The sequence below is a fragment of the Neolamprologus multifasciatus genome, unplaced genomic scaffold (genome assembly GCF_963576455.1).
Source record: "Neolamprologus multifasciatus unplaced genomic scaffold, fNeoMul1.2 chr03_unloc_4, whole genome shotgun sequence".
In the NCBI taxonomy this organism is placed as follows: Eukaryota; Metazoa; Chordata; class Actinopteri; order Cichliformes; family Cichlidae; genus Neolamprologus; species Neolamprologus multifasciatus.
Window position 1 is genome coordinate 351 of NW_028181973.1, and position 72,089 is coordinate 72,439.

General features: G+C 41.2%; 1 protein-coding gene, 3 long non-coding RNA genes and 1 pseudogene across 4 annotated transcripts; 3 read left to right on the forward strand and 2 right to left on the reverse strand.

Moving 5' to 3' along the window:
* Nucleotides 1-6,070: 6,070 nt before the first annotated feature.
* LOC146490459 (uncharacterized) lies at nt 6,071-8,570 on the forward strand. Its single transcript, XR_014872731.1, has 2 exons — nt 6,071-6,202; nt 8,446-8,570. It is a non-coding gene; the product is annotated as an uncharacterized LOC146490459 (long non-coding RNA).
* Nucleotides 8,571-10,832: 2,262 nt separating this feature from the next.
* On the forward strand, nt 10,833-12,641 carry LOC146490460 (uncharacterized). The gene is made up of 3 exons (XR_014872736.1): nt 10,833-10,890; nt 11,897-11,991; nt 12,102-12,641. It is a non-coding gene; the product is annotated as an uncharacterized LOC146490460 (long non-coding RNA).
* Nucleotides 12,642-26,762: 14,121 nt separating this feature from the next.
* LOC146490461 (scavenger receptor cysteine-rich domain-containing protein DMBT1-like) lies at nt 26,763-33,656 on the reverse strand (the record flags this gene model as incomplete). The annotated part of the gene is made up of 13 exons (XM_085153211.1): nt 26,763-27,703; nt 28,388-28,474; nt 28,923-29,082; nt 29,165-29,410; nt 29,512-29,663; nt 30,044-30,231; nt 30,325-30,456; nt 30,576-30,775; nt 31,012-31,074; nt 31,184-31,271; nt 31,399-31,552; nt 31,774-32,027; nt 33,290-33,656. Coding segments are annotated over 12 exons (2,091 nt in total), but the record flags the coding sequence as incomplete, so codon positions are not given.
* Nucleotides 33,657-34,774: 1,118 nt separating this feature from the next.
* Nucleotides 34,775-35,660, forward strand: LOC146490462 (rho-related GTP-binding protein RhoA-D pseudogene; annotated as a pseudogene).
* Nucleotides 35,661-42,373: 6,713 nt separating this feature from the next.
* LOC146490463 (uncharacterized) lies at nt 42,374-44,245 on the reverse strand. The gene is made up of 3 exons (XR_014872733.1): nt 43,669-44,245; nt 43,248-43,343; nt 42,374-42,773 (listed from the first exon to the last, which is right to left on the reverse strand). It is a non-coding gene; the product is annotated as an uncharacterized LOC146490463 (long non-coding RNA).
* Nucleotides 44,246-72,089: the final 27,844 nt, after the last annotated feature.

Genomic DNA, 72,089 nt, shown 5'->3' on the forward strand with positions numbered 1-72,089 from the left:
AAGAACTTGGTAATAAACTGGTCATTTCCCAGGATGCTCTTGGTGCGTTCATGATCCTGAACAATGCTGACAAGGAACAGTTTGCTCACTGGCTCACGGAGTGTGTAAAGGACATGGCACAAGATCTTAGAAAAGCGTTTCAGGCACTGAACTTTCAAACGAAACTACAATGTCTTCATGTGCAACCTGAAAATGAGCTTTTCAACAAACTGATTGGTTGTGGCAAACAGTGTCCATTCTGCAAAGCTCCCTGTGATGCAGGAGGATGTGGTCATACTGAGCACTTTGCTTTACTGCATCAGCCAGAGGGTCTGGGTAGATACAAGTGGGGCGATACAAGAAAACTTGTCACTGACATATGCTCATCTTCTGTGATCAGTGACAACAGCTTTAGATGCAGTGCTACAAACCATGAATGTCACCCTTATGTGCACTAAAAGGAAATTTTTCCAGACTGGAAAATCCCTCCAGATGTGAGCCTTGAAGCATCAGACCACTGGAAATTTATAATGGTTAAGTACAATGATAATTTTGCCAAAGAATATAATGCAGAACCTGCTGAGATTCCTGGAAGTTGGACAAGAATTACAAAAGAACAGGCCGAAAAAAGTCTCAAAGAGTCATTTAACATCAAGTAACAATTCACATCTCAAAAAGTATCTGTCCTTTTTTGTGTACATCTTTCATTTTGTTTTTATTATTTGTTTTCTTTTTTTTAAACAAATTTAAGGCTTTATTATAAATCATGAGAAAATATATACATTAAGTCACTAATGACCTTTGGAATTTTTAAATATGTGTGTTATATGAGCATTTATTGTTTCCTTTTGCTTATAATCAGATACTCATATGTATATGAAAACTTAGTACAGAGAGTACCACTAACATATACACAGTTACATGCACGACATTAGTTTGTGTTAGCTAATATGGTGTGAGGGGATCTTCAGCCGACCACGGTCCTGTGTCACATCATCGATAAACTCCAGTGTCCCAGTGCAGGCAGCACACCCAGGCCATCACACTGTGTTCACCATGTTTTACAGATGATGTGGTATGCTTTGGATGATGAGCTGTTCTCCATACTTTTTTCTTGCCATCATTCTGGTGGAGGTTGATGTTGGTTTCATCTATTCAAAGACTTTTTTTCCAGAACCGTGCTATCTTTTTAGATATTTTGTGTGTTTGTGTGTGTGTGTGTGTGTGTGTGTGTGTGTGTGGGGGGGTGTATTTATTTATCTCAGACAAAAAATTCAGTATGTGGTTCACAGAATACCTTCTTTGCATGTACTTAATATTTTTGTTTAAAATTGAAACAAAATATTTGAGAAATAGGTATCTATACTCATCAGTATCTTGTACTAAAATCATCAATTATTCAAATCAGTGCTATTTATTGTCAGCAACTACAACTGAAAAGTGTAAGTAAAACACGATAACGTAGAGTAATTGACTATCATGAGCCTTTTTCGTTGTTTTGTTCATTTTGTTTTTTAAATACTCTGAGCTTTTGTGTTTGCTCTCCTAGGTTGCCATTTATCCTTCAAGTATGTAAGGCTTTGAGCTAAAAGGGAAAAGGCTCTTGTTTTTTTAGTGCTTGTTTATTTTAGTTATTGCCATATTTATGAAAATTTAATTTTTGTTTGGAAAAATGTTTAACATGTGGTCATTTTTCATACATGCATTATGAAACACACAACTACATATTAGTTTGTTTGTTTTTTTAAGGCTTAGACTACCAGTGAAATACAATAACATTGATATTTGAATGTTAGGGGGTGATCGTGGCTCAAGTGTTGGCAGTTCATCTTGTAATTGGAATAACTTTTAAGCTTTAGTTATTCAATTGATCAAGTATATTGAACAGATTTGACTGGTTTCCAATCTACTCAATATTTTTAAGTGTAAAAGTGTTGCCTCAAAATTTTTAAGTAAATGTCAGTTTTAGTTTTTGGAGTGCAGAAAGCAAGCATACATACGTATATCCTCCTGACTACCAGGAAAAAAATGTTGTCCAATCAATTTTTTTTTTAATTCCCCCAATGTTTGTAAGGTAATCAGAAGAGTGAAATAATTTTTTTAGGAAAAAAAGTTTTTATGTTTTAGATATCACATGTCCACTGCAGAGGACATAGGAAGGCCAAACATGTAAAGCTGAACTTTTATGGCAACCATTTGCTTCAACTTTTCACCAAGGAGCAGTTTGAAGTCAGAGAACTAGTGGTTTGGTGATTGCCAGATCAAAAAAGTAGAGAACTGCACGTACTGTCCATTTCCGAGTGCGAGAGACCATCCTGTAGAAACTCAGCATTCAGTCACCAAGGTCCACGCCACTGGTGCCGGGCGGGAGAGATCCTCCGCTCGAGCGTTGTGCTAGTTGGTTGCAATATCTGCAGTTATCCAGCTGGCTTGTTCCAGGTTTATCAGGATTGTGGACTGTATTACATTTTGTGGGGCATATGAGCTAGCTTTACAGGGATCAGAAGAATCCCCGACTTCCCTTCAGCAAGGTGTGTTTCTGGATGTCCGCTTTGCTGTGGGATGCACACTTTCTTTTCTTAGCTTTTTTCATGCTTGTTGATATTTTATACAACATTCTTCAAAAATGGACCGCAGATCTCAGATTCAGACAGGAGAAATTTTCCTACTCCATCGATGAATTGAAGAACAAGTTAACCATCTAAACCAGAGGCAGACACAGCTCAAGCTACAGCAAGGCTGACAAGATGCAGCGGGCTATAACAGTGTTGTGACATAAGGATGGAGCAGTAAAAGGCTTGCTTTGAGAAAGCTCAGCACATGGTGTCGTTTGACTTCAATGAAAGGGTAATTAACATGTTTGCATCCCAGAAAACTCAACGATGTGATCTTCTCTTTAAATAAGGTAAGCCCGACCCCTCTCTCCCTCTCTCTTGCTCTCTCTTTCTCCCCTTTAAATACGTAACATGCTTCTTTCCTGTTACCTGTTACTCTTCTTTAAAGATCAATATTTTTGACTATGGATACCAACTCCTTTCATTGGTGACATGTCGTTTGAGTCTTCTTCTGCTATTACAAGGTCTTCTGGCTGTAATGTGGTATCAAGGATGTGATGCTGCTGCTAATAGTGTGAACTATATAATGCATTTGTTAGCCCACCCTCCCTATATCACTACTATCCGCCACTGGATTCTGGTATGACCAACCAGTGATCAGATAATAAATTTGGTTGTTAATATAGTAAATTGTGAGATGCTTTCTGTTGAGAAACACAAGTGATTTACTGTATGAAGGAAAGACAATTTGATCTCACAAGTGGATAGATGAAAGTGAGGGTTGAATGAGCGGAGACTTTTAGTTTCCTGTTTCTGATGTATGGGTGAAGCTTGCACCTAGACAAACACACCTCTGATTACATGGGAACAAACTTTGTAAAATACATGACAGCATGCCATGTGTTTTATTTTTTGGGGAAAAAGAAGAAAATCTCAATAAAATTATTGGGTCTGTGACTAAAATGAGTGCAACAGTGCAGACCTGGGGAAGAAATTCACATTCCAGTGATGAGATATTGCAGTGAAGTGTTTAGGAAACATTAGTGTTGGGTGAACTGTGAAGAGATAAGGTGTGCTTTGGATTGAGTGATTTTATCCATTCCAAAATCATAAAGAATAGTTTTTTTCTTTAAAAAAACAGATGACATATTGTTGTTAGTGGATACTCAAATATGTGCGTGTGAGGCTCCGCTATCAGCACTAACTGGTATGAATGCATGTCACTGGATTGTGACGGACTGATGGTGTGCATTGAAGCTTTCACTGACTTAAAACTAATACTAAAGACTGTACCTATTTTAGGATTATTCACTTCTAATACCTAAATCCTACCCTAGCAGTAAAAAAGGATGTATGTATGTTTGTTTTTGCAGGAGTAGAAGGATGACAGAAACCAGAGGAGGGGAGAAGACTGTAGGTTCACATGATTGGGTGTGGGGCCTAGAGACTTAACCTGTTTAGCTCCCACTTTTCTGTGTTACTAATCTAACTTTTTGTTATTCTCCTAGTTCTGGTGAGTTAACGCATGGGAGGGACCATGTGTGAAAAGGTGATTCCCTCACATACCCACATAGCAAAAATGGTATGGCCCAGATCTGGCCTACACAATGTTCTTACACCTAGCCCACATACCGGACAAGTCTGTCTGTGCTACCCACATAGCAGACAAGTCTGGCCCAGATCTGATGTCAAGCCAGCACTGCTGACTGACTTCTGGAATGGTAAGTGGTATGTCATCCAGATGTGGGCAAGGCCTGGCGTAGATGGCACTGTTTATGTGATGGCATGCCACATCTGGCCCAATTGTGGTTTGGTTTATGTGGCCCAGGCTCATAGAAAACAGGTCTGGCCCAGATCAGGTATCAAGCTGGCACTTCTGACTAACTGGTGTCATGGCAGACTGTATGTCAACCAGATGTGGGCCAGGTCAGACAATGATGGTACTATTTATCTTCCTATTTTTGTATTTTAGTTAGAAGACCCAAATGCCATGTTGCAAAACTGTAAGGAGAAAAACCTCAGGAAGCAAAGAATCACGGGCCCAGAGTTAATTCATGTACATGGGCGATTCCAGAGCACGATCTGTCAACTACAGAGTCCTGCAGGAATGCGCGCCGGGCATCTGCTCAAACTTTATTATATACTGTCTTACTCATGGGTGGAGTACAAGTTAAGGAAAAAACAACTTCTTATCTGGTGATTGCATACGAGGCTGCACAGGATGCAGCCTTGCAAGACAAAGAGGAACAAGTTGCTTAACGATCTTGTAGTGGGTTAAAACAGTACATGTGGGTGTTGTCTAAACTTGAGCAACTTCCTCATGTGGTCACTTTGCTCCAGTTAAAGAAATGCTGACACGCTATGTACAAGCATTACTGCGAAATTCAAATAAAGCTAAACATAAGCAATTATCACAGTTCAAAATCTTTTAACATTCCCTCCTGTTTTAGCTGGATTTGAAATGTACAGCAAAACACATATCATTTATCAGAACATAACTTCTTACAACATGTATTTTCAGTTAGTTCGTCACAGAATGCATTTGCTGGTTTTTATGGGCAACTTAGACACTTGTATCAGAGTCTACATCATAGTCATCACTATCATCATTGTCATAGTTAACATCGTCTTCTGGCCTTGTTACGTCATGACACAAGCTCCTCATCTCAGGAGGGTAAATCATACCATTAGCATGCTAGATTCACTCCAAACCAACCATCAGCTGCACAACACACAACATAAGCCTAATATGTTATTAGCTATGAGTTTAATCCCCAGGTCTGTGCTTCTCACTTATTTAGGCCACACACACCCATTTTATTCAGTTTTCCTTTTTTCCCATCATCATAAAACATGTGACATGTTGTCAATGCACTTCACAAAAGAAGTTTGTTCTGATGTATTCAGAGTTGTGTATCTAGGTACAGGATTCACTCGCACATCAAAACAGGAAACTCAGTGTTTTAGAGTCTCCACTCTAACAAACTCCAACACATCTCATTCACTCGTGCTAAATTCAGTCACCTTTCCTCAATCTAAGAAACGATCAACTAAATTTGCATATCAGCTATTAACCCACTAAGATGACAGGACAACAGAAATGCATATTCAAAATGTTATCACAAAAATAGAATTTCCCTCATACAGTAAATTACTTGTGCTGCATCAATCAAGCAGAAAACATCTCCCAATTTACTGTATTAAACAACTAAAATTTATTGTCTGATCACTGGTTGGTCAAACCAGCATCTTTTTTCCCCACAAAAGTTAAACTGTTGTCCTGCAACCTAGAGAGTCAATTTTTTCAATTGGATAATTTCAGCATTTGATAACAAGTGTCTGTTAAATTCACACTATTTTAACACTGATGAGAGATAACAAGCTAATTTTCATTGCATGGGTGTTTGTGTTATTAGGCAGGTTTAATGCATGTCTGTGGAGCTGCATATCCAGCAGAGCATGTTCTTAAAGCTGCCTTTCCTACACATTTCTCTGCTATTATTTGATCATCTCTTAACTAATGTGCTATGAGTCCATTGATCTTTGCATCACACTAAGTGACCTGGACAAGATGGTAAACAGACTCGCATGCTTAAGATGTTGTCTAATCTTCATGAGTTCTCTTGTGTTTGGAAGTGTTAGTAGGGTTAATGCATGTTCTGCTTGTGGTGTTTGTAACAGTTGCTATTGTAATGCAGTGTATCACCACATGGCGGCGCTCCTGTCTCATGACTGGTGGGTCACCCCCTTTTTGGTTTCTTCTTCGCACTCCTCCTGTAATGGATGCTCCCGTGTGTACGCGGACTAGTGTGCTCTTTAGTAATGTGTGGTAGAGGTAGCACTTTTATTTTTGATATTGTAAATAAATGAGTACTTTTGGAAAGTCAGAAGCTGTTGCTCATTCGCTATCCACCTGCACACCTCCGCGGCTGGCTTCATCTCCACCGCACGTTACAACTGGCGCCCGAACCTTTTCCCCTTGGACTTCAGACGATTTTTGTATCCCGCCGAGGATTCTTCTCTTCTTGCACGTGAACTGTCTCGGAAATCCCCCCACTTTTGCGGACGCTCGACGTTTTCCCCAGCCATGGCCGCAGCCTCAGCTCAGGTGGGACCAGACTAATTCTGGATACCGCGGCGTGCCGCTGCTACCGCTTGGGAGAAGAAAAAGAAGGAGCTGACATCCCGCGATTTCAACGATATTTGCAGGCGGTGGAAGACCACCGACCCATCGCTTGACGCGCTCGCCTTACCGAGGGAGAGTACTCCGTGAGTGACTGTACGGTCCGTCGGACCGCCAACTCAGTGCTGTTGGACCGTTACGACATCGGCGGCGCTAAAGCTAAGGCTAATGCTGCAGTGACTTTGACTCAGGGTTTATTCAGAGGGTCGTGTTGTTTTGTGTAAAGCATTGAAGCATCAGAGTGTGCATGGACGCTCTCGGTCTGACTGATATATGCGCTTAGGTACTGTGGTGTGAACGCTCTTTTCACTTCGCCATAACTTTTGTGGGAGCGAGTTGTTTCCACACTTTTAAAATGGCGTCCCACGCAGACACGAGGAGTGAGGAGGATGGCTGCGACCCGGATGCTGAGGCGCCTGGCCTGACAAAGTACATCATCCCTCACTCTACACCTCTTTACCTCAATTTTGAAGTGGTAAACTTGGAAGCTGAGGTCGAGAAGCCACGAGTTTGCTTACAGGCTTCGCTGAAGTGTCTGGATCATGGAGCTACGGGAGAGCCGGGAGAGCGGCCATCTCCCCAACGAACCCCGCCGGTTCCCCGTAATGACCGCTGGTTGGACGGGTACCAGGTGGACTAACTGTTATCATATGGACGAACTTGAGGTTGACTGAGGGTTGGTTTCATGCAAGATGTATGTGATGTAATTATTCTGTTCGTAAGGGATGATTACCTGTTCTGTTCCACTGAACCCTCGTCACCACAGCCCGTGAGAGGCTTTTGGTTTGGTTTTCTGTTGTACTGATTTAAACAACGGGATGTGTTGTATTTTTGACTGTTTTTTCCCTTGTCTAGGACAATCTCAAGAGGATGAGTACCCAGTAACACTGACTGTTCTGTATTGTTTGCTTGAGTCACTAATTTTGTTTATTGATTGTATTGACTGTACCGATGCTGTATAACAATTCCTCCACAGCCTGCTTACTACCTAAAGTAGCTATGTATAGTGAAAGGGGGGTAGCGGGAGGAGGGTTACCTGTGTACGGCTGAGGACAGCCTTTTTTCTCACCAGGCTTGATCTGAAGTGAAATGTTTTGGTTAAACCTCTTTGATGCTGTCTTGTTGCATTGCTATTTTGAGTCATGATATGTAGATGTTTCTGTTTGCTCTACTTAATCCAGTTTTTATGGCTCTTTATTGCGTTAAGGTTCATTCTTGGCATTTACTTTAAAAAAGAAAAAAAGTGAAAAACTAAGAAAACTGATTTTCCACTGTACATATTCGTCTTATTTTCACCAATTTCATTTTTAAATGGTCTTTTGCACTGTGTGTGTGCACCGATCTTAGCTGTAACGTCTATGTATAGGGTACTGTTTAGGTGTGGTGTGTGCTTTTTTCAGCTGTGTACGGCTGAGGACAGCCTTTTCTCACCAGGGGGGACTATGTAACAGTTGCTATTGTAATGCAGTGTATCACCACATGGCGGCGCCTCCTGTCTCATGACTGGTGGGTCACCCCCTTTTTGTTTCTTCTTCGCACTCCTCCTGTAATGGATGCTCCCGTGTGTACGCGGACTAGTGTGCTCTTTAGTAATGTGTGGTAGAGGTAGCACTTTTATTTTTGATATTGTAAATAAATGAGTACTTTTTGGAAAGTCAGAAGCTGTTGCTCATTCGCTATCCACCTGCACACCTCCGCGGCTGGCTTCATCTCCACCGCACGTTACAGTGTGTGATTTTGTATGTTTCTTTTTGCAGTGTTTCAGACTCCTTCACAATTTTCCCACTTAAGCAGTCAGTTTTGTTTTTCCCAGGTTTGCTAACCCAAATTTTGATTTCCCACTTTAAACACCAGCATTCTCACTTACTCTCACTGTTGTCCTCTCCTACTTCAACAGTCCAATAGCAGGCAGTTCTCTTTCAGCTTTGTCCTGTGTTTCACTGTCTCTTCTTGCCATTTTCTCCATAGGTGGCAAATGTCAAACTCCAACAGTCTCCTCAGTTCTCCTCAAACGTTCTTTTCACATGCACAGTGAATTTGCAGCTTGTTGGGAACACAGTGCCATTCATCCAATCAGGCAGGATGATGGGTTTGCTCTTCTTCTCTGATGCTGTTTGTCCACACTGCTGCTGCTTGCTGGGACTCTTTTCTCAGGACTTTGCTGCTGTCTCTTTATCTGCCATGTTATTGCTCTTTGGAGCTGCATTCCTTGTCTTCAGGGAGGAGTGAGAGCTCGCTTGTGAGTTTGAGAGACACATGGAGCTGTAAATAGCTCCATGGAATCGATTATTATGTTCTTCCTGATATGGGTGAGTGTATAACGGGTGGTGCTGCAGATGCGGCTGCAGGAATGGGTGGTGGATTAATAAAAGGATTGCGAGGACTGCACAGTGTCTCGTCTGGTTTTACTAAACTGGCAGTTTAGTTCTGTTTTTCTGACTGTTTATCTTCTTTCTCTTGTTTTTTCTTTTCGTCTCGCCTAACTGCTTCTTTTAAAGAGCTTCCTTCAGATGTGTTAATGCTGAGGGGCTGCATTTCCCTTCCCAAGTGGGACATTTCGTTTTCTTAGAATTTCTCCATCTACAAACACTAATTTGTCCGGCGCCTGGACATTTTTTCTCTAGCCACTGCTCGTCAGCAGTGAGTTTGGTGGGCTGATTACCCATTATCACACAACTGCAGAGCCGTCTCTGGCACGAGACGTGGGGGTGGTTGCTGACACGCCCTTCTACTTCGTGCTACTCACGAAGCGGTGTCAGTTTTATGGGATGAAACCCAACCTTTCCCCTTTGTCACCAGTACTTGAGCTCCTTACAGTAAATAAAAAGACAGTAACAATGGAGGTAGTTCAGCAACTTATTGTGCTGTAAAAATCACTTACTTCCGACACACAGAAAACACAGACATTTACACACAGTCACGCAGATCCTTACAGCGGATCACTCCTAAACCCTTGCGGCGGGTGAGACCTTTTTGGACCCTTGCGGCGGGTTAGACCTTTTTGGACCCTTGCGGCGGGTTAGACCTGTTTAGACACTTGTGGCGGGTTAGACCTTCTTAGACCCTTGCAGTGGGTCAACCTTATTATACATTACAGTCCTTTCGGCGGATTAGTCCTATGTTCGTTTTACGCGAGTGTGATTGAGTAGATTCTTTACCTTTCCAAGATCTCTCCGTCTATGTTTGAGGTCTTTCACTGGATCCTAGCGTCGCGGACTACTGATAAGAACACCGGCCACTCCTTCCATGGAGGAGGCTGTCGGCAGACCTCGGTGTGGGGTCCCCACGATGACAGGATACAGCGTAGATCTCTGGTTTGGAGTCACAACAATCGAGTTGCTTTTTCCAAATCCGGCTCGGAGGACCAAGAAATGTTAGGAGAAAAACCTCAGGAAAGCAAAGAATCACGGGCCCAGAGTTAATTCATGTACATGGGCGATTCCTGAGTACGATCTGTCAACTATCAGAGTCGTGCAGAAATGCGCGCCGAGCATCTGCTCAAACTTTATTATATACTGTCTTATCTTGCATAACACTCATGGGTGGAGTACAAGTTAAGGAAAAAACACTTCTTATCTGGTGATTGCATACGAGGCTGCACAGGATGCAGCCTTGCAAGACAAAGAGGAACAAGTTGATTAACGATCTTGTAGTGGGTTAAAACAATACATGTGGGTGTTGTCTAAACTTGAGCAACTTCTTCATGTGGTCACTTTGTTCCAGTTAAAGAATTTGCTGACACGCTATGTACAGGCATTTCTGTGAAATTCAAATAAAGCTAAACATAAACAATTATAAAGGTAATAAGGTAAAATCTCTTAACAGTTTCCAATTTTCTTCACGTGATACATTTAATGAGCCGCTGAGTGAGTGAAATGTCCTGGTTGGTCGTCTATGGAAGAAATATAGTATCATCAGAATTCAACTATTTTTAGACATTGAATTTATAACACTGCATTTTTATCCTCCAAATTTCCCTGCAAAAATATTCTCCTGCAAAAATTCACCTGCAAAAATTCACCTGCAAAAAATTCACCATCAAATATTCACCTGCAAAAAATTCACCTGCAAAAATTCACCTGCAAAAAAATTACCTTCAAAAATTCACCTTTTTCAGGCAGTTTTGAATTTAGGAGCGGCAAGATGGCAGCGGCAAACCCTGGCGGTTATCCGGTAAGTGTATTGTTTTTTATCTTCAAGTTTGTCTTTTGAAACGTTAATTTTATTTAAATCCGTTGCTCACGTATAAAGTACACAGACGGGGTCTTTGCTCAACTCGTCTGAGGCGTGTCTCACTAAGCGTTACATGCTAGCATCTTGCTAACCGAGCTACCCTTTACATGCTGTGCTTTAGAAAATAGGATACTCGGTACAAAACCATACTCCGCAGATATTGATAGATAGACGAACACTGCAAATATAATGTTGGAAACGAGAACAGCCTTTGGTGAAGGGGTAAAATACACCATGAATAAAGCCATAGAGTGAATGGCTGTCATGGTTGCAGAACGGCCTGATTTAATGACAAGAATGGGGAAGAGTGAGGTGAAGTGAACTGAACCAAAGCCACAAAACACGGTCAGACAAGGCGGGAAAAGGGCAGTGATCTGTCTGTCAGTATGAAGTTGGTGTGTGCTTTGGTGAACAAAAACTCGAGACCAGTAGCAGGAAGATGGGAGACTCATGTTTCACTGGAATAGTGGTGAATTAAAACATCCTTTGTTGGGTGTAAATGCATCCATACAGGCGAGACAGAGGCAGACCAGACAGTGAAGAAAACAAGGCAAACATTAGAATAATTAAAACGGAAATATAGGATTAATATAACATACAATTAGGGAAAATGTAAGGAACACAATGTAAATGATATTGTAAAGTCATTAAAACAGCATACTCTGATTAAAAGAAACATGTAATTGGGTAGGATGATAATAATAATAATAATAATAATAATAATAATAATAATAATAATAATAATAATAATATTAAAATCATGTACAAGATGGGTATGTATACTTGTACCCAGAATTTAACAACGATAAAGTTGTAGCATGCCAGACCATCTTGACTGAATGTAACTTCGCTCCACACAAGTTTTATGGTAGACATATTCACATTGGTATCTAATAAATGATCAATTCTTATTTATAAATTGTTTCTGTCTTTGTGTTTGTTTCAGATCATGCAAGATGAAATGATTCAGTCAGCAAGACACTTGCTGCAGTTGCTGACATCATCCAACCGAACTGCTGCTGTGATGAATCAGAATACAAGGTTTACTTTAGCAAGACTTATGAGTTAATGCTACATTTAACTAAATTGTTATATATTTTTTGTGTCCAATATTGTCTCCATATGATTTTGTTTTTTGTAACATCTTGCAGAGAACAGAGTCAAGGTGGCCAGGGTACCAGCTTGGTCAACCCTGAAAGACCATCCGTTCATCAAGAAATGACCAGGTGAAAAAGTCATAAACTAAACACTCTGCATGAGCATGGAATTTAGGATGCAACTTTATATCTTACCTGCTCTACACTCAGGGCTTGAATTACAACAACAGTCAATCACATAAAAAAATATACTTTTGGTAGTTCTGTGTCTCTGTCTCTCTCCTCCAAATCCAAATGGCTGCTGGTACTGAACCGGGTTCTGGTTCTGCTGGAGGTTTCTTCTTGTTAAAGGGGAGTTTTTCCTCTGCACTGTCACTTCATGCTGCTCAGTGTGAGGGATTGTTGAGGTTGAGTCCATATGTCCTGGGAACAACTGCTGGGCAATGACACCATGCAATCCTCTGGGATTCCTTAGATAGAAAACCTGTGAACTGCACTTGTCCTTGGTCTTCACAGCTCACCTTTTTACTGTTTATTGAATCAAAATGCCCCAGTGACATGGATTCTACATTGTAACTAATGTGATGTTCTATAAAGTGGTTTTAATAAAAAAAGGCAAAAATTTGTTTGTTTCTTTATTCAATTTTTGAACAGTGATACTCAGTCAGTACATATTCAGTAAATGCTAATTATTTACACGGCAGTGCACTACAGGCATAAATCTAGACCCCTAGATAAAACATTATGGCATTATAGCAGTGACAACTCCTCCACAGTAGCAGGTGGGATTTTTCTTTTTAGAGGACGGCTCCTTTTATCTGTCACTACAGATGGTCTGTTTATGTTTTGATCAAGAGCCTTTTTTGGGGCAGCTGAAGAGGAGAAGTCTATCTTATGGCCAACCACTGACTGTATCTTGGTCATATTACCCAGCAAACCCCAGTATGCAGGTTCATCTGTAACAGTCCTTGTGCCACAGATCAACACTGTTTTTTTTTTTTTTTTTTTTTTTTTTTTTTTTTTTTCTTTTTCGCCTGTCCCATTTGGTTCTTTAGCCGTCAGAATTGTTGTCTGAAGACCAACAAGGATACCCAATGGATTTATTTTGCCAAATGGATCATCATGGCATTGCCGTATTGGTCCATTTGATCGACCTTTGTTTTTATTATTTATTTTATTTTCAGTTGTTACAGACGGGACAGACATGAGTGAGGGATAGGAAAGGGAGAAAGAAAGAGGAAGGAAAAGAAAAACAGAAGGGGAGAGGGACAGTGAGAAAGGGGGGAAGAAAAAATATCTCCGGGATCACCTGTTGAGAGAAAAAGAATAGAAAACAAGCAAAAAACAAAACAAAACAATGCAACATACTATACACAACACCATCGCATTAATCTAGCTAAGTGAAAACAGCAGTAAATACTAAATATTGAATGTTGTTGTGCAGCACGCAGGACAGACAGCGCACAATGTGCTTTGAAGTAGCAGCCAAGAAGGTGTGATTTAAGTCTACGAATAGTGAACACCCATGTGCACACCTGTGTGGATCGGCGCGCTTAGTATTCAAATGGTTTCCCCATGTAATGGTCTGCTAGAGGATGCAGAGAGCCATAGCCCCGTCCCCCAGGGCATGAGCAGGCATGGAGGAGAATCCAGGCCCCAGACTCTCAGAGGCCCCAGAGTGCAAGAGCCCAAGGAGGACCACCGTAGGGGCATCCGTGCCACCTTCATGGGAAGGGCTGAGGATCCCCAGATGAGGGGTCACCCAGTAGCCACCGGGCAGAAGCTAGAGGGGGCTGCACCGGCGTGCCCGCCGGCTCTGCCGGCGGCCAGCTGTGCCAGAGTGAACCGAGCCGCAGGCACAGAGGCCGGTAGGCCCGAGGGCCCCCCCGCGCCACGGAAGAGGGCCTGACCGAGCAGCAGGCGCCAGGCCCCGCCAAGTAGTCACCGGGAGTGAGCTGGTACATACCTGATCGCCCAGCCCCGGACACCAAGAACCCACAACGCACCGACCCCTGAGGGCATCAGTCACCGGCAGGGAGTGTGGTGAGGGGAGATAGGCCTCCACACTTTGGAGGGCCTTGGAGTTCCCAGAGAGGTGAAGTCTAAGACCCGACCTGACATATAGACACAGACGAACAGGCACACACAGACACAGACATGCATTCCCACCCTCATGCACACATAGACAAACACTCAGCACTCACCCAACGCAGAATAAACGTAAATGGACATGTACACACAATCACACTCCCCAAACATACTCTATACCCCCGGGTCCAGGTATCCTCACCCCCAGAGATGGAAACGGCACCCAGACCCAAGAGATGTTACCCTTCCTCCGGGGTGGAGGCAAGCCAGACCGCCCCAGGCTCCGCAGCAGCAGGGAGGCCAATCGGACAGCCAGCATCTCTTCCCAGCCCCCCCGCCCCGATGGCTAGCAGAGAACAGGGGTGTGTTAAGACCCCATACCTCCCTCCTCCCGCTCAAGTGTAGTGTTGCTGCGTGTTGCTCTAAAGTGTATTTAAAACAAGGGAGAGCATGGTGCTGCTGCCAGAGAGCAGCAGGTGTTAGCACGGCCCCTCCCGAGAACCCTCAATGTCTACAGATCAACACTGTTTGATTCTAACATTAAACAGAAGAGCAGTGACGTGGGTGCAGGTCTCCACGACTCCAGCCATACAGGTGCAGTGGGCGGCTTCAACCTTCCCTGTGATGCTCCACAGTGACCATGCCTGCAATGCTGGTTCATTCAGTCTTTGAGAGTGCAGTGCCTGAAACACACACAAAGTTAATTTAAAGACAAGAACTATGAGCCAAGGCCGACATAAATGTGTTTAATCTACTTTATCATAAATGTAACAAAGTGTTTAGAAAGTTAGCACATACATGTAATTTTTCATTTCTTTATGTGTCCATCTATAGAACGCTGCATGTTATAGTGTAAATCTGCCTGTTCTCTGTCAGAAACCTGCAGAAAATGAACCTAAAGTATGTAATGCAAGGATGTCATCACTTTAGAGATGGAGAAAGCATAAAGTGACAATTATGAATCACTTAATATGATAAAGAGGATTCTGCAGGTCATTAATCAATGTATAGAAATTAAAATAAATGTATTTTTAGTGACACAAGATACAAATATGGAAGCAAGATTGTTATCGCTCAGTTTGGAAATTGTGGGTAGCCTGCAAGGGCCTCAACTCTCCATTCCCACAATGTGGCAACAAATGGGCACAGCTGATCTTCAACAGTGGAACATCGGCCAGTTACTTCCAACTTTAACGCAGCTTGTAGTCTTGGAGAGCAGCACACCAAAACTGCATGCACAACTTCTGCTAACAGTGGAAACGGATTAAGAAATTCCATGCAAACAGATTCATAACCGAAGAATATTATTTTACAGATCAATTATTATATCAGCCACTGGCTGATCACAAACCCTGAGGGGTGTATACGAGAAGCAAAAGAAGCAGAGGGGAATATCCCATTTAAGTTTAGATAGTATTTGTAAAGATATTGACCATATACTTTTTCTGAAAGTGTGGATATAATGGATGGGGTAAGGTACTGACATGCTACAACTTTATAGTTGTTAGATTCTGGTACAAGTATACATACCCATCTTGTACATGATTTTAATATTATTATTATTATTATTGTTATTATTATTATTATTATCATCCTACCCAATTACATGTTTTCTTTTAATCAGAGTATGCTGTTTTAATGACTTTACAATATCATTTACATTGTGTTCCTTACATTTTCCCTAATTGTATGTTATATTAATCCTATATTTCCGTTTTAATATTTTAATGTTTGCCTTGTTTTCTTCACTGTCTGGTCTGCCTCTGTCTCGCCTGTATGGAACCATTTACACCTAAATGTCCCCAACAAAGGATGTTTTAATTCACCACTATTCCAGTGAAACATGAGTCTCCCATCTTCCTGCTACCGGTCTCGGGTTTTTGTTCACCAAAGCACACACCAACTTCATACTGACAGACAGATCACTGCCCTTTTCCCACCTTGTCTGACCGTGTTTTGTGGCTTTGGTTCAGTTCACTTCACCTCACTCTTCCCCATTCTTGTCATTAAATCAGGCCGTTCTGCAACCATGACAGCCATTCACTCTATGGCTTTATTCGTGGTGTATTTTACCCCTTCACCAAAGGCCGTTCTCGTTTCCAACATTATATTTGCAGTGTTCGTCTATCTATAAATATCTGCGGAGTATTTTTTTTAAACAAGTATCCTATTTTCTAAAGCACAGCATGTAAAGGGTAGCTCGGTTAGCAGGATGCTAGCATGTAACGCTTAGTGAGACACGCCTCAGACGAGTTGAGCAAAGACCCCGTCTGTGTACTTTATACGTGAGCAACGGATTTAAATAAAATTAACGTTTCAAAAGACAAACTTGAAGATAAAAAACAATACACTTACCGGAGAACCGCCAGGGTTTGCCGCTGCCATCTTGCCGCTCATAAATTCAAAACTGCCTCTGCAGACAGGCAGGGGAGGCGTGGAAATTGTCTTTGAGTTAGTCAAACGTTTTCCTTAGTTTGAGTAGATGATAAAATAAAATAAAAATAAATGGGATTTTAAGTAGGACTAGGTGTTCTGTAATGATCTCTATTTAGGAGAAAAACTTAATCACTCACCTGACACCAACAGTGTCATGTGATTAAGCATCGTAATTTAATTGGCTGAGAGCCGCTCGACTCGATCTAGTGCTGATTGCTCTGGCTTGGGTCATTCAAGTTCATCACTTTTGCAGTTGAATTTTTGCAGGTGAATTTTTTGCACGTGAATTTTTGCAGGTGAATTTTTTGCAGGGAAATTTGGAGGATAAAAATTCAGTTTTATAAATTCAATGTCTAAAAATACTTGAATTCTGATGATACTATATTTCTTCCATAGTCGTCTGTAGCCTGACAGTCCAGGATCAGGGTGATGGTCTATCTCAAATACAGACGATAAGCAGATAGGAGGAAGAAGTTGGAGTTGATTGGCTGAAAAGAAAACAAGTGATGTGGCAGAGATGATGGAGTGTTGTTCAGCAGTCACACTGAGGTCTGGTTTATCTTCTCAGGTGGTTTCCACAGTGACTTGGACTGCACAACAGGTTGATGAATTCAATGATGATCCCTGACATCTGATTGGTCCTGATCCAGATCCTGGATGTGTGAAAGGTTGAGCTCAGGGCTGCTGTGAATGCCCACAGCTGGAATATGCAGTTGTTTTAGTGAAAGCTTCATGGGACAAACACTAAACTGTTGTCTATGAAAAACGATGACTCTACACCTCATCTTTACTCAGTTTTATTGGACTCTCGGTGATGGGAAGAGTGTCTGTAATTGGTATGGAATGATATTATGGGATGTTGGTGAATGTATATCTTTGAAATACAAATTAAATGAACTGAACTGAACTCAGAGAAGTATATATGTAGTACATCAACAGTCCTGAAACATATAAGGACCTCCCAGGAGGCCTTGAGATTTGTAGGCTGTCAAATGTTGGATTAGAGTCAACACTAATGACTCTTTTGTCTTGTACATCCAAAATATAAACACATCTGTGTTCATAGGTCTCATAAATCCACAAGTGTTAAAGCCTTCAACCACAGAAGTATTTTTACTTTGTAAAAATTTGTCGGGTATAAAGATGTGAAAGTATCTAGCATTTGACAGGAAAATGAAAGGATTGGAGTTTGAGAAAACTATAGTTTGTGGGCAAAAATTGCTTCATAGAAAATTGAAGATATATATATATATATATATATATATATATATATATATATATATATATATATATATATATATATATATTTATATACATATATATATATATATATATATTTATATACATATATTAGGGGTGCAACTATACACAAAATTCACGATTCGGTTCGGTTCGGTTCCATACTTTGGTGTCACGGTTCGATATTTTTTCGATACAAAAAAATGTTCATGCTTTTTTAATTTGTCATTTATTAAAATTATAAATATATATTTTAAATTTAATGTTGATGAAACAAAGTAATAAAATAATGAATCTATCTGATCGAGAAATCACTCATCTTTGGAAAAGAGAGTTTATTACAGAGAAATGGCTCTTTCCAAAATAAAAGCTATACTATACGCTTCTTCTGGGCTATATTCTCAGCAGCATATTAAACATATCAGGTCCCCATAAGGAGAATCATGTGCTAACCGCTGTCTAAATGACCCGGGTAAAGATTGTAGCATGCGTGCTTGTTGTTTTTGTCTGCTTCCACTTGTCTTTGCACTAGGATGATGTCGGCGTAAATGTGCAGTCATATTCGTTGTGTTCCCACTAGTGCTGTCAGCGTTAATCTGAAATGAGGTTAACGCCACAACACGGCAAATCTCCGTTAACGAGCTACCTCGGATCGCCCGGTGCGTGCGGCTGGACGGCGACAACACGTTAACGAGCAAACTGAGCTAACGCAGTAGTTCCCACCCATGTAATTGAGCATTGCATGGCACATCCGACATACTGTTTTACTTTTGTCCATGACGCGCTTACCTTCAGGGTCATACTTCACACCAAAATAGTTCCAAAGGCCAGATCTGAATGAGGGTGGGGGAGGTTCAATTTGCCATGTTGCAACGAGCTTAGCTTCTGTCTTGCTAGCTTGCGCTGCGCTCAGTGGATCTGCACTCGACAGTGCAACCTAGGCGGAATAGTCGAACGCAGATCCACTGAGCTCTCAACACAGAAAGCATCGTCAGAAGAAAAGTTGATAAAATAAATTTAAAATTTTGTATTGTTCGATACATATGCATACCGAACCGAAAGCACTGTATCAAATGTACTGAATGCACCCCTAATATATATATATATATATATATATATATATATATATATATATATGTATATATATATATATATATTCAAAGGTTAAAATATCAATACTACAATCTAAATATCAGGAGAGCAAATCAGTATGCTTTCAGATGTGTGGCTACATGTTGGTGACCTTTTCCTGGATTCTAGCTCCACTGACAGGTCAGTCATGACTGGTAATCGGCGTGGGTGGCATGTTGAACCTCGCCTCATCAATTAACATCACATTTAGGAGGTCAATTGAAAATAAATGAGAATATATATATACACACACACACACACACCCAGCACGCCCCTGCGGGCGGTTTTATCCTTCAAGCTTGGGTCCTCTACCAGAGGCCTGGGAGCTTGAGAGTCCTGCGCAGTATCTTAGCTGTTCCCAGGACTGCGCTCTTCTGGACAGAGATCTCCGATGTGGTTCCCGGGATCTGCTGGAGCCACTCGCCTTGCTTGGGAGTCACCGCACCTAGTGCTCCGATTACCACGGGGACCACCGTTACCTTCACCCTCCACATCCTCTCGAACTCTTCTCTGAGCCCTTGGTATTTCTCCAGCTTCTCATGTTCCTTCTTTCTGATGTTGCTGTCATTCGGGACCGCTACATCGATCACTACGGCCGTCTTCTTCTGTTTGTCTACCACCACTATGTCCGGTTGGTTAGCCACCACCATTTTGTCCGTCTGTATCTGGAAGTCCCACAGGATCTTAGCTCGGTCATTCTCCACCAACCTTGGGGGCATCTCTCATTTTGACCTCGGAACTTCCAGGCCATATTCGGCACAGATGTTTCTGTATACTATGCCGGCCACTTGGTTATGGCGTTCCATGTATGCCTTGCCTGCTAGCATCTTGCACCCTGCTGTTATGCGCTGGATTGTCTCAGGGACATCTTTACACAGCCTGCACCTGGGGTCTTGCCTGGTGTGATAGACCCCAGCCTCTATGGATCTTGTACTCAGAGCTTGTTCTTGTGCTGCCATGATTAGTGCCTCTGTGCTGTCTTTCAGTCCAGCTTTGTCCAGCCACTGGTAGGATTTCTGGATATCAGCCACCTCCTCTATCTGCCGGTGGTACATACCTTGCAGGGGCCTGTCCTTCCATGGTGGTTCCTCGTCTCCCTCCTCTTTCTTGGGTTTCTGCTGCCTGAGGTATTCACTGAGCACGCTGTCAGTTGGGGCCATCTTCGTGATGTATTCTTGGATGTTCGTTGTCTCATCCTGGACTGTGGTGCTGACACTCACCAGTCCCCGGCCCCCTTCCTTCCACTTAGTGTACAGCCTCAGGGTGCTGGACTTGGGGTGAAACCCTCCATGCATGGTAAGGAGCTTTCATGTCTTTATGTCAGTGGCTTCTATCTCCTCCTTTGGCCAACTTAATATAACAGCTGGGTACCTGATCACGGGCAGGGCGTAGGTGTTGATAGCCCGGATCTTGTTCTTACCGTTCAGCTGACTCAGTCCCTCAGTTCGGACTACCTTCCCTCTCTTTGTTATCATCCAACTACACTTCTCCAGCCCGAATGACATTCCGATATCATTGCTGTATATCCTGGTAATGTGGATCAGTGAATCAATGTCTCGTTCACTCTTGGCATACAGCTTGATGTCATCCATGTACAGGAGGTGGCTGACAACTGCTCCGTTCCGTAGTCGGTATCCGTAGCCAGTCTTGTTAATGATCTCACTGAGGGGGTTCAGGCCTATGCAGAACAGCAGTGGGGACAGAGCATCTCCTTGGTAGATCCCGCACTTGATGGTACCTTGTGCTATGGGCTTGGAGTTGGCCTCTAGTGTTGTACACCACATCCCAATTGAGTTCCTGATGAAGGCTCTCAGGGTCCTGTTGATCTTATATAGTTCTAGGCATTCCAGGATCCAGGTGTGGGGCATTGAGTCATAGGCCTTCTTGTAATCAATCCAGGCAGTGCACAGGTTGGTCAGTCTGGTCCTGCAGTCTTGGCTGACTGCTTGGTCTGCCAGTAGCTGGTGTTTTGCCCATCCCTTTCTGTGCCCCGCTCATGTATTGACCCATGTGCCTGTTCATCTTAGCCGCTATGATACCTGACAGGAGCTTCCACGTGGTGCTAAGGCAGGTTATTGGTCGGTAGTTGGAGGGGACCGGCCCCTTCTGGGGGTCCTTGAGGATCAGGACTGTCCGGCCTTCGGTTAGCCATTCCGGGTCTCTCTCGTCAACTAGCAGCTGGTTCATTTGTGCTGCCAAGCGCTCGTGAAGTGCAGTCAGCTTCTTCAGCCAGTAGGCGTGAACCATGTCAGGGCCTGGTGCTGTCCAACTCTTCATACTGGAGACCCTTTCTTGGATATCTGCCACTGTGATGGTTACTGGACCCTGTTCGGGGAGGTCGCTGTGGTCTGCCCTCAGATCCACTAGCCACTATCTCTCTGGTGTACCTCCTCAAGCGGCTGGCCAAGGCTGTGAGTCGTTGCTTGGCAGTTTCCAAGGCCTCATGTATGGACAGCTTCCTGTACTTCTTAGGCACCTTCCTCATCGCGCCTTTCTGCAACTCCGATAGTTGGCTAACCTCCCTCCGTGCTACCTTGAACTTAGCCTCTAGCCTCCTTCTCCATGGAGGGTACTTCCCCTTGTGGCTGTTCAACTTGTAGCCAAGCATCTCACTGATCACTGCTGCCGTATTGTAGATCAGCTTGTCAGTGTCTGTAATCGTGGCTGTAGGTATCGTCCGTAGTGCTGCATTAACATCATCTAGCAGACCTTCTGAGGGAACTTCACGTAATCTTGGTAACCGGCTACGGGGGGTCCAGGTTTCAAGCTTGGTCATGATCCTATCTTTCAGGTCAGTTCCTCTCGCACTCAACGATCCTTCTGCTATCGCACTTGGGGCTTGGTACCCAATCTCGGGTGGGGGTGATGATATCTCCCCCCTGATCTGGCGTCCTGGCTCCCCCTTGCCGTAACATTTATGTTGTACCTTGTCAATCTCTAGCTGTGAGAGCAGCCCCTTCTTTCGAATGTTGGAACACTGAGCTACTAGTTGTTTGGCCGTCATTGTGGATGTTGGGTATCGAAGAATCCATAGGTCCCTAATCCTATTCATGTATCCCCTTCCGCCAGGGTTACTTGCGTCAAACAGCTAACAGATCATCTGCAGAGGAATGGTTTATTTGAAGAGTTTCAGTCAGGTTTCAGAGCTCATCACAGCACAGAAACAGCTTTAGTGAAGGTTACAAATGATCTTCTTATGGCCTCTGACAGTGGACTCATCTCTGTGCTTGTCCTTCTTGACCTTAGTGCAGCATTCGATACTGTTGACCATAATATCCTATTAGAGCGATTAGAACATGCTGTAGGTATTACAAGTATTGCGCTGCAGTGGTTTGTATCATATCTATCTAATAGACTCCAATTTGTGCATGTAAATGGAGAGTCCTCTTCACACACTGAGGTTAATTATGGAGTTCCACAGGGTTCAGTGCTAGGACCAATTCTGTTTACATTATACATGCTTCCCCTAGGCAGCATCATTAGAAGACATAGCATACATTTTCACTGCTATGCAGATGACACCCAGCTTTATCTGTCCATGAAGCCAGATAACACACACCAATTAGTTAAACTGCAGGAATGTCTTAAAGACATAAAGACTTGGATGGCCACTAACTTTCTGCTTCTTAACTCAGATAAAACTGAGGTCATTGTACTCGGCGCTGAAAAGCTTAGAAATATGGTATCTAACCAGATTCTTACTCTGGATGGCATTACCTTGGCCTCCAGTAACACTGTGAGGAACCTTGGAGTCATTTTTGACCAGGATATGTCCTTCAACGCACATATTAAACAAATATGTAAGACTGCGTTCTTCCATTTGCGCAACATCTCTAAAATTAGAAATATCCTGTCTCAGAATGACGCTGAAAAACTAGTTCATGCATTTATTACTTCCAGGCTGGACTACTGCAATTCATTATTATCAGGATGTCCAAAAAACTCACTGAAAAGCCTTCAGTTAATCCAAAATGCTGCAGCAAGAGTACTGAAAGGGACTAGAAAGAGAGAGCATATTTCTCCTGTTTTGGCTTCCCTTCATTGGCTTCCTGTTAAATCCAGAATTGAATTCAAAATCCTGCTCCTCACATACAAGGTCTTAAATAATCAGGCCCCATCTTATCTTAATGACCTTGTAGTACCATATCACCCTATTAGAGCACTTCGCTCCCGCTCTGCAGGCCTACTTGTTGTTCCTAGAGTATTTAAAAGTAGAATGGGAGGGAGAGCCTTCAGTTTTCAGGCCCCTCTTCTGTGGAACCAGCTTCCAGTTTGGATTCGGGAGACAGACACTATCTCTACTTTTAAGATTAGGCTTAAAACTTTCCTTTTTGCTAAAGCATATAGTTAGGGCTGGACCAGGTGACCCTGAATCCTCCCTTAGTTATGCTGCAATAGATGTAGGCTGCCGGGGGATTCCCATGATGCATTGAGTTTTTCCTTTCCAGTCACCTTTCTCACTCACTATGTGTTAACAGACCTCTCTGTATTGAATCGTATCTGTTATTAATCTCTGTCTCTCTTCCACAGCATGTCTTTTATCCTGTCTTCCTTCTCTCACCCCAACCGGTCGCAGCAGATGGCCGCCCCTCCCTGAGCCTGGTTCTGCCGGAGGTTTCTTCCTGTTAAAAGGGAGTTTTTCCTTCCCACTGTCGCCAAAGTGCTTGCTCATAGGGGGTCATATGATTGTTGGGCTTTTCTCTGTATCTATGAAGCGCCTTGAGGCGACATTTGTTGTGATTTGGCGCTATATAAATAAAATTGAATTGAATTGAATTGAATTGAATCGTAGTAGCATTCCAACAACGCCCTGTTTTCGTCTGTTGCCCACCGATGCCTTCTTGTTCCAGTAGCCCACTTCTCGTCAGGGTGCCCTATATATATATATATATATATATATATATATATATATATATATATATATATATATATACCAGGGTGAATCATTGAATTGGGAGTAGTATAATTAGTTAATTTAGAGGTGCATTCAAGAAAAAGTAGAAAAAAAGAATTTTATTTATTTCAAATTCTTAATCTTTAAGGACAATGTTGCTGGTATTAACTGAATTATACCAGTTAAATACATTTCATTTGACTAGAGTCCAGTAAATAGAACAGTTTGCACTTTATCTTTGTTGCCTATGTTAAGACTGCATTTGGGGTAGAAAGTTTGTGTGTGCTACCAGGTTACTTGCAACAACATGAAAATGGCAAAGCAGTGTATGTACATTACGAACATCTCATCATGGCTCCCGATTCATTTTTCCCACCAGAGTCATTCTGTCTTGTGTACCTGCTTGCTCACACTCACCACAGCTGTAGAAGCACAGCTGGATCAAGGGTATTTTTGGGTTAACGGCATATGAAGAATCTTTGCAACACTGGTCAAGAGTATCTGCAATGTGCATGTTTTAAAAATCTTATATTGTGATAAAATGGCTACACATGATTTCTCAATGTTGTCAGTGTGTTGGTGGTGAGTTAAATAACACACGGATGAACACAGCAGCACATTTTTCACACCCTAAAATGTCTTAAAGTCCCAAAATTTTACTTAAGTCAAACTCTTACCCACTTTATTCCCAGTGTGAGCGGAAATCAGCATTATGACTAATAAAATGAATTCCAGTTTATTCAATAAATATCCATCTTTAAACACTGACTTGTGTGTGGAGCTGCTCAGCTTCAGGACAAACTGAGCAGTGACAGGAAGCTGCCAGGAGGTGGCAGCACACAAAAACAACTGTACCAGAGGAGCTTCAGTCGAGTCAAAAACAGGTGTCACACAGCTGGCAATGTGATGGCTGTTAATTTCATGTCTATTTCATGGTGAAACTGGTAAAACAAAAACCTTCCTGTTGTGTTAAAAAAAAACCTGCCCAGCTTTTAGTTTTTAGATGCATAAAAGTATCTTTTAAATTTGTTTATTGGACCAAGGTTTTATTTGACTTTGTCAGGAATCTCTAATTAAACAGTAAGAGACAAAAAATAGAATTTCACTAAATTATGAAATGCTCTGGTGAAAGTCATGATGTTTGTAATGAGTATGAAATGTGGATCATATCTTTGCTGAAGATGAGGAAGAACCAGAACAGCAAAGCAATATGGATGAGCCTCTTCCTGAGGACGATACAGATCCACTAGTGAACAAAAATACATCTGATGAGTCTGAGGAGGTCAATCCCTGGACATAAGCCTTTCCTTCGGACTGAGAATGATCACATCCGGTGTTAAACAGATGTACCAGTTTGTACAGCAGTGGCTCTGACCTTTCTAAATGGGCCACACCTGACCTCACTCCCAGCTGACTGAGAGTCATCAACTGTAAATGATGTAATCTCTAGTAGTCACAGCTTAAACACTTCATAATCATGGCATTGTTGCTGAAATAACATTACATGTCATTAAGTAAAAAGGATTCTTTCACCTGTAATCTTATGAGGCTGTTTGTGTTCTGGTTGTGTTGTCAAATAACTTATAAAGTCTTCTAAAGGAAACTGTCATGGTCCTGGGTCACTGATCCACTCCTTTGTGTTTGTGGACCTCTTGAATCTTGATTAATCATTGATTAATCATCATATGTTTCTAGAGTGACTCATATTTCCTAGTTTAGTTTTCTTACATTTATTCATTTTTCTGATTGTGTTAATCCCTCGTGCTTCCGGTTTAGTTCTCTTAGTGTTTTCCTTTCCCTGTGTGTTGTCCGCAGTGTTTGTCAGTCTTGTTGTCATGTCCCGTTTATTATAGTTGTCGTCTCTTTAGCACACTCCTTACACACTCCCTCGCCCTCAGCGTCCCTCTCTCTCACTCCGTTAGTGGTGTCTCTGTGTTTCGTCTTCCATATCTGTTCCAGTGTGGCTCTCCATGTGTGTCATCTCGTCTCCCCAGTCTGTCATGTGTTTCATGTCTGCTTGTTACCTGTCCTCTTGTCAAGTTCGCATGTCTTTGTCTTTGTCTGGGTCTCAGTGTGAGTGTCACTTATTGTTTTATTATGAAGCTACCTCATCTCATGTGTTTTATTTTCAGTTTTGCTTCCCTTGTTCTGTTTGTCAGATTTATTCCATCTGTGTTTGCCCCTGTTGCCCATCCTCTCATGATCCTGTGTATTTCTGAGTCCCCAGTTTTAGTTTTGGTTCTCAGGAATAAAGCTGTTTAAGTTCATGTGTCGTCTCTGGGGTCCTGCATTTGGATCCACACTGTGTGTGGTCTTGCAGACTGGGTCTGGGGCACAGGCTGTATCCAGAGGAGACCTGTTGTATTTTACATCATAAACCTGAAATTTGAGTTTATCAGTCCAGTCAGATTCCTTTTGGACCACATTTCTCTTTTCCTAAGTCCTTATCAATTCTCCTTCACACATTTCCTTGACTTCATGACCAGGAAAAGTGGCTATTCCAATGTACCAAATCACTAAGGACATAAAAACTCATCTCCACAGCAAAACAACAAGTAGTGAAGAGAGGAATAACAAACACAGGGACATGACAATGAAAAGAAATGACAGAGAAAAGCGAACAAAGGCAGCATGGGAAGACAAAGCAGTCAAAAAATATTTGACTGCTTGATCTACATGTAAAATAAAGTAGCGATATAGATCAGACTCTCCACCATTTAGTCTTAGAACTGAAGAAGAAGCTTTTCGTTCTTCAAGAAACTTAAGCAAGTCCAGTGGCTTCTTTGTAAGCTGCTTTTACTCTTTTACCCAACAGTATTTTAATGGGTTCTTATCTTACATCAAATCAGCTTCTGAACCAAAAAAACTGAAAGAAACTGAGATTGGTTTTTAATCATCCCTTTATTTGATTTTTCCCCCTATTCTAATGGAACAAATAATGAATAATATGGGAGATGGAGAGAAGCAGCTCAAATCAACAAAACAGACCAACTCCACTGTTTTAAAAAAAACAAAACAAAAAACCTCAAACATCTGCCATGGTCTCAGATTCAGCTGAATGCTGCTGTTGTTGGATAGGACAGTATTCTGTCACGCAGTGATTCAGTCTTTACTGACATGTGCCAATAAATCTGATCACCTTATCAGTTTGTCCACCTTAATAACCTTTAATTTCTATAACCATCGACAAAATCAGGTGCTGTCCTTCCTCCCTCAACTTTAACAGGTCTTGTTTCCAACATTATCTATGTGCAGCATATTTAATCAGACTCTGAAACCTAAAACATTTCTTGAGTTTACTTAATTGGTCTCCTAAGAAACTATAATTAGAAATCCACCCACATACCATCAACAAGAAAACCAAGAGTAGGAAAATAAATGATAAAACTCTCCTTCTAATGATTCACCATGGCAAAGAGCTGATGTTAACATACTTCAGTACCTTTAAAGCAGCATTTTGTTTTAACAGTCCCCTAATCTTTGCATTTTTTGTCAAATGCTCGATAGTTTCATGCCTTCATGAATAGAAAAGTCTTCAGCTTATATAAACCTGAGAGGTGAACACGCCAACAAGTCATTACTCTCAACTCCAATCCAACATTTGACAACTTAGAGGATTCCTGAAAGGTCCTCAAGTGCCTCCATGCATACTTGGATATGTTTTAGGAGTGTTTATGTACCACATAGATATTCATTTGGATATATATCAAAAACAGACACTATTCCCTTCACCAAGATATCAATAAAACAGTGTAAACATCAGGTATAGAGTCATTATCTGTTAGAGACGACAGTTTGTTCTTGTCTTCATTTCCACTTCAACATCATTTCCACTGCTGTGGTCAGTCCGTGTCACCATGGAAACCACCTGAGAAGATAAACCAGACCACAGCGTGACTGCTGAACAACCCTCCATCCTCTCTGTCACATCCCTTAGGTTTCTTTTCAGCCAATCACCTGCCACTTCTTCGTCCTATTATAATTAGTCATTGAGATGGACCTTCACACTGATCCTGGACTGTCAGGCTACAAACAACCAACAAGAACATTTCACTCACTCAGATCAAACTCATAGGATGGAAAGTTTATAAACATTTATTTTTATTGGCCCTTTTCAGCCTAATTGACGCTCTTGAGAGAGAGAGAGCGGAAGATACGTGGCAAAGGACCGCGAGCCAGACTCAAACCCGGGCTGGCCACTCTCAGTCATAGGTCATGTGGTTCCCTGCTCAACACACTGAGTTTATAGATTTATTATGGCAATACTGAAAACATTTGCTTCAAGTAATTGAAAAGACATGAAATCAAAGTCCATCAGTAAAATTATTGTAGCATTTCTTTCAGCCTTTATCAGTGAGGTTTGAAATGTGCCTGTTAAATTTACTGGAGAGTTTTCTCTGTCTGAATCATTTTGCTGCTTTAACTTCACTGATCTCTTCCCCCACAAGTTTTTTTCCCCTTTTGTTCAGTCAGACCTCCTTTAGTAATAAACATAACTGATTATCAGCACAGGTCTCAGAATGGTGTCATCGAAAACAACAAACTCTCTCACCTAATGAGTCCAGGCCATGCTGATGAAGGCTTCACCTTCATATTTGGACCTGGCAGATCTGCGTCTGCGAGCACCTGCAGGACAAGTCTAAAGACAAAGAGAGACAAAGTCCAGACTTTAGAAGATCAACACTGATCCTTTCATTCAGGACTGAATCTGCTGAGAACATTTGAGCTTTTGTGTCAGAATCTTTTAATTCGACTATTTTAATGTTTTCTTCTACTTTTATAAAAACAAGAATAAATGAAATCAGTTTAATAACCATAACAGATGAGGGTTTAATTGATGTCACATGTCAGATGGCACTAAACATCTTCTAAAAGCACTTATTTCTTAAATTCAGCTTCAGTGTTGAATCTATGGCAACTTTTAAAGAGCAGAGCTCTGTCGTGTAAATTGGCCTTTACATATTCATATACTGTAGTAGTAATTTAAGTCCACTTTAACAGACGCAGAATTAGGACACAGTCTTGTTCAGACAAACATCTTGCATAAAATCAGTAAAATGCAGCCATATTTAATAAAGAAGCTGTACCGGGACACAGTTGTTCTGTTTGGGGCACAGGTGGAGTTTGCAGTGCAGGTAGACGTCACCAGAGCTCCCAGTAAACTGGAACATGTTGAAGGAGAAGTAGTTGGAGGTTCCCAGTCCGTTCTCCTCCACCTGCACACTCTGGTCAGCAGGGTTGGCACAGCTGCTCACAGACAGGAAAACACACTTTGTTCAGGAGTCCATGAGAGAGATCAAAACCACATGACTCTCTGAGTCTGTCTCACCCGTTTATGATCAGGTTGTATCTCGGAGTGCTGTCGGGTGATGGTTGCTTAGTGGCCCAGCAGGAGTCGGTCACCACGACGACCACGTCTCCGTCCAGCCCGTCAGTCTTCAGCTCCACCCAGATCTTCTGGTTCAGCTGCACTTCAGTGCTGGACTCCACAGCTTGTGTGTGGCCGGCATCGGTGAAGCTCTGCATGGTCAGAGTGTAATCCCAAACTCCAGATGTGATGTGCTGGATTACAGAGCTGCAGAACACAAACACACTTCAGCTTTCTCTGACTCACAAACCTCAGGAGAAGCTTCACATCTTAAAGTAATTCAAAGAAAACCAGCAGCCACCACACACCTGTCTCTGATCCTGAAGGTTGCAGTCTTGATGTCCGGCTGAGTTTGGACGCAGGAGAAGTCGATGTAGATTTGGTCGTGACGAGTGATGATGTCAGAGGAGCTGTTCTGGGTCATGATGGTGTTTTTGTAGATCACTTGGCTGTTGTTGGTCTGCAGAGTCACACAATCAGATGTTGCTACTGAATATTTTTGTTCATTTTTCCATGTTCCGTGTTTAAAACCTGACAGTTTTCAGGAGGTGTTAAAAACAACTCTGCTAGTGAGAAGAAATGCAGGAGTAACATTAATGGGAGCTCATCCAGGATATATATAAAAATTCAAACACTAATAAAAGTACTGTAAAGTTAATGGCTGCAGCTTGTTGACCAGGCTAGCAGTGTGAATTCCTGCTTTTTTTGACTGGTTAGTGACAGAAGCTGATTGACTAAAATAAACTTCACAGATCATCAACATGATGAGAAGCGACAGAGGTCAGAGGTAAAGCTGAACCCACAGAAAGATCCCAAACTGGAGGGGGAGATAATACTCACCGTGAGCACCGTCCCACAGCTGTTGCTGCTGTTGAAGCTGAATGTCACCATGTTGGTGAGCTCGTCCATCTGACCCCTGCAGGTCGGGTCGTTGAGGTGTAAGGCAGAGTAGTCGATGCCTTTGTCCTCCAGGAGACAACCGACCAGAGTGACTGAAGCAGAGTCCTGCATGCAGATTGTTGGATCACCTGAATGTCAAAATATCAGTCAGAAAAATCACAGTTAGAAGTTTTCCTCGATTATTCAGCCCTGTTGTCATGATGATGTCACAGCTGTCATACCCAAAGAGTTGTTTTCTTGGTACTTGGAGGCAAAAATGGCCCGACAGAAGCAGCGAGTGTCACCACCGACCGTCTTCTCACCACAGAACTCGTGATTGCTGCAGGTCCTGTCCTGACAAAAGGCCTCAGAAGCTACAGAGGAACACACTGATGTATTATCCTGAAAACATGGGAGCTCTAAAAATCCACAGTTCAATTTTTAAACAAAGAGAGCTTATTAATGTTTTATTAAGGTCTTATTAAGGTCTTACAGCAGCCGGTCTTTGGTGTCCAGCCATCCAGAGCGTGGTTGTGTAGACTGCAGGCTCTGGCGTAGGCCTTCAGGAACTGACAGTTGAGTCCGTCCACTGCGGGATATTTACACAAAGTGTCGGTGCAGGCGGTTATGTAGGGCTCCGGGTCGATGTCACTGTTACAGGAGGAGAAGGGCGCCTCCTTCAGGAGATTACAGCTGTACCACAGACAGAAAATCAAATTAATATAAAAAATGTCTGTAATTCCGGAACTGTTAATAAAAGACTTTCGTTGAACCCCTGAAAATTTTCACTTCAGTCGAGTCTGTTTTGTTATTCATACAATGAAATGTGGTGAAGTACAGGGGAAAACTTCCAAAAAGAAAAACAGTCATGCGGAAGTAAAAGTATAACACAGACAGATGTTTCCTGCTGTGTGGATCAGTCTGCTCACCGTTCAGTCACACTGGTGCAGTTGATCGTGCTGTCAGCAGGCTCACTGTACTGCATCTCACAGCTAGGGGGCGACAAACAACAAAGTTCAGGCTCATTCATACAAACAGAATATCTGCAACATCAGCAGCAGCAGCAGCCAGAGGGACTCTGAGCTTGTGATGAGGTCTTACCTGGTGTAGCTGTACTCAGAGAGCCTCAGGTCACTCAGAGACCTGATGGAGTTTCCACACAGACCCTCCACAGATGAACCATCAGGTCCTGCACAGGATCAGGATAGAATGAGTCAGATCAGCATCAATATTCAAACTGGACGAACACAGCAGCTCAATAAATAACATCACAGTTTACATTTTATGTTACATGAATCAAACTTTATTTTCTGTACCTTGTAAGAGGATCTGTGCGGTGTAGCCATCAAAGAAGACAGTGATGTTGAGGTTGGAGAGCAACCTTGCGGTGACTCCAGTTTGGTCCTTAGAGAGCTGCACACCATGAACCAGCTGAGGTGAGCTGTCGAGGGTCAGTGTGGAGTCGTCCAGCTACATCACAGCAGAGACAAAGTGGAGGAAACACTGAGTGAAACATGTCAAACACACAAACAGGCTGATTTCACAGCAACAACCACTGAGTTCAGAAGCTCTGAAAGAACTGCTTCTAACAGCCCTGAGAAGAACGATGAGAGGAGACACAGCAGAGGATGAGGGAGGACTTTGGATCAGACTCCACTCTGACACATGAACTGTGGCTGTAGGTCGCTTACCTGAACTCTCCCACCTTGTTCCAGGTGAATGTCATGCCCGTCCACACGCAGCGTCACACTGTCCAAAAAGCTCACATCTTTACGACGCCGGTCCTCAAAGTTCCCCTGAACATGGAAATCTGGGAGTGACGGAGTCGAGAACAGAGAGTACGCACACCGATCCTGGATGGAGTTAATCTGGCCATGGACATTGATGATAGTGGGGCCGGTCACAGTGCAGGTGGAGGCCACACTGGGTATCTCAGGTTGAAATTCTTAAAAAAAAAAATAAAAAAAAAAAACAGAGGGGAAAGGGTGTCTTAGTATCAGCTCTACAAGTCTTCTGGATTTTGGAAGTTTTAAGTTATTTAGAACTTCTTGAACAGTTTCACAAGATATCATGATAAGTTCAAGAGATGCATATATAAATATCTAACCATGGTCACACTTTTAGTATGGATGATGTAACCTCTGGAAATGACTGGTCTCTTGGATTATCTTTAAGCTAACATTTCAACATATCCCAGCACACAATCTACTTTGTCTTTTGCAGAAATGACCAGAAGTGAGTGATTGATCCTTACAGCCAGTGGATGGAACTGGGTACTGGAAAATTTTGAACAACTTCAGTATGATCAATTTTAATTCTCTTCATGCAGCTAATATTAAATTAAATCATTATCTCATTAAAATATCTTAAGATACAATTTATGTCCAATTTTATTAACACATACTTTTGTTTATAATATTAATATTATTATAATTTTTCAATTGTGAATATGTGGTTTTAGAAAAGAAGGTGGAAATATTTATTGTCCAAGCTTCATGAGCTCTTAAATGGTTGCGTTAGAACAAAAATTCAAGAAATGCCATAATTTTTTTGATGTCTGTAGGATTTCATTTAATGTTTTGGAAATGCAGAGATAGTCTAACCACAAATACAGTTGGTAAATCAAGTAAAAAAAGGTTCAAATATAATGCCTGTGAATGTCAAAAAGGCCTTAAAAAATTTAATTAAAAATAAACATCTGTATTATTTTGTAAACAATAATCACAAAACCAGAACAGATACAATGACTGAATTCATGTCCAAAAAAGAAAGAGCTTGTGGGTAAAACAGTGTAGCATAAATCAAAAAAATCATAGTTGTTGACTGCAAACCTGTCAGCTAATATCAAGTGCTGTGGAAACGCATTAGATTTTGGTGTTGTCCCACTTTAACAAAAACTCAAAAGCCTCCCAATTTACCATGAAAAAGACCTGAAAGAAGAGTTGGTTGAAGTGCAAAGCCTGTAAAGAGTAAAAAATCATCCAAATTTGTATTTTAAATGGAAAATGATGGACTTTTTGTTGGGTTTACAGTAAGGCTCCAAGATATTGTCTGTAAATAAAATATTCAATGTGAAAGAGCTTGTGGGCAAAACAGTGTAGCATAAATCAAAGCTATCATAATCGTTGACTGCAAACCTGTCAGCTAAACATCCTGGAAAAATAATCAAGCAGTGGGACTTCAGTGTCTGCAGCTGCACAAATTTACCTTCACAGATGACACTAGCGTCCCCAGAGTGTACACAGTCGTGAGATCCAAATCCTGAGTGCTGGCACTGAGTGAGATTTGATTCACTGCCTAAGCAATGGACATCGTCCAACCAGATGGGTCCGGTGCCCGGACCAAACAGAGCATTACTTAGTACTGAGACGACGCTGCCGCAGCCCAGCTCTCTACACACCACCTGACCCTCCACTAGGTCCCATAAATCATCACACACCGTCCCCCACTGCCCACTGTGGAAGATCTCCACCCTGCCAGAACACAAGCTGTTTCCTCCAACCAGGCGGATGCGCCCCTCCACTTCTTCACTGTTGCTCACTGGATGAAAGGATGAAAAGAAGTCATCTTTACTTCAAGCAAATTTCACTGATATTCTTACAACACTTTATGTGTAGGTTGGTGAAAAAAATATAATTACGTGGACCTCTGTGGGTGATTTTTTCCATTTATGATAAATTTGATATTTTTTAATGCTTCTATTTGAACAATGTTAAGGTTTTATATCAGGGTCAGCATCAGAAATCACGCCATGGTGTCATGGTAGCTCCGTCCAACTTTTATACAGACCATGGGCTCCTGACAGAAACTACACCCTCAGTATTGCCTCTTTTCCACTCATGGGCTGTCTGCGTTGGTGTTGGTGTGGTGCCAGCTCAGAGCCTCACCTGACATAGATCCAACATAACACCTCTGCGACATTATGTTTCTGTCATGGTTGCACCTCAGGCTGTCCAAGCTTAGTGATGCCCTGGTCTATATCTGGGAAGAGATGCCCCAGCACATCATCTGTCACCTTATTAGCAGCATGCCCTGACATTTTCAGGCATGTATACAAGCAATTGGGGTCATACGAACATATGACAGTGCCGCTCATATCCAAGGCTTAAGTCACATTAGTAGTTGTCATGCACTTGGATAAAACCTGGACACAAGCCCACAGCGGAAAAGTAAAAGTTAAAGGAAGTTCACTACTGACAGAATGCAAAACACTTTTTTTTTTTAACAGAAGATGACAGGAGTGGTCCCTCAGCAGCTCCTGTGCATGGGCAAAACAGGAGGGCAGAGAAATAATCAATACAACTAATTGTTCTCCTTTCTGATGCTCCTGACTCCAATCATCTCTCCACAGCACTCCTCACACTAACTGGTAGCAACTGTGGGATAACTCGTAATCAGCTCTATGGGACACAGGTGCATAATACATTTGTGTTAGTAAGAGAAAAGTCGAAAGCACCGAGTGAAAATGTGTTAAATTTGATTCATGATGTTAGTGTGCTCTGTGTGTGTTCACACTGCTGATTAAAGACATTGAAATCTGACAGGAATGACAGTTTGCTGACTTTGCCCCAAATGTAGGCTTAATAAACCCCCCGATAAGTGCGATAAGACACTGATGTTGGACAAGAAGGTCCGGTTTGCAGTATGAGGGCGACTGTGGTTCAGGGGGTTGGGAAGGTCATCTTATAACTGTGTGTGTCACGATCAAGAGGAAGGAGCAAGCAGGGATTAAGATTAATTAAAACCTCTCGTCCGGCTGGTGACAGAAATGGCAGCCATTCGGAAGAAGCTGGTGATTGTTGGAGACGGAGCTTGTGGGAAAACATGTCTTCTCATTGTTTTCAGTAAAGATCAGTTTCCCGAAGTCTATGTCCCTACTGTGTTTGAGAACTACATCGCTGACATCGAGGTTGACGGAAAACAGGTGGAGTTGGCATTGTGGGATACCGCAGGCCAGGAAGACTACGACAGGTTGAGGCCTCTCTCTTACCCCGATACAGATGTCATCCTGATGTGCTTCTCCATTGACAGCCCAGACAGTGGAAAGTGAGGTGAAGCACTTCTGTCCCAATGTTCCCATCATCCTGGTGGGGAACAAGAAGGACCTGAGGAACGATGAGCATACACGGAGAGAGCTAGCCAAGATGAAGCAGGAGCCAGTGAAGACAGAAGAAGGCAGAGACATGGCTGGTAGGATCAGCGCTTTTGGCTACTTGGAGTGTTCTGCCAAGACGAAGGATGGTGTGCGGGAGGTGTTTGAGATGGCCACAAGAGCAGCACTGCAGGTCCGCAAGCGCAAGAAGAGAAGTGGCTGCACGGTGCTGTGAGCAGTCCAGACGCCATCAAATCAGCTGACCAATTGGAGAAAAATAACACATGAAAAAGGACTGACCTATTACCAAATGGATCTTTGTACTGTATCTCACATTTCATGACAAAGACAGGCAGATGAATTGAACATAAACAAACCTAATACAGGAAATGAACTATATGACATCTGTGGCTAGAAATTGATGTTTCCGTATTGATTTGCTTTTGTCCCTCCCAAAATCTGTCTTAACAATTTACACTTTTTTTTTTTTTTTTTTTTTTTTTAACTTGGCTTTGGTAGGTGCACATTTGTATGCGGTATTGTTCTTCACAAGCTTCTCGGGCAAGTGGCATCATTCTTAGCTTGTATAAATCTTTGAGTAGTTCCCAGTCTCGTCAAGCAGGCAGTTCTGTTTCACTGTAGCAGTAGCGATAGAGAATTAAAGATGATATCTTTTGACCATAAGAGCTAGTGCCTTTTTTAAGTTTATACACCACCGTCTGTTTGTCGGCGAGCTTGCATTTCGGCTGAGGACCCCTTCATTGTACTGTAGCTCATTTTACAGTGTTGTCATTGTGAAACCTGAGCAAAGCCATAAGTAAAGGCTTTCAGTGCTCGTCACGTCAAGCACAATGAATGGTTGCTTGTGTCATTTTTTTGTTGGTATGAAACATCAGTTTCACCTTCTCCATTATGAGCCCACTCACATCGAGGATAAAGAAAGGCAGCTGCTTCTGTAATGTAATGTGTCAACAAAGGAGTGTGCTTCCCATTCTGCATAAAATTATTCACATTCGCCCCTCGTAATTGTTGCTAGAAGCTAGATGGGAGGGGAGGGAGAGGTGGCCAACTGAGACGCAAGCCAATATGACTCAACTATGCACAATAGCTGTTAGGACCAACAGGGAGATGACACAAGTGGAATCACATGTAGGCCACGGCCTGGTGAACACTCCCTTGTTTGTTTATTATGAGGGACTGAGTTCAGCTCTTTTTGCTAAGTTAACTGGTTACACCCGTTATTGGAATCTTGTTTGTGATACTGGTTAGCCCAGTCATGGAAATCGCATCCTGTTAGGCTGGATGTTTCCAGTTGGACGACATTCTTTACATGTCTGAGAAGAGCCACAGTGTGTGTGTGAGTGAGTTTTTTGTTTTTTTTTCCTGGTGCCTTCTCTGTTCTGGTGTGCCTTTTTCGGTTGTTCTCTCCCAGACCAGATGGACTAGCTGCTGAATATCAAGCTGATACTCACTGACAAGGTCAAGAGTGACCGTTCTGATGTTTTTTGTTTTTTTTTTGTTTTTTTTTTCCAAGGCTTGGTTCTTTAAATAGATTGATGCATGGTAAAATGTGTTATTTGATGTATGCCATCTTTTTTTAAAAAAACATTTTGTGTATGACACATCTTTGTCTTGTCAGATGAGCAAAATAAGTTTAAGTTCTTGCATCATGTGAAAATTACAATATGGTTGATTGAGAAAACATCTGTATGCAACCATTTCCTTTGATGTTTTACTTAAAAAAAAAAAATCAGTTACAACCTATAGAATGGAATTTAAGCTCACTCTTTGGAAATATACTCAGCATTTAAGGATGTAATTAAATTTCAGTTCACTAGGACATGTCAGATCGTCCTCTAGTATCTGTATTTGCTCATATCCTCGCAGAATACTCTAGGTGAAGGGTGGATTTCTTAATATACGTGGCAAAAATAATATCATCTGTGTTGCATGCAACCTTCTTACAATTCCATCAAAAGCGTCAAACCCACCAGTTATTATTGTAAAACTGTGTGTAATGCAAATTTAAACCCTCTGCTGGTGAAGCACATAAATGATGCTTTAAACGAGCAGGCCAGCAAAGAGGCTACAGCTCAGACGAGGTGTTGTGATTGTTTTAGCCGACAAACGCACACAAGCAACGTACTCTGTGCACTAATATGGACAACAAGCACACCATTTGGGCAAGGGTAAACATTCATATCTCTACAACTTCTTATCGATGAAAACATTTCATAGTGGTGGCATGGTGTTGACGTGTCTTAACAAGCTCTCGCAAGGAATACTTGGGAATTAGAGATCGGCAGAGAGTTAAATAACTTGAATTGAACTGGAATGTTGCCGGTTCGATCACCTGCTCTGTCTGTCTTGGTCGTTGTGTCCTTTAGCAAGACACTTCACCTACCGCCTACTGGTGATGGCCAGAGAGGCCAATGGTGCAATATCAATCAATCAATCAAAATTTATTTATATAGCACATTTAAAAACAACAGTTTTGATCAAAGTGCTTCACAAATTAAAAAAATGAATAAATAAATAAAAAATAAAATAAAATAAGACAAATACAACGCAAGATGAGACAAACATAGAAACCAACCAAATGTTAATCAAACTATCTTACATCAAAGCCAGAGTAAAAAGATGGGTCTTTAAACGAGATTTAAAAGACTGAACAGTTTCAGAAGAGCGAATGGCAATAGGGAGGTTGTTCCACAATCTAGGAGCTGCAATAGCAAAGGCACGGTCGCCTCTGGTTTTCAACCTAGACTTAGGTTGCATTAAGAGCATCTGGTTAGAAGATCTTAGTGCTTTTACAGGGTTATACAAATGAAGAAGATCTGTTAAATAGCTAGGGGCAGTGTTATTTAAGATTTTATAAGTGAATAAAAGAATTTTAAAATCAATGCGAAATTTCACAGGGAGCCAGTGTAACTTGGTTAAAACTGGAGTCATATGGTCATGCATTCTGGCACCCGATAAAAGACGTGCAGCAGCGTTCTGTACTAATTGCAACCGGTGAAGAGAGGAGTGAGGGAGGCCTAAATAGAGGGAGTTACAATAGTCCAGTCTAGAGGTAATGAATGCATGAATAAGCTTTTCAAGGTCCTTGGGGGAGAGGAAAGGCTTAACTTTAGAAATTTGACGTAGCTGATAGAAACCGGATTTAACCACAGTAGATACTTGTTTCTCTAATTTGAAAAAGCTATCCAGGAGTACCCCAAGGTCTCTTACAACGTTGAAGAGGTAGCTAGCAAGTGGGCCAAGGGTAACAGTTAGTTGGTTCAATGGAATATGGCTGTCAAAGACAATAACCTCAGTTTTACTGTCATTCAATATTAGAGAGCTTTGAGATAGCTAGGTTCTCACATCATGAAGACAATTAAACAATGTATGCAATGGATCTGTGACATTCAAACTCAAAGGGAAATAAATCTGAATGTCATTGGCATAACAATGGAAAGAAATATTATATCTTTGGAAAATAGATCCCAAGGGCAACATGTAGAGAGAGAATAGCATAGGGCCCAAAACAGACCCCTGGGGCACACCACAGAGAAAAGGAGCCGAGGAGGAGGAATATTGCCCCATAGTGATAGAGAGTGACCTCTCTGAAAGATAAGATTTAAACCATGATAAGGCTGTGCCCTTAAGGCCAACTACTTGCTCTAACCTTGATAATAAAATGTTATGATCTACTGTGTCAAACGCAGAAGTCAGATCCAGTAAGACTAGAACCACAGAGCAACCTGAGTTGGTGGTTAAAAGGAGATCATTAAAAACTCTTAGCAAAGCTGTCTCAGTACTATGTCGAGGCTTGAAGCCCGACTGGAATTTTTCAGAAATACCATTGGAATCTAGGAAGGTCTGAAGTTGTTTACAGACCACTTTTTCCAGGATCTTTGACATAAAGGGAAGCTTAGAAATTGGTCTATAATTTGAAAGAACACTGGGGTCGAGATTAGTCTTCTTAATAACGGGTTGAACAACAGCATACTTGAAGGCAGACGGTACACAGCCCGAAGACAATGATGCATTCAAAATTAATAAAATACAAGACCCAATAGTATTCAACGCTTCCTTAAAAATACGGGCAGGGAGAATATCATGTGGGGAATTGGAGATTGTTAAGTGGTCAATTATTTCCTTTACATCAGAAAGAGTCACAGGCTCAAACTGCTGAAAGACAGCAGAGCATTTAGAAACTGAAACTTGATGTGGAACTACCGATAAAAACGGGGGCCAAAGAGCCGGAGAAACTCCCTTGTGTGCTGTAGCACGAGGATTAATCACGGAGTTAAAAATCTTAAAAAGAGCGTGGGGTTTGTGACAATTGGTCGAAATAAGACCTGATAAGTAGGCAGATTTAGCAGCTTTGACGGTCTTCTGATATTTTGACAGACAATTATGGAAGATTTCCGCTGACACTACGAGCTTATCCTTTTTATACTTCCTCTCAGCACGACGGCATTCGCGCCTGAGAGCACGGGTAGTTTCATTCAGCCAGGGTTGCATGACGACTTAGTACGCTTAGTCTTATGTGGAGCCATAGTGTCCAGAATAGAAGAACATGTGGAATTAAAAAGGTTGGTAAGCTCGTCAGTTGATAAATCCACAAGACAGATGGAGTCGGGGAGCGCAGAGTTGGCGAAAAGAGTAGAGAAGTTGGTAATGGTTTCAGAATTAATCGAGCGCATCTGGCGTAATGGACCCTGGCAGTTAAGCTCCATATGTCGTAGCATAACATTAAACATAACCACAGAATGATCAGAGATCCCAGAGTCCTTGATATCCGTTATACAAATATCCAGACCGTAGGACAAAACTAGGTCAAGCAAATGACCTTTTAAATGCGTTGGTTCACTTACCCATTGCGTAAGATTAAAAGTGTCAACAAGGGCAAGGAAATCCTTTGTTAGTGTGCTTGCCTCACAACAGACATGTATATTAAAATCACCAACAATTAAAACACGATCGTAGCGTAAAAACAGGCTCCGTAGTAGTTCAGAAAACTGAAAAATAAAATCCTTAACAGATTTCGGGGGTCGATACACCACAGCACAAAGAATTGGGGGAGCACTGTTCAGTTCCAGTAGCTGCACCTCGAAGCTGGTGAAAGAGACGGGTGGTAGTTCCCGGCATCGAAATTTGTGTTTAAAAATCGAAGCTAATCCTCCACCTCTGCCAGAGATCCTAGGAGAGCTAGCAAAGGCACAATCTGGGGGAAGAAGTTCTGAAAAAGCAGAAGATTCCTCAGGACGAAGCCAGGTTTCCGTCAGATAAAGAAAATCCAGCCCAGTTGAGACGAAAAGGTCGTTTAAAATAAAAGTCTTGTTTGCCAGTGATCTAACATTTAGCAAAGCCATCCGAAGTGTAGTCGGGTTGTTGTTAGTTGGAACAGATCTCAGCAAGCGAAGATTGCTGTAGTTCACACCACCTCTGGAAAGCCGCACCCAGCTCCGAACCGGTGGGCACTCGGTCGGGGAGTCTAGGTGAGCATAGTGTTCAACAGGACTTATCCAGCGATGGCAGGGCAATCTATAGCAGAAGCGGCCCCAGAGAGCATGAGAAGAAGATAGAGTGTTTACAAATACGTGGTAGCTGGTCGCATCAAGTGAGTTTAAGTAAGCCTTGAGGCGAACACGAATACCGCTCCGTTTACCCCGTCGCCTATGACGTTTCCTAGGTGGAAGGGTAGCTGGGAAGCGGCGTAAATGATCAGAGATATCCGTCGAAGTTGAGAAAAAGTTCCCTGATTGCCACTTGAAACCAGGCGTTTGGTGAGTCAATGGCTGGAGATTCAGAAGAGTTTGACGATCATAGGTAAGAAGCGCAAAGGCATCAGGATAACACAGAGAAAATAGGATAGCAGACAGTAGACAAAACTCGAGGAGACGGCTTGCCGCAAACACTGGCGCCATCTTTGGTTTTGAGGGTCTATATGACAATATGGCAGCCTCGCTTCTGTCAATCTGCCCCAGGTCTGCTGTGGCTACAACTGTAGCCTCCACCAGAGTGTGAATGAATAGTGGAATTGTTAAGTGCTTTGAGGGTCTCGAAAAGCGCTATATAAATGCAATCCATTGTTTATCATTATGAAATTGTCTAAAATGTCTTGGTATGCTGAAGCGTTACCAGTTTGTTTCACTCAAACTGAGAAGGGCTGAGAAAATGTATATTAAAAAAAACTGCCTACCATCCAATGAGTCTGTGTTTTTAACTTTCTTTATGTGATTAATTTAATTTAATTTAATTTGAGCCAGTGAAATGTCCTGATTGGTCCACCATAGCCTGACATTCTTGCAGACTCAGGGAGTTCTGGCGTGTTGGTCAGGAGAGAGGAATTCTGACAGCCTAACAGGCATAGGAGTAAAGGTGGAGGTTAACACAGAGAGACAACTATTCACATTTACCCCAATACTCAATTTAGAATCACGAGTTTTAACATCAAACATCTGACTTTAGTGTCACTCTGGGTTCTTGGCTAGCTTAGCGTTAGCATGCAATCTGTGCAAGTACTAGTAAAGAGCCAAAGTTGTGTGAGCAGGATGATTTAACTTCATCCTTTAAAAGGGCTAAAAATGCCAAAGAACTGAACTACTGGGAACTCTTTTGCTACAAGAACGGAGTATTTTTATGTTGTCAGTTTGAAAACCTGAAATATGAATTATTTATCAAAGACTGAGGACTAAACATAATGGAATGATTTTCAGTGTCACTCTTTCAAACAGCTTATAAATCTTAGTTACTGTTTGGAATTTAGGAAAGACCGAGGATTATTAATAGTAGCAAAAATACCAGCGCTCTAAGTCGGCCCAGAGTATTCATATGCTTCGCATGCTTATACTCATTTTAGATACTACACTGTAAACCTGAATAAATTGACTGAACTTAAAACATTTGTGGAAACTGATTACCTCAAAAGATTTAAGTACACAAACTCATCTCTTCTAAGTATGGGGGTACTCAAAATTTGTATTTATTGTTAACTTAAAAATTAGATTTTGTATTTTATTAATTGAGCTTTACTTAAAAACTATATACTTTAATTTTAATATTTTTGTGTTTTTTGTAGTTTACTATTTTGATCCAGCACAATGCAATTATATTACAACCTAAACGCAAATTATATGATTATTAATTAAAAAATATTTATTTTTAAATGTTTGAGTTTAGACTACTAAAAAAATTACAGAAATTCATTTACTTTACATTTTGTTTATTTAACATTTTTTTATGGAAATGTAAAAACATCACAAATGTTTTTATAAAACCACTAACATGGACATGGGCACCATAAAGTGAGCCTTATAAATTCAGTGTAGAACATTTATCTTTTTATAAAATCACAAAGGACAACATCAGTCCTAATTGCATCTTTCTGAAAATACAGAAAAATTCAAAACAAAAAGTCAAATACTAATCACTTTTGTTTGAAAAAGAAATGAAAAACAATTTTTTAAAATGGGTACAAATAAACACCACAACGGCCATGCTTGAGGAAGTAAAATGGACAGGACTGGTCTGGGAAGCGCCGTCGGTAACCACTGTGAGAAGGGCAACTGGAGTGTCAATGGGGGTCGACTCATCCAATGTGTCCGCCTGGAATAGACACAGTATCAATAAGTAAGGTTGGTTTGAGAGAATGTGACAAGCAAGAACTGAATTCTAGCAAAACATTCAGCAGTGTAGTGGGTTACTTTGTAACGAGTTAGGGTACTCTACTTTTTTGAAAAATGTACATTAACGTGTTAGCTTCTTGCATTACATAATTAGTATGTTTGTTATTTTTCTAAAAAAAAGTATTTGTTTATTTTATGACTTTATCTCAAAAATAAACTAAATCTTGACTTCAGTCTTGTTTTTAGGCCACCTGCAGCATAGCCGAAGTGCTGTGATACGCCTGTGCCCTGCTCCTGACCCTGTGTGTGTGTGTGTGTGTGTGAGGGTTTTCTAAAGAGAGGGTATTTTGCTTGTACAATTTGGTAGCTGCTAGGGTATTAAATTGTATTTTTTTAAAAAAACATGGTGTTTTATCTCACTGGCAGAATTTAAGTAATGCAAAAATACACACACATTACATGTCTTAAAGAATTCTGGGTCCTCCTCCCGCAGGTATACAGGAAGGGCACGAAGCACTGCAGTGTGTTTCACTTTGACATCAGGCGTCACCTAAAAAGGGAAAAGAAAAGTTAATTTAACACAAAGTTTTCAGGTGTCATTCTTTGGGGGAGAATACATGTTTATGAAACTGCATGTCATTAGACTCTACATAATTTTGGAGACATTTCTTTTAAGACACAACCTTTCTTTCTCTTATGACAAAGAGTCTGTTTCTTACTCATTTGACAAAAATCCTACACAGTATTTCAAAATAGTCTTCTCCAGATCAGAGCTGTAATCTGTATAGAAAACAGATGTTCAAAGCAAGGAAAAATTGAGTTTTTAATCAGTGAAACTTTTAATTTCTGTTAATTTTATCATTATCAATATTCACCTGAAGATCATAATGATTCAGGATGGTTCGCAGAGCCTCCGATATCTTGCCAGTCCATACGGCCTTCTGTCTGTATAGAGCCATAAGTCGTGGTGTGTGTCTGTCAAGTTCAGCGTAGAACTGGTTCCGCAGGTTGATGTTTGTGACTCGGTGGAACTCTGCACAAATCAAAAATAAAACAGGAACAAAAACATCCAACATGAAGCCAAATTACTGACCAAATTTACATCTTATCTTTAAAGAGGAATTGCCCAACTTCTGTCTAACCTTGTTTTATAGATGTCCTATTAAATATTTTTTTTAAATTGGACCCGAACCACAAGCAAGTGTATCACAAAGCTGAAATATATTTTTATTTGTTATCTATTATTTATTTATTTGTTATTTATTTATTATCTGAATCTGAAGAGATCTGCTGAACTTGCATTGTTTCATGTTAAACTGAATAAGAAAAAAAATCAAAGCACAGATACCTGAGAGTCATAAATCAAAGCTATCATAATCGTTGACTGCAAACCTGTCAGCTAAACATCCTGGACATATAATCAAGCAGTGGGACTTCAGTGTCTGCAGCTGCACAAATTTACCTTCACAGATGACACCAGCGTCCTCAGAGTGTGCACAGTTGTGAGATCCATATCCTAAGTGTGAGGATATGAGTGAGATTTGATTCACTGCCTGAGCAACTGACATCATCCAACCAGATGGGTCCGGTGCCCTGACCAAACTGAGCATTTGCTGGTGCTGAGACAACCCTGCTGCAGCCCAGCTGTCTACACACCACCTGAGCATCCACTAGGTCCCATAAAGCATCACACCATCCCCCACTGCCCACTGTGGAAGATCTCCACCCTGCCAGAACACGAGCTGTTTCCTCCAACCAGGCGGATGCGCCCCTCCACTGCTGCACTGTTGCTCACTGCTGTTGTAGAAGTGAGCCTGACCTGATTGGCTGTAGAGGTATACATAAATAATACATAAATGAATAAGTGAGAGTACTGCGGTAAGGCTGAGAGCATTTTTCTTCTGAACAGTTGAATTTAGCAGCAGGATGAAAAAGATTAATTTGTTACAGGTGGCACGCAGATGGCCTCTCAAGTTTGTAGACGTAGTAGTTTCCATAGCATAGTTTGACTTGGATGGTGTGTGATGGAACCTGGCAGCAGCTGTCAGACCAGTTGTTGCACACAGTGCGATTTACAGTTTCACCTGGCTGTGAGGGATGAGGTTGTATTATCCACAGAGGAGCATGGGTTCCACACCTGTTTGAGTCTATACACCTCTCGGGAATACGAGCATTGGAGCTCCCCAGAAACATGCGGTACCAGCCTTGCCAGTTAATAGATTGATCACAGTGTAGGTCCTGAGTATTCTGAGTAGAGACATGACTTTCAGTATAAATTCAGATGGAACTGGGCGTCTCCAGGGTCCATATTCTAGAATGATCAAAGGTAAATGATCGAGGTAACTTCTGAAGAGGAGTGATTTTGGTCTTTGTGTGAGACCCAGATAATCATAACAGACACACATGCAACATTTCACACATTATTGTCAGGTCCTGATCAACCTGTTTTTTCCCCCCAAAGATTTTATATATATATAAATATATATATAAGATATTGTTTTAACCTCTTAAGCCCCAACGCCCCCTGATACGGGGGAAAAAAGCAGGAGATCAGGTAGGCTTGGGGCTTAAGAGGTTAAGAAAAAAAAATGTTACCCCCAAATGGCTTTTAACTTTTTATTTGGTTGTTTGCTTGATATTATCAGAAATTTATGAGACTGTGCTGCAGTTTACAGCCTTTTCATCTTTCCTTGTGGTTCTCAGGTTGTTTCCTCTTTAGTTTTTTTCCACTCAAGTACCGTAAGGACACTATGTAATGCTCTGCTCTTATCTCTTATAATAAAACGTCTTCTTAAACTGCTTCATTAGTCACCATTTTCTTTATTACCACTCACTCTGTATTCATCTCCAACATACACCTCCCACTTCCTTAATCCCACCAACCCGCTGCCATTATGGCAAACCCAAAGGGACAATAAGTACCAAGTGAAAGCAACAACACAGCATCTCCCTGTTTTTTTTTGTGTGTTTGTTTTTGAAACAGGATACAGCATGTCTGCCAGTGGCATAGCTGATATGAATTTCAAAAGTTTTTTTTTTTTTTGGAAACATAAGGATTAGAATCAGTTTTCAACATTGTTACAGATCAAATTTCTGTTACACAAAACAACAACAACAACAACAATACAACACAGAAACTGCTCTCAATACTTCACATCAAAATTTGACATGTATTTTTTCTTTTAGGGCAGCGACACCCCTGCCTACACCTCCAAATGATTGATTAAAATGGCGCTGGTGAGGTCGGCTGCTGTGCTGGATGCTCTGCCCCAACTTCTCCACTTTCTGCAGTTTTTCGTCACTTTTTGCTATATCTGCCATAATCTTGCATGGGCATCATGCAAAACACACAAATTCGCTACAGTAGAGACACTTTGGTTTCTATTGGTCTACAATACACGAACATTTCACCATGTTTAACTCCGGAGCCAACCTGGCCAAAGGAGATCCTGAGAGACAACAAAGGACGCGACCCTAAGCGACGGCCTCGAGGTAAACGAGCTACGGGCTCGCGCACACCGCGCACCCATGCCCAGTATCCTGCTAGCCAATGTTCAATCCATCGAGAACAAGCTTGATGACCTCAGAGCCAGAATCAAGTTCCAGAGAGACATTCGGGACTGCAACCTCCTCTGCTTCACCGAGACTTGGCTGAACCCAGCGATACCAGACCACGCCGTGCAGCCGACGGGGTTCTTTTCGGTTTACCGTATGGACAGGACAATGGAGTCGGGGAAGAAAAGAGGTGGTGGAGTGTGTTTGATGGTGAACAACAGATGGTGCGACAGCACAAACATCTCCCCACTCACACGCTCTTGCTCGCCCAATCTGGAACTTTTGATCGTTAAATGTCGCCCTTTCTATCTCCCTCGGGAATTCACTGCGGTCATTGCCTGCACTGTTTACATTCCGCCACACGCGGACTCGGACACTGCCTTATGTGAGCTACATGAGGCTCTCACACATCAACAAACACTTCACCAAGATGCCGCACTCATTGTTATGGGAGATTTTAACAGAGTAAATCTCAAACGGACATTTCACAACCTTCACCAGCACATCAACTGCCCCACCCGGGGCACTAGGACATTAGACCACTGCTACACCCCGTTCAAGAACTGTTACAAGGCTCAACCCCTGCCGGCATTTGGGAAATCGGACCATGCCGCCATCTTCCTCACGCCTGCTTACAAACAAAGGCTAAAGCAGCAACCACCAATCAGGAGGGAGGTCGCTCGCTGGACGGACCAATCAGTGGCCGCGCTGCAGGACGCACTGGATGACGCAGACTGGGACATGTTTCAGCACAGCTCTGATGACATCAACATGTTTATGGAAGCGGTTGTGGGATTTATCGGGAAACTAGCGGACGACACAGCAGAAAGAACTATCATCCGAACGTTTCCCAACCAGAAGCCGTGGGTGGATAAAAACATCCGCGATGCTCTGAGATCACGCACCGCTGCCTACAATGAAGGGCTCGTCTCCGGTAATATGGACCTATACAAGGCTGCGTCCTACAACGTGCGCAGCGCGGTCAGAAAGGCAAAGCGGAGCTACGGGGAAAAACTAGAGTTACAGCTACGACAGTGCGACTCTAGGAGCCTGTGGAAAGGACTGCGGACTATAACGGACTATAAACGACCAGCTTCTTCAATGATGAATGCCGATGCTTCACTGGCTGATGAGCTGAACACGTTTTATGCTCGCTTCGACGCCGCAGCAATTAAAACAACAAACGGCTGCGCGCGCTCGGAGTGCACCAGTGAAGAAAATGCATTCATCATCACAGAGCATGCCGTGAGGAACACCTTCAGGAGGGTGAACACCAGGAAGGCAGCAGGACCAGATGCAATCCCTGGCCGGGTCCTGAGAGCCTGCGCTGACCAGCTAACACTGGTGTTCACGGAGATCTTCAACCTCTCCCTGGCCCAAGCTGTGGTTCCCACGTGCTTCAAACAGTCCATTATAGTTCCTGTTCCAAAGAAACAACAGCCCGCTTGCCACAATGACTACCGTCCAGTAGCACTGACCTCAATTGTGATGAAGTGTTTTGAAAGACTGATGAGAGATCACATCACTTCTTCACTTCCTGCCACCATCGACTCACTTCAGTTTGCTTACCGGACTAATCGTTCCACAGACGATGCCATATCTCACCTGCTCCACACATCCCTGAGTCACCTAGACACTGGCAGAGGGAATTATGTTAGGATGCTGTTCGTGGACTACAGTTCAGCATTCAACACAATAATTCCCTCTAAGCTTTTCACCAAGTTGACGGATCTAGGACTCAGCTCATCACTGTGTCAGTGGATCCTCAACTTCCTCACAGACAGACCCCAATCAGTGAGGGTGGGAAAACAAGTCTCCCCCTCCATCTCACTCAGCACTGGAGTGCCTCAGGGCTGCGTTTTAAGCCCCCTGCTGTACTCACTGTACACTTATGACTGTGTAGCCACATCAGACACCACCTCCATTGTCAAGTTTGCTGATGACACTGTTGTTGTAGGCCTGATCTCCGACAACATCGAGACGGCCTACCTGGAGGAGATTAGGAACCTGGAGACCTGGTGCCAGGAGAATAACCTCCTCCTAAACATCAGCAAGACTAAGGAGCTGATCGTGGACTTCACCACAAAGCAGGCGAGGAATTACAAACCCCTCATCATCAGTGGCACACCAGTGGAGAGAGTGGACAGTTTCCGATACCTGGGTGTCCACATCACTCAGGACCTGTCATGGTCCTGCCACATCAACACCCAGGTTAAGAAAGCCCATCAGCGTCTCTTCTTCCTCAGAAGACTTAGAGACTTCCATCTGCCACTGAAGGTGCTCAAGAACTTTTACTCCTGCACCATCGAGAGCGTCCTGACGGCAAACATCTGCACCTGGTTTGGGAACAGCACCAAGCAGGACAGACGAGATCTGCAAAGAGTGGTGCGCTCAGCCGAACGCATCATTCAATCAGAGCTCCCTGACCTGCTGTCCATCTACACTAAGCGGTGCAAGTCCAAAGCTAGGAAGATTATGATGGACCTCTCCCATCCCAACAATGGACTCTTCTCACTGTTGAGGTCTGGGAAGCGCTTCCGCTCCCTTAAGGCCAAAACAGAGAGAATGAGGAGGAGCTTCTTCCCCCAGGCTATTCGGGCCCTGAACCAGGTGTAGGACTGGACTCTCCCACACACATCACTATAAGACTGGACTCTCACACACATCACATCACCACACGCACCAGCACACATTTCCTATAATTTCCTATAATTTATAATCTTTATAATCTCTCTCTGCTGTTTGCACATTTTTATTTATTTTTATTTTTATTTTTACTGTAAATTTCTAAGTTAATTTGTAAATGTGGTAGTAAATTGTAAATACTGTAAAACTTTTTTCTGTCATATAATGGTCGGGCATTGTACAGCTACAAGTATTTCACCCCCATGTCATACTGTGTATGGTTGTGTGTGTGTGACAAATAAAATTTGAATTTGAATTTGAATTTGAATTTGAATTTGAAATGGCTTTTAATTGACTGCCAGCTGTTTTAGCTTACCTGCTGTCAGCAAGCTGAGAAGAGACAGGATGAGCAGGGGGTGGAGCATGTTGCACAGAGCCAATCAGGCGACTGAGCTGTAAGACACACCACACACGTAGTTGGATATCTCTGATTGGATAGAAAGTCACAATCCCATTCTCCCATCATCACAACTTGGTATTCATCGTAATATTGGACATCATCCCACAAGGTGGATGAAATGTCTGTAAGTTTCCATTTGTGATCTAAATGTTTGAAACCCTCACCATCCAAAGAAGAAAATATAATTATTTGTGCCTTGATATATGGACTGATAAAAACCATACATTATTTCCTTTTGATGTGTACAGTTTGCTATTTGCCTCGAGCGTAATAACTTGTGTGTGTCTTTGTGATACAGTGCTGTTGTGGGTGATAGGAGTCACTTTTAAATTCTGCTTAAAAGAGTATTACAGTTTTATTGAGTCATTAATGGACATCTAAAGTTTGAACAAACCTGTTTATTTTTGAAGAATTTGGTACCAACAAAAATGGAAATGTGCAAGATTCCCAACAAGCAAAATTTGGTTAAGACAACAATGTAGTAAAAATATCTCTAAAAGTTGATTCTGTTCATCTGGACATAGCATTTTGTGGGAGAAACATTTTGTCACTCATCCAAGTGACTTCTTCAGTCTCAGCTGACTGCAGGTTTCCCCAAATCTTATTAACAGTACATTTGCATAATGACTGAAACCAGCCCACTGAAGGAACAATAGGCTGGGAGGTCAGTTCCTTAACCTCCTACCTGCCGTCCACATACGTGGACATCACATTTTGGGTTATTTAGACCTAAATACTCAATTTTGCTCTACAAGGGCCTGATATCTACTTACGAGGACACTATACTGCTACTGTTCTATCAAAATTGTAAACAAATATCCTTATGTGGCTCTGATTTCTCTTAAAAACAAAAAGAAGGTAAAAAAAAAATCTGGTAATTCTTTGTTTTTACATTCATCAGGCCCCAATATGCCCAAATATCAAAGAGAAATTAAAAATGCATGCCATGGAAGAGTTTGGATCTTAGGAGGTTAATCTTAATTATGCAAATTCTCATCACCATTGATCAACAACCACTGACCAAAACCCACTGATCAATGGTCACTGATCAATGGCCATGAGTACCATTCACAGAGAGTTGGGGAATGGCTGCAATCACAGCATTGTAAGATGGTGACAGATGTACCCTTAGGCCCCCTCCTCGATTCAGAGATGGTCTTTCCCTTTTCACGTAAATGGCCTCCTTGACTCTGCACTCAAACCAGCGTTCCTCCCTGTCCAGGATGTGAACATCCTCATCCTTGAAAGAGTGTCCACTGGCCTGTAGGTGTAAATAGACTGCAGAGTCCTGGCCTGACGAGGTAGCTCTTCTGTGTTGTGCCATCCGCTTCGGCAGAGGTTGTTTGGTTTCCCCGATGTATAAATCCTGGCAATCCTCCTGGCACTTAACAGCGTACACTATGTTACTCTTTTTGTGTCGGGGGACCCGATCCTTGGGGTGGACCAATTTTTGGCGCAGCGTGTTTTGGGGTTTAAAAGCCACAGAGACCTGGTGTTTCGAAAAATGCGTCTCAACTGCTTTGATGCTCCTGTCACATACGGGATCACCATCTCTGAATCGAGAAGGGGGCCTAAGGGTACATCTTTCGCCATCTTACAATGTTACAATCAATGTTGTGATTGCGGCCATTCCCCAACTCTCTATGAGTAGTACTCATGGTCATTGATCAGTGGCCATTGATCAGTGGGTTTTGGTCAGTGGTTGTTGATCAATGGTCATGAGAATTTGCATAGTTAAGATTAAGGAACCTGACCTCCCAGCCCATCGTTCCTTCAGTGGGCTGGTTTCAGTCATTATGCAAATGTACTGTTTATACGATTGGGGAAACCTGCAGTCAGTTGAGACTGAAGAAGTCACTTGGATGAGTGACGAAACGTTTCTCCCACAAAACTGTCATGATCCGGAGTTTGTGACTCCGTGTTTATGTTTTAGCAGTTATTATTATTCTGGGTTTTGTTTTCATGTTCCTATGTGTTCCCCAGTCTGTATGATGTTTGTGTGTTGTGTCATTGCGTGTATGTGTTTCCTGTTTTATTTTGAAGGTCTGCGTCTTATGTGAGTGTTTTCAGTTTGCCTCCCTAGTCTCGTCACGTTAATCACTCCCAGCTGTGTCCCCCACCTGTGTGTGATCTCCCTGTGTTCTCTGAGTGTTTTTAAGTCTTGTCTTCTGTCTTAGTCGTTGCTGGTTCGCCTGTGTTGTTTCCCCTCGGTCTCCCTGCGTCTCTCCATCCGTCTCTCTGTGTGTATTTCCCTGGACCTCCTTGCATCTTTGTTCTGGTTTGTTAGCTCTGCCCAGTTTAGGTTTTCCTGCTCATGTTCACCCGCCATTGCTGTTTATTTCTACTCGTGTTAATAAATACTCACCTGCACCAGAGCTGCCGCTTCCTGGTCCTAAATAGTTCCCACACGGCTTGCCTCGGCAGACCGTGACAAAAACGCTACGTCCAGATGAACAGAATCAACTTTTGGAGATTTACTTACCTGGATGATTGAGCATGCACCAAGACGTAGTAAAAATATGCCGTTATAATATTTAAAATAGTAATGTCGATATTCACACAATAAATGTTCTATATGAATTCAGCACAAATTTAAGGTGTTCTATTCACAAGTAAAGAATTAAGTTAATACAGTTTGCCCTATGCTCTACTAAGTGTTGAAAGATCCAGCTTAAGAGTTCTGAAGCATGTCTTTATTAAGTAATAACATGGCACAAAACAAAGCAGACAGGGATTCCTGGTACTGAAAAACCTTGGTAACCAGACACTTGTGGAATACGTTGATGTTTTTTGTAAAGAAAAATGTGGGTAATCTGAGACGCCATTGATATTCAAGGACTTGCAAACCCAGTTTTTGGTAAAGAAGAAAGAAAAAGGGCTTAGCTTTTAAAGCCATACGAGAATAAGTATAAGGTGATTTAAAAGTGATCAGGACGTCATCACAATAACAGGTTTTGAGTATCTTACAGTCAACCCAATTAGGACAAAAGCACAAGAGGAGTGATTACTATGAGCCAAAAACACTGAATTTATTTTTTAAATGAAGATAAAAATAAATAGTTAAATGAAATGAAAAAACTCTAAAGTTTATGTTTGTGTTTCCTCAACTTTATCTGTTATTTCTCTTGATAAGGCCTCAGAGCTGCATGTTGATCTCAAACTGTTTCTGTATGTGTCCAGCTTATGCAGCTTGTTAACAGGCATAAAATTGATGTGTTGTATATATGCCAGCTGAGCAGTCCTGTTGGAGCAGGGGTCTCCAACTCCAGTCCTCGGGGGTCGGTGTTTGAATCTTTTCAATGTGTCCCTGTCGCAACTTAACAGAATACAGTTAGTATGTCATTAGCAGACTCGATAGAACTTAACTGTATGCCTAAGATTAGCATATTGAGAATGAGATGAAATATATCAAGTTAATTGTATTAACCTCTTAACTTACTGTCAGCAATCCCGAAATGCAGGATAATGTAACAAAATACAAGTAACTTAAAGGTGTTAGTCAAGCTCAGGGGTGACTGTGTATTTATAGTCGCCTGCGGATTGATACAGAAACATCCGATCGATATGTTTCACCTTATTGATCAGGATATTCGAAGATCAGTGTGTAACCCCACAGATTAGAAGTAAAACAAAAAGACCAAGTCTAAGTAGTATTTGATATAGGAACTATTTCTCCTTCCGCTGAGGTGTGTGTCCTAGGGATCACTCCACACAGCCGAGGCTTTCACTCAAAATATTAAAACAAAATAAATAAATAAAAAATAAAAATTGATATTTAATTACTTTAGCTGCTGATGGTTTATATAAAAATGCCATTACAGCAGGATTTTAAACATTAAAAGATGAATATTATTCAACTTTTTTAATACACTGCCATGTCTCAGTGACACTCTGTGTCTCAGTGAAATTCAGATTCATTTATGAATTTTCTCGTCCATCTTTAAAAAATCTTTTTCTGATGGACTTTATGGAGAAATACCAACAGTCACTTTGGTCTTGTGATACTTACAAAATAACTGTAAAATTATAAGTTGAAATTCTTATTTATTTCTTGGTCAAGCAGCAACTGTGACTTTAGGCCTGTCTTCTTAAAATGACATTCCCAACTTAAAAAGATTCTGAGATATGTTTTGAGAGAAATTGAAGAAACTACAGGAACACATCAGAGGTCATTTGATTTCACTTCTGATCTAAATATACCCAATGTATGTTTGTGTGTGTGTGTGTGTTCAGAGTTTTCATCAGACCCAGAGGTCATCTACTCTTCATCTACTCCAACAGTCCAACCATGTTACACAATATGACACATCCATCCATTCTCTTCTATTTATCTTTGTCAGGGTTACACCCTGGACAGATCGCCAGTCTGTCACAGACAGAGACAGACAACTATTCACACTCACATTCACACATTCAAATTTAGTTTCCAATTAACATAACCCCACTAACTGCATGTCTGTGGACTGTGGGAGGAAGTTTAAATATGTTGTGTAGATGCACATAGTCTATTCAGTTTTAATGTCAGCAGTTTTTGGACAAATTTGTGAACTGAAGAACTTTACTGAACTGGTAACTGGCATAAAGTCTGATTTAAGGTCAATTTTATTTCAGATATAAAGAAACACGTCAGAAATGTGTGCTCGGTAATCAATTTCAAATAACTAATGATCAGCTATGAGGTGGTTTGTTCATCTCTTTGGAACTGGATGAGCAGGATTCCAGTGAACTTACTGTGATCATGGGTAATGCTGATCTTTATCACATTTTCACAGAAAAGAAACTAAATATATATCCTCCTTTAAAAAAAGACACATAGAAACACAATACTTATTTATGATAAGATCTACCGAGAGAGAGAGAGGCAAGTATGTACACAACATAGCATTGATGAGAAAAGAGTAAGAATATAATATTTATATGTTAAAATAAAACCCTTTCTGGAAGAGTGACATAGAAGGGTTTACCCTTAGTGTCACATTTACACAGTGTCATGGTGCTGCAGTCATTACTTCATGTAGGATGTAGTGGAGTTGGAACTCTTTTCTAAAGCTTTTCTAACCTCAGCTACAATCACAGGTTTGCATATGTACACAGTTATGACTGAGGCCCTGACCAAATGTTCAAATAAACTGATCATAAAGTCTTCTGTCTCTGCTTCATCTCCGTGAGTGATGAGGAGGGTCTAACATGAAGTCACAGCAGTGCTGTCTGGACTTTTTAAACACAATTAATAATGAGAAAAAAGGTAAGTAAAAGTCAATGCTGTTGATCCGAGCAGCCTCACAGGGTTAAAATCCAACCTGAAGAGAGCATGTCAACCATCTAAGAGTGGATCTGTGGCTGATTCAAGGAAGTTAAAAGAAAATGATTGAAAAACAAAGACAACTTTTCTGATGTCACTGAGACAGATTATTGAGGATCTCCCGAGGAAACAGTTCACCTACAGAGGCTGTGATCCACTAAAAAAAAACAAGAACATTTTAATGTTACTGAGTCTGGTTCACCACTTGGCTTCCACACTTGGAGCCTAGCCCAGCTGGGTACACCCTGGACAGTCGTCACTCTGTCGCAAAGCCAAAAATCAATCAGACACTAAAAAATAATTGTATCTACATCTTTAACATTCAGAATCTGCCTTCAGGCAGTGAGACATTCTTTAAATTCTTCAAGGTTGAATCATGAGTTTGTTTTGAGTAGAAAAAGATTCTGCAGATACTTTCTGTTTCTGTTCTCTGTGGAAAAACAGGAACAGCAGCTCTGAGCAGGAGGACATTTGTGGAGGTAAAAGTGAACATCCGATCACCTGTTTTCTCTGACACAGCCTTACTAGAAGCTGCAGAGCTTTCAATTCAATTAATTTGAGTTTTTTTTTATTACAGACATTAGTCAAAAAGATCATTACCATCAATTTAAAATCACTTTTTAATGGATATAAACATCATGTGTTTTCAGACAGGATAACTGATGTTAAACCTTATTTGTTGCTGTTTTCATGTCAGTTCATGACAGTTCATGTTTAAACTTGATGATAAGAGTGTTTTTCACCCCTTATTTTAACATTAAATTCTATTTCACCAGAAAGAGATATCAAATAAAAGCATTATTTTCAGTCGCTGTGCATGTGTCAGTATTGAAGAGTGTTTCTACATTCAAAGATTCTTCCTGTCAATCAATTCTGGTGTATTAAACAAAATTTAAAATCAGAAACATGTAAGTAAGTGTCCAACCTGTTTGTCAGAGGACTCTCACAGGGTTTAAATCTGAGCTGCAGAGTAGTTGAAGTACTGCGCTTAAAATGAGATTGTATCTTTAATGTGGTCATGCTAGGCTAACAGTCTTGTTCCTAGCAGGTAATGGGAGCTTTAGGTACAGTAGCAATGCCAATAAAGCACAAATGGCATTTGTGACAGTTCATCAATGTATGAATCCTTCAAGTTTGTAATGGGTTTTCTAAATCTGTTGAGGTAAGAGGAGATGTTAATCCCATAACCAGTGTATACATTGTTCACTACTGGGCTCTATAACCCTGTAATTACACAGTCACTTGCTGCAAGATGTCCGTTGTTTGGAGCCTGACATGGCAGAATAATGTCCTGTCCAGTCTTAAATGTCACCTTCTTGGAATGTGCAAGAATATAAAGGTTAAAAGGGTCAAAGTGCAACTTCTCAGCTGCATAAAAAGACCTCTCAGCTCTGCTATACAAGAGGCAGAGTAGACACTGACAGTGAAATCTGGCACATGATGATGTTTATGCTGCATGCAGTTTCAACTCAAATGTCACTACAGCAAATTTGCAACCCGAGGCAGCTGTGTGGAGCTAATCGTTGGACTGACACCACTTGGAGGCAAAATAAATCTGCTGCTATCTGAGCTGCTTCAGCTCTTATTATTAAGTCACAGCAAAGGAACAAGAAAAAAAAAAGAGCAGCACCATGAGTCTGACCAACAGTCTTCAGTTTCAGTTTTGTGAAATTGGAAACATCTTCATCCTGTTGAGCTTCTCAAGTCAGAAGCTTTAAATGTTGGAAACTTTCTAATAGTTTTAGACAACAAATTCCAAACTCCTCAAAACGAGCTGTCCTCTGAGACGGACTGTCTGTTCAAAGCAAAGGGCCATACAGCAAAAATAGAATCAGAATAATCTTATTAGGCCAAATTTGTGGAGACAAACAAGGAATTTTCCTGTAGCCAATTTTGCGCTCTTCAGATCAAAAGCAAATATGAATTTGAAATACACAATACACAGGTGTACATCTGCTGTTTGCACAAGAAGAACATAAAAAGCAAACTGAATACAAACTACAGAAGTCTTAAACTATGCAAACTTGAATAAACTTGTGTGTGTGTGTGTGTTCAGAGTTTTCATCAGAGCCAGAGGTCATCTACTCTTCACTGAAGTACTCCACCAGTCCAACCATGTTACACAATATGACACATCCATCCATTCTCTTCTATTTATCCTTGTCAGGGATGCAGGGTACACCATGAACAGGTCGCCAGTCTGTCACAGGCCTAACACACAGAGACAGAAAACCATTCACACTCACATTCCCACATTCAAATTTAGAGTTACTAATTAACGTAAACCCATTAACTGCATGTCTGACTGTGGGAGGAAGCCAGAGTACCAATACGCCCGTGCAGGTTTTATTTAAACATATTGTGTAGATACAGAAAGTCTTCAGTGCTCAGGTTTGATGTCAGCAGTTTTTGGACAGGTTTTTAATCTATAGGGAGAACTTTGTTGAACTGGTAATCTGTTCATCTCTGTGGAACTGGATGAGCAGGATTCCAGTGAATTTACTGTGACCATAGGTAATGCTGCAAATCTTTATCACATTTTCACAGAAAAGAAACTAAACATATATCCCCATGAGAAAAAAGAGAACGAACAAAACACAGACATGCTTATTTATGATAAGATCTACAGAGAGAACAAAGCACGTACACATGACAGCACTGATGAGAAAAGAGTAAGAATATAATATTTATATGCTAAAATAAAATCCTTTCCTGACATAGAAACTTTAACCTTTAGTTACACATTTACACAGCGTTCAGCACACCAGAGTGCTGCAGTCATTACTGCGTGTAATATGTAGCATGTAGCCAACACGTTCTCACTCCTACCTCGTCTGTATAAGCGGGTGAATAAAGTCACCCAGTTGCTAGCTGTGCCATTACCCAGCATACATCACTCCCTCCATCAATGCAATAACCGATACAAAAGTAATAGCCTGTAATTAATTTATCTGCTGTTTCTCAGGTAGTTGTTTACATTATATAATGTAAGTAATATAAGTAAAATTTATTTATTAAGCACTTTTCATAGACAGGTAGTCGCAAAGCGCTGCACACAGAGATTAAAATAAACAGTACGATAAATAGCAAAATGCACAATATACACAATATTAAGTATAAATGTAAATTAAAAATATAAAAATTTAAAAAGCATTGGTCAATAGAAAGCTTGTTTGAACAGTAAAGTTTTTAACTGCTTTTTCTTTTCCACAGAGTCAACCAAACGTAGTTGTAGAGGTAGACTGTTCCACAGCCTTGGTGCCACAGACTGAAAGGCTCCGCCCCCTTTCGTCTTCAGACGTGTTCTGGGAGCAACCAACAAACTCTGCGTCTGTGAGCGGAGACGGCGAGCAGTAGTGTATTTTGTGAGAAGCTTGGATAAATAATCTGGGGCTTGGCCATTTAGTGCTCTGTACGTTAAAACAATAACTTTAAAACGAATTATAAAATCTATTGAGAGCCAATGTAAAGAACATAAAATAGGAGTGATGTGAGCTCGCTTGCTAGAGCAAGTTAGTAGTCTGGCTGCTGCGTTTTGTATGGCTTGGAGGCGAGAAAGTGATGATTTATCCAAGCTGGTAAACAGGGAATTATAATAATCTAAACGCGATGACACAAACGCATGGACAATTTTTTCCAGTTCAGCTAAGGAGACCATATGTCGCAGTTTAGAAATATTCATTGAATGAAAGAAACAGGAACGAGACAGAGATTTTGCGTGTATATGACTAGTTAGTAGTGAGAACGTGTTGATGTAGCAAGTAGTGGAGGTGGAACTCTTTTCTAAAGCTTTTCTAACATCAGCTACAATCAACAAACAACAACAAACAAACTGGATGAGCAGGATTCCAGTGAACTTACTGTGATCATGGGTAATGCTGATCTTTATCACATTTTTCACAGAAAATAAACTAAATATATATCCTCATTAGAAAAAAACACACAAATAAACACAGACATACTTATTTATGATAAGATCCACAGAGAGAGAGCCAAGCACGTGCACAACATAGCATTGATGAGAAAAGAGTAAGAATATACAATCACAGGTTTGCATAAGTACACAGTTGCGACTGAGGCCCTGTTCAAATGTTCAAATGAACTGATCATAAAGTCTGTGTCTCTGTTTTATTTCAGTGAGTGCTGAGGAGGGTCTAACATGAAGTCACAGCAGTGCTGTCTGGACAAGATGTGGCTCATTTTCTCACATTTGTACAGCTTTTGGGATGTCAGGGTGCTGCACTCATTAATGCATTTGACTTCATCTTCATCAACTTCAACTTCATCTTCAGGTGTGTGTGAGAAGCCAACTCACCATAAACTGTTGAACTGCATGCCAGTGAAACAAAGACATTTTTGTTATTTGTGTGTGTCAGACAGAGTTGGGAAGGTTACTTTTAAAATGTATTCCATTACAGATTACAGAATACATGCCCCAAAATGTATTCTGTAACGTATTCCGTTACGTTACTCAATGAGAGTAACGTATTCTGAATACTTTGGATTACGTAATATATTATCATGCTGTTTACAACTACATGAATGTACTATTGCTGTGATTTATTACTGTTACTGAAGGTCCGCGGCTCCGAACCGTAGTAAAGGGACCTCTGGCTAATACGGTGGGTTCTGTGTCGGGCTCGTAGCCAAAAACTAGCTTTACTTTGTTGTCTGGGTCAACTTTGCTAGTGAGAGACAGAGAGAGGCGTTGAAAAGCTGCTCCAACAGAACTTATTGTTTTTGGAGGAAAACACGAACACGGTGTACAGTCGAGTCTTAATAGCTTACTTACAACTGGGCTCGTCAGGCACTCTTCTTGGCTGGAGTGGTTATTATTATATTTACATGCTTCCAGCTCCCGTTTTTGCTCGATGACAGCTCGTACTTTTCCTTTCTCTCCCTCCCTCGCTCACAGACACATAACGGGTATGGCAGTCCATTCTCCCTGCAGCACGGACTACACTGCCTATGATGCTACATCCTTTAGAGTTATACCTGTAGCATTCTGCCTATTAGCTTAGCACAACAACAACAGGCTTCTCTCACCCAGGAAACACGCAGAGAGAGAGAGAGAGCGTCACCCTGTAACCATGGCAACCGTAACGCTGCCGCCTGGAACAACAGAACGTAGCTGTCAAACAAAACCCAAACAGTCCTGACGCCACAATATGAAACAGGGAAGTACCGCCATGTAATCCATTTATTTCAACAAAGTAACTGTATTCTAAATACCACCTTTTTAAACAGTAACTGTAACGGAATACAGTTACTCATATTTTGTATTTTAAATACGTAACGGCGGTACATGTATTCCGTTACTCCCCAACACTGGTGTCAGAGAAGATGAATGTTTCAGCGCTTCTCTTTACATTTCCCTTAAATACACTGGCATTTCTTTGTGTGTGTTTGTGACACTGACTCAACTGTCATCCCCTTTTCTCCTGTACAGCTAGTGCACATCTATAAAGGAGAATCAGAAAAATAAAACTTTTTTTTTTCTTAATGTGTCACTTACTCTCTATGGTACAGATCTGGCTCCACTCTGCAGTCATTCGACCCTCCAGTACTAACTAGAGATGGCATGATACCACTTTTTTATGTCCGAGACCGATACTGATATCATAAATTTGGATATCTGCCGATACCGATATGAGTCCGATATAGTGTTTTTTCAATCAATAAAACAGTTTTTTTAATATCTTGCTGCTTTTTGTATAAAAAAATGGTAAATGGCCTGTATTTGTATAGCGCTTTACTATGGACCACAAAGCGTTTTACACTACATTTAGTCATCCACCCATTCACACACTGGTGATGGCAAGCTACATTGTAGCCACAGCCATCCTTGCACTGACAGAGGCGAGGCTGCCGGACACTGGCACCACCGGGCCCTCTGACCACCACCAGTAGGCAACGGGTGAAGTGTCTTGCCCAAGGACACAACGACCGAGACTGTTGGAACCGCTCAATCAACGTGATCAACTTTAATTTAATGCACGTGTAAAAAATTGAACCGAAATCGATTATATTTCTACAATAATTAAATAGATTCAACATATTTCTACAACAGAACTGCAGACTGCACAGATGGTACCTTCCCAAAGGAAAAAGTACTACAGCTTACTAGGGTATATTAGACTTAATAGTTACTATATACAGTAATGGATTTCTATACATTTTACATCAGATTAAAACTTTGGTTGTAAGATTCAGATAACTATTTATTAAAAGCTAGACATTTTAAATGAAAATAAGAAAGAAAGATATTTCTTTGTGCCCCCCTTTCCCTGTTGATGCCCCACCTACCCCCCTGGCAAAACTTTGCTAGACAAACTTGCTTTACTTCTTGGGATAACTTTCTGGGAGATGAAATGTCGGTTTGGTAGCGAAGCTCCAAATCCTCAACCAGACCGCCGACAGGTCTCGCACGCCACAGCCGCTCTATCACGTGAGGCATACTGCTAAGGTTATGAGCTGAGTTACGCTATGGGATATTTAATGGATTGGATTACATTTTTTATTTCTCTCCTATATCCGATCCAGTAATGGCACCGGTTCTGACATAAACGGTAGTAACCAGACCGAAAAGCAGCGCACATTTCGGTGCTTTATTTCGGTGCTTTTTTTTTCCTGAGATGTGATACACTTTGAATTCTAGCCAATCATTTTACTTTTCCGAGGATAGTAGGCGGGTCCAGGTACGTACGTACGGATGATGATGGCAGCAGCAGCCGTTCTTCTCTGCGTGAGTAGCTTAAGGTTGTTCGTGTGTAATTTACGTTGAGTAGGCTAACCACGTTATTACATTAATGCAGTAAGGTGAACTAGCAAACATCATCATAGCTACATGCGGCTGTCTTCTTGTTTGATGGCAGATACTCCCTTCACCCTGGCCAAGAAGGCTAAAATGACCAAAGAAAAAGTGGAAAACAGTTAAACATGAGAGTTTTTTGGACAAAGTTTGTGCTTTTTCCATTGTTTAAGCACTGCTTCCAGCCCAGAGTGATACCATATATGCCCCATAGCTGCAGAAAGGCTAACATTGTTATCGTTTTACAAAAAAACAGCTGAACATGAGAGGTTTTTGGACCAATTTTGTGTTCTCCATTCTTTAAGCACCGGTTTGAGCACCGTTTAAGCACCGGAACCGTTTCAAAAGTACCGGTTTGGCACCGATATCGGATAAAACCTAAACGATACCCATCCCTATTGGTAAGTGTGCAGGACTGTACCAGCTGTAGTTGATGGTTTTCCTTTGAGCAATTCTTTAATGTTTCCTTTTCATCAGCATTGAAGTTTTGTTGATGGTTTTCATTTGATTTAGCAGCTTTGCCGGAAGTTAAATCTTTATTGAAATCCAGTTTTAGGTTTTTATCTGCATTGACTTTTCTCCCCTGAAGGTTCAGTTAGTTTGATGGAGTCCATAAAAGGTTTAAAGGCACTTACTGGGATTTCTAAAATATCCAGATTTTACGAATTATAGACAAAATTTATATACAGTATAATTATGATCATTTACAGTATAATTGATTGTTTTATTTATTTATTATTTATCCATGTATTGAAATATAAGAAGCAGAACAGTGGAGGAAATGAAAACACTCGCTCACAGAGAAAGAAGGATGAGGGCTTTTACTGGATGTGACTGAACTGTTCAAAAAAAAGAAATGGATCAAGAACACAAGAAGCATGATGGAGAAATCATGTCTGCTGTGGCTGCTCATAGGAACTCTGTAATGGTCCTCTCTCTCTTGTTTCTCTATATCAAACATCCAGTTTGTGTAGGAGGTAAACAAGACAGCTGTTTCCTCCTTTCTCTGCTTGAACCCCATCAGTCTGTGTCCTGGAAGTTACTGCTTTTCTCTATTGTTTTGTTAAATATCAAACTTTGAGGTAATCTGGATGTCGTTTCTCTTTAGCTCTGACCTGTCCTCTGTGCTGGGTGCAAGCCAGCACCAGCAAGGTGTTCTTAACCAGGGCTGGGTATCGTCACTGATTTCTAGAATCGATTCAATTCCAATTCACAAGGTCCCAAATCAATTCAATCCAGGATTCGATTTAATTCTATTTGATTTGAATCAGGAAAATTTTGCCTCAGACAGTCAGAAATATTATAATTCAGATCATGCATCCGTACATTTCTATATTTTTATATCTATAAATAAAAATCTGACACTTGCAAGACTTTATCAAAGGTGTATAAGCATCACAGCAGATGCCTTTGTGTCAAAGTAGCTGAGGATAAAACACAGAAAAACATGAAGGTGATTTTCCTGGCCTGGGATTTTATAAAAAATATTCTGCAGTAGATCAAAAATGAAAGAAAACCATTAATCAACATATGAACGTTACCTGATGCTGCTGAAGTGAAGCAGAGCAAAGTTACAGTGGTTTTATTAGAGACACAGCTAAGCGTTTGCAATTTTGCATAATTTTAAAAAGTTTAAATTTGTTGAGAAGCCCAGCAGAAATGAGGCTTTTTTTTCGGAAGTAAGTAAAAGGAAAAAAAACAGCGTCTGACAGCACTGTAAACAACTTGTGCGTAATAAGCAAGCGAATAATGCAGAAAACTGATTTTTAGATGGGAAACTGTTCTAGAAGTACACTGAGAGAGAGAGAGAGAGAGAGAGAGAGAGAGAGAGAGCTGTGCATGAAGTGATTTTACCGTGGTGGAAGCAAAATAGCGAAACTAAGAGGGAATTCATGACGATGTTTATGTGAAGCGTAGTTTGGATCTTCTTTTGCTGCTGGTTCAGTCAATATTGTTTGGAGAGAGATAAAACTTCCAGCTTTAGAATCAGCGCAAGAAGAGCGTAAACACAAAGCGCGGACCAGCCAAAGGATCAGAATTAGTGAGCTGTCGGCTTTGAGCCCCGACCGTGTTGTCAGGTGAGAAAGACGACATCTCACTGATTCTGACCCATCGGCAAACATGCAAACTCCACGCAGAAAGACTGCTGTTGGAATTGAATTGATTGAATTGAACTCATGACCTTCTTGCTGTGCGGCAACAGTACTAACCACCGTGCTGCCTTGGTTCCAAAACAAATTCACTAAAATTAAAAAGCAATTGTTGAAGAGATAAAATGGTCCTTTCTCGTTTTTATAAATCTGTGTTTTTTGATTCTAGAAACATTTAAATATGATTTTTAACTTACAGTTATTATGCATTTCTTGTATAAAATAAAAAACGATAAAATGTGAGTTACTGCTAATTGTTGTATGTTTATGTAATAACAAACTAAAAATGTGAATTTTTTAAAACTAAGAATCACATTCACATTTAAACACTGAATTTAAGCTTGGACATTATATTTAACACTCAGTGTGGAGTTTACATGTTTTCCCTGTGTGGATTCCTTCTGGACACTCCAGCTTCCCCCTACAGTCCAAAGACACACATGTTACATTTACTAACTCCTAAAGTGGCTGCATATCTGTGTACGTGTGCTGACCCTGTAACAGAGCTATGACCTGTCCAGGATGTATCCTGCTTTTCACACATCAAAGTTGGGATAGGTTGATAGGTAGCGTTGGCTGATGAAATCCAAATCATGTGACGTCACCCTGAGATGCTTCTGAGAAACAAACTCACTAATAAGCTGTTGAACTGCATGCCAGTCAAACAGATATTTCTACTGTTTCAGAGATGATGAAAGTTTCTGCATTCCTCTTTACATTTTCCATTAGTACACAACGTGTTGTCCTGTCAGTCAGCTCTCTGGGTAGAAGAGAACAAAACATATAAATAAATGTTTAAGACAGGAGCTACTTAAACTGTTCCTTTATTTGTTTTGAACACAGGTTTAAAAATCTTACCAACAATGACATAAACTACTTATCTTTATAATCTTTATAGAGAAATAAATAAAGTTGAAATTCGTATGTATTTCTTATGCCCAGCAGAAAAGCCAGACTGTGACTTTAGGCCTGTCTTCTTACAATTACTTGTGTGTGTGTGTGTGTGTGTGTGTTTTGAGTTTTCATCAGAGCCAGAGGTCATCTACTCTTCACTTAAGTTTTCCACCAGTCCCACCACATTACACAATATGACACACATCAGCTGGTTCAGTGTTTAAATGCTGTAGCCCACAAATGATGCATGTAGGGGAGTTGTGGAACTCAGTCACAGGTTTGCTTACAGTACACAGTTATGACTGAGGACATGATCAAATGTTCAAATAAACAGATAGCAATGTCTTCTGTCTCATCTTCATCTCAGTAAGTGATGAGAAACACAAAGTCACAGCAGTCCTGTCTGGGCCAGATGTGAAAAATGTTTAATTAATAAAATGTTTAAATACTAAAATTAAACTCTGAATTTCATTTTAAGACAAGATTTTATCCATCATGCCAGCTATATTCTGGTTTGTACTTATTTCAGGGCTCAAACCATGTGATGAAATACCTGCTTAGATTTCATTATCACGCCATTTTTATACTTCCTTGTTTTTATATTATGTGAGTCTAAAGTTCTCTTAATTAAATCTTTAAGATCTTACAGATTTAAGATATTTAAGGTGAAGTAGCTGTAATCCCCACTTTCTGAATGGGCGTTTAAGATGTTATATTATACACATGTGTGTTTAGCACTATCATCTCACAGTCACATATATGCACAGAATTAGGGACATGGTGCTGCAGAGATTGCTGTTGCTTAGTGTTTAGCACTCCCGCCTCACAGTCAGCAGTTTTTTGGGTTTGAATCTACTGAGCCTTTCAGTGTGGAGTTTACATGTTCTCCCTGTGTGGATTCTCTGTGGACACTCCAGCTTCCTCCCACAGTCCAAACACACACATGTTACATTTACTAACTCCTGAAGTGGCTGTATAGCTGTGAATGTGTGCTGACCCTGCAACAGACCTGTGACCTGTCCAGGATGTTTCCTGCTTTTCACACTATCACAGCTGGGAAACGATGATAAGTAGCGTTGGCTGATTAAATCCAAATTATATGATGTCACTTTCATTAACTGTTTAATGAAATAAATCATGTAATGTAAAAAATAAATAAATCACATTTTGTGCTCACGGTAGTTAGCAATACCTCACCTCATGAGCAAGTGAGCTAATTATGTTGGTCAAAGTCAGATGTATGAAAATAAATTGACAAAAATGTTCCTGATGCCACTCAATCCACACATGCTCTTATCTCACAGGCTGTGATCCACTGAAATAAACTGAAGCTGTCTCCTTCTCTCTGATGCACCATATTAAGGTCTGATGCTGTTTTTATTAAGTGCCTGAAACGGAAATATGTGGGGCCTTGTTCAAAACATCTGGGATGAAGAGTCAGTGAAGACAAACATGATGGAGCTCAGTCAGAGAAAACAGTTTCCAACTGCAAAATAAAAATAAATAAATCATCTAAGAAAAATTTACATTTACAGAATTGACATATTTAACATTTTATTAGTGGTTCCACAAAAGCACTGTGAGTTTGGCTTTGTTTGTGAGTACTGAGCTCAGTTCTGTTGCACTTTTCCAAACAAACATCCCAGTTAAGTTAACGAAGTGAACACAGACTTGCATGTTTCATTCATGATAGAGCGCTGTGCAAGTCTAATGTCATTATAGTTTACTCAGAAAAAGTGAAACAGGTGATTCATTGTAATGTGTAAACATACATGGACACATAGGATATAAAGCAAAGAGACAGTTTTTGTGTCATATTTATGCTGGTTTACGACCAGGTGGGGGCCAGTAGAAAGTATAAAAAGCTGTGTAACACACCACCATTTGGAGACTTGCTGTGACCCTCTTATGCATCTCTCCCCATCTGGATGGTTTATGCTCATTGTGTGAAAATTGTATGGAAATAAAGGATTGTTGATTGAGCATTTATACACCGAGTAATTGTCCTTCCTTCAGCCCAAAGATTCAAAGAACTGGGAGATTTCAACACCAGGCAGAACTTTATTGAAATGGTAACTGGCATAAACTCTGATTTATGGTAATTTTTATTGTAGATATGAAGAAACATGTCCGAAACGTGTGCTCTGTATTTGATTTCTAATAACTAAAGATCAGCTGTGAAATAAGGAGACTTTTTTAAGCCTTTATTGCTGTAGCTTCTCTCTGAGATCTGGAGCTAAGCACAGTTCTCTGGAACTGGATGAGCAGAAATCCAGTGAAATCACAAGCAATGCTGCAAACCTTTATAACATATAACATTCGCTTTTACAGAAAATAAATCAAACCGTACCTTTGTGTAAGAGTGACACAGAAGCAGCTTACTGCTGCTTACCTGCAGCTTCTTTTACCTTTGGTGACATCATTTTTTTAAACATATGTACAGCTTTAGGGACAGCAGGGTGCTCCAGTGATTACTCTGCGGGCCTTCATCTTCAGGTGCGTGTGAGAAACAAACTCAACCATGAGCTGTTGAACTTCATGACAGTGAAACAAAGACATTTTTACTGCCTGTCAGAGAGATTAATGTTTTTGAGTTTGTCTTTACATTTCCTGTAAATACACACCCCAGGCTTACAGTCCTTACATGTTTTCTTCTGTGAATCCATCTGAGACACACACAGTGGAATTTGTCATTGGAAGAGTTCAAATCAATGGATAAAACCTAGAAACTTTCCACCCGACAGACTGTCTTGAATAATCTCTCTCTCTAAAGTTTTTTAAAGTAATAAAAGCCTGAAAAACACACACAACCATGCATGCACAAAACAATCACAGAACAGAGGGGAAGAAATGAATGGGAACAGAACTTATGCCACACACTGGCATTTGAATAAAATATCACACATGTCACCTGTATGAGTGTGGATCTCTGACTGATTCAAGGCAGTGAAAAGAAAATGATGATGATGAAACTTTTCTGATGTTACTCAGACAGATTTCTGAGGATCTCCTGAGGAAACAGTTCACCTACAGAGGCTGTGATCCATTAAAATAAACAAGAATATTTGAATGGGACTCAGTCTGGTTCACCACTTCGCCTCCACGCTTGAAATCTGAAACATTCTTATTAAATTAATGAGCTAAAAATGGGCTCTGAAAACATAAGTCCCAACTTTGGCTTCCTTTAGTCCAGCCGAGTGACTTCTGTTCTGTGTTTGTAGGAGAAAGAAGAGAAAAGGCTAATGACCAACAATTAATCCATTAATTAATGAAAAAGTAAACACGTAAATAAAATAGTACATGAATATAAACAATCATATTTCTACATTTTTTAACATTCAGATTCTGCCTTCAGACAGTGAGACATTCTTTAGATTCTTAAAGTTTGAATCATGAGTTTGTTTTGAGTAGAAAAAGATTCTGCAGATACTTTCTGTTTCTGATCTCTCTGGAAAAACAGGAACAGAAAGCATTTGTGGAGGTGAAAGAGAACATCCGATCACCTGTTTTCTCTAACACAGTCTCACTAGGCGCCGCAAAACTTAAGAGTTTTCTGTTTTTATGTCAGATTTGTTCATGTTTAAAGATCAGCTTGAAGATAAAATCGATCGAGTGTTTTTAAGCCCTCTGTGCTTCATTTTGTCTCTCTGTGTTTTTTAACTCACCAAAGCACCTGCTCATAGGGGGTAATGTGATTGTTGAGGTTTTCTCTATTTTTTGTACTATTGTTGGAAATTTACCTTACAATATAAAGTGCCTTGAGGCAACCAGTGTTGTGATGTCAATACTATATTAATAATCCTGAATTATTTTAAATTATGTCAATCGCCCAACATCAGACCACTGACATTTCTAGTATCTGTACAAATAGAAAACTTAGATCTCAGCGTGTATTTATATTGACTTTTTGTCAAGCTGCAGTACGCTCTCTGGATATGCAGAGAAACAACTAGTAATTGACTACTTAATACGTGCTTTACTGACATGGCACTGATGTTATGTTTTTTATCCACTTTCATTTACACCCAGCAGTAAAACAGTCACAAGAAAATGTGACTAGAAAATTTTATATATAAATATTTTTAATTTAATACAGATAGTCCATGTCCTACCCTTTGACACATACCTCTGTGCATTCTGTAAAAACTCATGTTAAGAGTTATTCTTCTGCAGGCTTCCGGTAATGGCGTTTACTGGGTAGACGTGTTTTAGGTCCACTCCGCTACACGGCTCAGCATTTACCTAACGAACCTACTTCTTTGAGATTTTGATTCCCAGTTTTGGATGTCTTTTGCCTTTGTCGACTACCAAAGATTTAAAGAATGTCAAAGTCAAAGGGCAAACAAGACCGAGACCGAGAAACCTCGACACTTGCGGCGCCTGTAACTGCAGCCGAGATTAGCTTAATGTTCGAGGAGCATAGAGCTGCATTGCTAGCGGACTTCAAGTCATCCTTTCAGGACTTGTCTTCTAAGTTAGACAGTTAGACTGCAGTCTGCAGTGCTGGACCACGGTCAACGCATTAATTCTTTGGAATCAACATACACTGAATTTGACCAACGTCTGGACCAATTAGAGTCCGAATGCTCTATGCTTCGCAAAGACAATAACTGGCTAAAATCCAAGGTGGCAGACTTGGAAGGTCGCAGCAGAAGGCAGAATATACAACTTGTGGGACTACCTGAGGACATTGAAGGCCCACGCCCGACAGCTTTCTTTTCTCAGCTCCTCGTCGATGTTTTCGGAGCGCAGGTGCTTCCCTCAGCACCCGAGCTGGACAGGGCGCACCGGAGTCCAGTTCCGAAGTCGACGAAACCACGGCCGGTTATTCTGCAATTTCACCGGTACCAAATAAAAGACCTTGTAATCCGTGAAGCTCGTAAGAAAGGCGAGCTCAGCTACAACGGCCATAGGATCCAGAAATATGAAGATTATAGCCCGGAGCCCAACCGAGCTGAGTATAAAGACGCAATGTCTGAACTTTATAAGCGGGGATTTAAACCTGCGCTCCTCTTCCCGGCTAAACTGCGCATCATTCTGCCCACAGGGGGGAAAAAGTGGTTTATGTCTGCTTCAGAAGCCAATAAGTTCGTGCAGGGCTTGAGGAACAAGGCTGAAGCTCAAAGGCCACAGTGACTGACAGCTGTGAGTAAAGTGACTTGAATCCTTGTTGACTTACAGGCAATCGGACGATTACAGAGAAGGCAGGCAAGCACTATATGTTTCTGTTACTTCATGGTATACTAGTTGTCACCATTTTAACACTTGGTTCTTATGTTTCTTTTGTAATATTTTGAATTAATGTTCACTGATCCCTAGAAGGTTCAATTTATACTGGGATATACACTTACTACTTCAAAGTTAAGGTTATATGGAGTTTCTATGTAGCAGGAGTTTGGGCTAGAGGATGATTCCTGACTTAAATACACACCTCCTGATATTCGGAGGTGATTTAAACTGCGTTATTGACCCAGCTTTAGACAAATCTGCCACTGGCTCTAAAGCATCATCTGCTATGTCCAGGGCTTTCTCACACTTTATGACCCAAAATGGATACATTGATCCTTGGAGTTTTTTAATCCCCAAGCCAGAGAATATTCCTTTTTTTCAAATGTTCATCACACATATTCTCGCATCGATTACTTTTTTTATAAATGGCTCCATGGCTTCTAAAGTTTGCAACTCTGAATATCTCCCGATTGTTATATCTGATCATGCTCCATTAGTCCTGGATATGGCTTTGTCTCCTGGCTATAGACCTCAGCATCCATGGAGGTTGAACTCTCTTCTTTTGTCTGATTCAGCTTTCTGTGACTATATCTCATCTGCAATTGATAACTTCTTAACTACGAATGAGTGTGAGGACATCTCAAATTCTCTACTATGGGAAACTCTTAAAGCATACCTCAGGGGCCAAATAATTTTCTATTTATCTCACCTATCTAAATCAAAGAAAGCTAAGCAAAATTAACTTTCTGCCAAAATTCAAGCTCTAGACCGGCATGTGGATTCCAGAACACTCTGGAATGCACACCAAGCCTTTGCAGCCTGCTAAAGATCACACATCCTATCACTATACAATTAATTATACACCTCTAAGCATATATAAGTAGATATTTCTAAGCATAAATGACAATCAACATTACAAAACCTAACATTCCCCCCTTTTTGACCTTTATGCTAGAAAAGTCCCCAGTTATGAATACCTCATGTCTGACAGTGTCAATGCAAACATTTTTATACACAGCATATGTCAATCACCCTAAATTACTGTAAACATACACAGTTTGACAAATGTATTAGCAGTTATCCCATTCCTCATTGATCTCATCCAATGGCAAACTGCATCCTACGAGCAAACAAATGAATTGTTAATAGTCAAAAGAGAAATTAACATTTTCAAAAACATCCCAGCTCTGCGGTGATCACCCATCATTGGTGCAGAGTGGTTTTAGTTCGGCAGGGCGTCATGAATGTCTCTTCCAGTTGTTTCCATCACTGTCCATAGGACCAAAGTCCAAATGTATGTAGAATAGATATTCAAACATACCAGTTGGCTTTGTTGTTTGTCAACATGGGTCTCAGTTATCTCCAAAGCTGCAGACCTCTTCAGCACTCTAGTTTTATGGCCTCTACCAACCCCCATCACCTCACTTCAGGCCTTCGTCCTGCGAGGGGGATACTTATGACTCCTCCATTGTCCATGCTCTGCAGAAAAACCCCTCTGTAGAAAGGGTGCTGGGTCCAGTTATCTTACTGCTGTTAAGATCCCAGCAGTCTTCAGAGTGTCATCATATGCACAGTACAGTGACACAGCATTAGGTGATGTTCATAGGAAACTGCTGCCATCACCACCATAGCTTCTGGTTCATGTGCTTTTCACAGAATCATGATGCCATCCTTGGACTCCCTCTGCGCTGTCGATGGAGCTTGGCACGCTCCCCTCATCCTTCAGGTGCCCGTCTGTTGTCCACAATCTCCTCTGTTGGCCTCTGGAAAGCCCCCTTGGCACAGCTCTCATTCCAACGCAGCTTCAGTTCCTTGCTGTGGCTCCAAAGTCTGATCTCATGATGGGCCCAAACCAGCTCGACCTTTGACATCAACCACTGCCTGGGCTGTCAGCTATGCCTGGAATGGTTCTTGCTTCTCACTGGGCCTCTGAAGATTGCTCAGGAGATTCCTTTCAGCAATACTCTGACTGCTGCACCTATATTTCCTTGCTAGGAGGAAAAACTTCTATTTGGAGAGCATGTCAACAATCATCAAACCACATTCTTTAGTTCAGTGAACCTCACTTATAGGCCATCAAAGCCTCATCTGAACATGGATGCATCACTTGCATAGGCTTAATACCCGTTGAATGAACTGTTAATCACACAAATCGCTGCAAAAATCATATAAAACATAGTTTAATGTTAATTCATTGTTTCATGTTAATCCTGGACCCCTCCTCTTGACGCATGGACACTCCCATGAGTCAACTCATCAACCCTAGATTC